Raw genomic sequence first — 72,089 nt, 5'->3', positions numbered from 1 at the left:
TTGTGATGGAATAAAGCACCATACTTTTACTGTATGATATCTCTGCAAAAATAAAACACCTTGCAATATAGCACACATATAATATCTGAACTTCTAAACTCAAAAAACCCATAAGCTTTCAAATTCACAATACATTTGAAGCTGTTCTATCTCAAGACCAAGATATAAGTTCCAAACAATTGAAGCCTGCCCTCTTGTGGTTTATAGCCGGAAATGCTACCTCTTGGTTGTTCTGGTGAAAATCTAGTTACTTGGGTGAACAGCATTTAGTTCTAAAATTTGAACAGATTTACCTTGCTAGCAGATGGTCACCAAAATAAACAGAGAGAGGTACAGAAAATAATCAGTTATTTTTATGACAACAACATACTGAATTTGGAACTACTGTTCACCCTGACACGAAAAACCCACTGTTTTGATTAATTCCCCATCTAATGACATAGATTAGGTTCTGCTGAAGGTCTTGATTTTATTTTTTGAAAATTATTTTTCAACCAGAAGACTGAACCACAGCAATCTGACTACGGTAGTGATGCACAGTTCCAAAGCTGGATCCCCACACTGAGCATTTTCATTCCATCTCTGATTTGATGATTATTAACTCTTACTGAACTAATAATTATCTTCACTGCACTAACTGAACACTGTTCAAGGATCTTTAGCTGTTGATTATTTAAAAAGATATAGATAACCTGCTAGATTCTACAGCCTGATTTGAGCTGTACACCTAACCTACTTTCTGAAACAAAAACACTTGGCACCTACCTTGGGTTAAAAAAACACTTTTCAAGGTAAATTCAACACAAACTGATATTTGGAGACAAATCCCTTTGTTCTGAACTTTACTCCATACTGTATGATTAAACCGCAAAATAAATCTCAGAAGAAAATCTTTTTTGTGTGTCAGGGTATGTTATTGCAATTATTACAGCAACCCAGCAAGTAATAAAAAAAACTACTAATTTCAACAAATAACAAGTACTACAAGGCATCACTTACAGAAGGTTAACATACATTAAGCCATCATTAAGGAAAGAATAATATACAATGCAATAATTCTCTTCATAACACAAATGCTTTTTTGTAAACATGAAAAACATGTTTCAGCCTACGTTTAAGGTTTAAGGTTACATTTATCATTTAATATCTAAAATCAGAAGCACTTCTCCTCAAACTGGAAAAAAAAAAACAGAAATTACCCACCCACAAACTGAATGAAAATATGTAGTGGTTATGCAGACACCCAAAAGCTCTCTTCCCCATTTTGTTGTGCCGTACACTTTTGCTACCATAGTGAAAAACAACAATAATAATAATCCGATAGACAAACTCGAAAAGCAGTAAAATTGTATTTCTCTTTCTATTTTTGCCAAGAGAACCCATATCATAGAATGGGTAAAGGAGCAAATATTACTGGCACATACCATGAGATTGCATAAACAATACCCATCATTAAATAGTGCAATTCACTCATTTTTTTAAAGCGTTCTGAGCCTTATTTGTGGGCTCACATTCCTGATAACTGGCGCTGCGCAGTTAGTGATCATGTGAGAATGATTTCTTAAATTAATGCCAGAGGGACAGAACTGCTTCTTTCAAAACCATGAATTCACCATCACACTGATGAAAGCTTGCCAGACACTTGTTTAAAAGTTAAAAAGAGACGTAGCACAATGTGGTACATGCCTATCATCGAAGCATATTGTATTAGAGCTTGCATGAAGAGGAACAAGATAAACTGATCATTGATAATTATAGACCATTTTATTAAACTTTGCTGTGTACATTAATCAGGGATAAACCATGCTTCATTAATGCCCCATTAATCACTTCATCCCTAATTATAAATTGATTGTACTGTATGTAGGCTAACAAGACTAAACGCTTGTCTAATGAGCTTCAGTGATTTCTGATCACCAGAGGACTCGGTGAACATTAAAGAAATACCATGGCAACCACATGGACTGAAACTTTGGCTTTTGAGGGGGAAACAACTTACTGATTAAGCCTTGGATCTGAACTGTTCTCACCTTCCTTCAAACCCTAAAGTCAAGCTGAAGGCATGCTCACATTCCCAAATGTGACAGTCTCCTTTCTTTGTTTCACATTTCAGCTCCTAACAAACTTTAGGCTGCAGTGTCTAGCAAGAATAATTTTTTATTATGTGCTTGCCAAGAGAAATTCATTTTCACAAGCAACTGTGCAACAGAACAAGTATAAATGGTTAGCTGCTGACACAGGCACAGAAACATGGTATGAATTTCTGCCCCTGCTAAATCACTGAGTAACACTCAATTGCTGCCATTACGAGAGACTGTGACAGCAAATGCTAAAATTCACACCTCCACTCCTCTCATCCTGAGCATGAAATAAAAAGAGTGACAATGTAATGTGGTAGTGCGCTTATGAAGTTTCATGAACAAAAAATGATGCCTGCTTGCATAAAATGCACGCAAGTTCACCATTTTAATCATACTTTAATGATGCCTACAATGGTAACACCATGATTCAACATCACACAGCAGCATAGCTGCAGTTTGCTTATCAGCACTAATGAGAACAGTAAAAGCCGATGTTTTCTAACTAATTCCATCTCTGTCTCTTTAGGTGATCTTTAACCATTCCTATACAAGTGAAACCATGAGGGAAAGACAGTGTTTGAAGGTAGTCGTGAAGGGGTTAAGAATACCAATGTTAAAGATTAAACCTGTTGTTGAAGGGGATATATCACAACATAGTGTTACACCAACAATGTGGTGCACAACATTTTGCTTCTGCCCTTAACATTACAGAGTGCATTCCCACACAGCCATGACCACTGTTGTTTCTGATCAAAATGAGAGAACATCTCTGCTGTTTCTCTTGTAGGCTTGTGTTTGAGTGCAGTGAGAACTCGCCGCAAGATGTGTGCCAGAACCGTGCTAATGTGCTTATAACCAGCCATACACCCAATTCCAGCACATCTAAAATTAATCTTGACTCTGACTTAGTGGTATATAAAATGTGTACATCAGCACAGATTTTTTTAAGGAAGATGGGGTCCATTTTATACTGTCCCAAAAAACAAGAAAAAGCATAAAATCTCTGCCATGGCCTGACCAGTAACTACACAGGGCTTCCTTTATAAAATGTAAACTATCCTTCAATGATTCCTCAGGAAAAGCTGGTTCTTACACTCATAACGTATGTATTCTGTCTATTTCAGAACACTCTACTCACTGATAAGGTCAATAAATGTGCACCAGTTCAGTTACATGTTTTCGGGTCAGGCAGCTCCAGCACTTTATAATACGGGATCTACTGCCATCTAGTGGTATTTAAGATACAAGCCCAGTTGGCCACATGTTCACTAGGATGTCTTGTCAACGATCCTACTCCATCTACACTTCAATACAGTTCAAACTTGTAAATAAAACCTACTTGCACTCCAAATGCAATGAGGATCTAAACAACAATGACTACACTGTCCACGGTTTATTATATATCTGTGAATCTAAGAGATCAAAATGAATGTTTATACAAAATTCAGAAGATTTTGATCTATCTATATGCAACTTCAACTACAGGCTTTTTTATTATTATTTCACAGACAATGGCCAAAACAACAATTAAGGATTAGCCTTGGAAAATCAAGTATCCATATGTCTAGCACATACAAACAGCAGACACACTAGGATGCCACACTGGCTTGAAATACAGTACTAGAGATGGTAATGTTTTAAACCAGACAAACATTTAAATAAGTAGGCTCATGTTGCGGGAACTGTCCACCACTGCATTAGAGCAGTTAATAAAACGCTGGGACATGATGTGAGGTCAGTACAGCCTATATGTGCCATGGCACAGTCTACCAGTGCCTGGAATCCTGCAGGAGGGATGTGGCACCATTCCTCCAAGAGAAAGTCAACCAGCTTACGCCTGGTTGATGGAGGGAAAACTGTCTCTGGCATTGTTGCAGAAAATCCCACAAATGCAAGATAGGGGGTTCAGGTCTAGTTACTATGAACACCAGGACATCCGGAATGGATAACATCAGTGTCATGCACATCAAACTACTGAGTGACCTCATGTGCTCTGCGGACAGTGCCCCTGTCATCCGAGAAGACACCCCCTCCCAGCAGGACAGAAATGTTCCAAGAAGGGGTGAAGTTGATAACTCAATGTTATTAAACAGCGATTTGAATTGACTTTCTAAGTGAATCGGTGCATCCCACAACATTATAGAACCAAACAATCCTTCGGTGCTTATCTCTTGCAGTCATGCTAGTTGTAATTATAGGCAACCACTACTGTCTAATATTTTTATACATGGCTCTGAGCAAGCTAGTCTATTCTTAGCTTAATTAACACATGAGCCACACCTGTGTGGCAGCCCTTGCTTTCAATATACTTGGTATCCCTCATTTACACAGGTAATTCCATCTTTGGTCCACTGCCTGTACAATACATTGTGATTTTTTACTATATTAATTTCATGGGGTTGAATATAGCCACTAAGGCCTTAAGAATCTTCAGTCTTTAAAATTGGCCGGTTAGCTCAGTTGGGTAGAACGTGGTGCTAATAACGCCAAGGTCGTGGGTTCGATCCCCGTACGGGCCAAGTATTTTTCTGTGTTAAGCTGCTGATGCACTGCAATTTCCCTCACGGGATCAATGAAGTATCTATCTATCTTCATACAATCATGGTTTTGAACCTACTGAGCTTTGAATGGTACTAAATATGACCTGTTGACTCACAAAGATAATTAGACTATTTTTGCTGATAAATAATGTTGGCTTTATCTATCATTCTGCTCTTACAATATTCATCTGTCCAAGGAAAATAGCCTTTATCAAATAAAATTCCCACCTGGAAGACAGTATGTTGAAATTGAGCAAAGAAAATCTGCTGCTTGCCCTTTGTAATGCTGTTTTAACGTAATGCTACTCTTACATTTGGAATGGCTTTACTCCCATTTGTAACTGTCATTTCTATATACTGGCCTCTTTATAATAGAGCTTATTGCCAAACCCCGTCCAAGACTTGAAGGAATAGTGAAAGAACTGTAGCTTATTATGTCGCATTAACCCACATTCCTTATGAATACTTTTGAGATACAGCGCTTAAAAACGTATGACAAACGTGTGACACTTTCTGGCCTTCCTCTGAAATGCATCGTCCATTCTTAAGCTGGACCATAACAATAAGATTCGTTTTAATTTAATTTTAACTACGTGATACAAATAAACACATATGAAGAGGTATGTTGCAAAACACTTTGTATTTAATTTCCGCACTCAAGCGTTTTATACATTTTACACATTATGCAGTGTAATTACATTTTAAAACATTTAATTAAAATACTTTACATTGAGTATCACAAATTCTCCGAAAAGTACACGGATTGCCCATTGGTATGTTTAATCAAAGGTATGTGACGTTTTATAGAAGTCAGTCTGCCTTTGTGAAAACGTCAAAACTCTTGAAGATTCGAGAGGTCATATGAATGCATTTGAGATAACCTACACACGAAGCAAAAAGCCAAAACCCAGAAAGAAAAGGCAGTTTTATACTAAATGCTAAAAGTAAATAAAATATAATTTAAAAATGCATACGATTTAGGATTCGCTCAAAAATATATAGAAGTTTTTCTAACTAATGAAATCACCCAAGCACTTCGGCATTACTCCAACACAAAAATCAGCGTTGTAAACCATGAAAAAAATAATTAACTTCTCTTTCCGTGACCGAGGATTTTCAAGTGTTTCACTTCCCTTCGCCTTTTCTATAATGTCCTATAACACTAACAGTGGTGCATCACTCATAGTAGAAGGTTTGGTTATCTGTGCTGGCTGACACTATAAGTGTTAGCAAAAACTATAACAGTTAGCAATTCGTATTTAAGTGGGGGAAAACTCCGTAATCCATACACAGTTTAGTTACTATCCGCCGTTCTCTTCAATTATTATTTGCAGACAGTAGTATGATGTCAAAACAGAAGTTTCGCCACCTGTGTAGCGGTAACAGAGTGTCTAAGGTAACCCCCATGTAAATGTTTTAGAGTTATATCGAGTTGAGAACTTAATGAACGGTCGTCATCTCGATCGGTGATTATTTCAGATCACTAATGCTTACCTTTTGAAATCGGAGCTGAAAAGGCCAAGTCCCATCCCAGCAGATGAAGTCGGAGTTGTCTCCTGTCCAGCTTCCACAGCCGACTCCGCTCCTCCTTGGTCATTGTACGACAAGTTGTTTGTCGACATGCTTAACATTGGCGTTCCTCTGGCTAAACAGCGAATAACCTAGGCTGTAACAAACTGATGACTCTCTGAATCTGAATGCGGATTTAAAAATAAAAAAATAAATTTATCACCAGACCAAATCTAAAACTTTTTCTGCAATGTGCAACTTTTTTTCTCCTCCTCCACGCAGTACCGGAAGTGTGAGCTGGAATTGTGAGGGTCACATGACAGAGGCATGAGGGGCCCCCCTCCCCCGAGGGAGTGGCCTGCTCTGGGCGCTGCACCTGACCTTCGTGTTGCTGTGGTAACCTTGGCCTCGACCCAATCAGAAACCGTAGTGGCAGCACAGGGCGTTCAATCAAAACGGAGAGCTCCTAGTAAGGAGCGTGAACGTGGAGAAGTCTGACGCTTTTTTAAAAAGTCTAAAATTCATATTGACATCAAATTTATATATTCTGAAGAACACGGGAAATTAACGAGCTTATTTTATGTTCACATTTGAGAAATGAATGAACGATTGTACGTTTGAATTTAATACGTAAAAGTTTTGACCTTGTAATGAAAGAGAAGACACAACTACTTAAAATGGGAAATACGTGTTTGGTTTTTATTTTGTAACTATTCGGTGTGCTCTTTCTGCCCTCCTTCTTCAATTCCTTAAGTATCCATTAAAAAGTAAAAAAAAATGTTTTTATTACCTTGTATTGAAGATCTGTGGACGCAAAGCTACAGTATAGCCGAATGCATTAATTATTTTGTTATTAGCTTTACAATTGCACGTCTATGTGCATTAAGTAAGCAGCTTCACATCAGGCGCGTTTTGGGAGGTGTCTAGTAGTGCAGAATACTAGTGCATTATTAGGTCGGCTGTGCAGGATACTCAAGTGCAGTCCGAACAGGTGAGCTTTGAAGAGGCACCTGGAGGTGTTGAGGTTGCAGCAGTTCTCGGATTTGTAAGGGGCAAGTCAGACTGGGGGTAAGCATCGGAGATGTGGGCACTGTAGGCGTAAGACTGATTAGATGGCATGTTTGGTCAACCAGCAGAGTAAGGTTGAGAATAAAAGGGGATTTAAGCAGGCGCAGATAGAGGATAGAGCCAGGAAGGACATTGGGGTCAGACAGTAAACTCTCAGGTCTTGTCCGCGATCTGAAAGAAAAAGGGAATAGGCGGCTGCTGAAGTGAGCGAAACAGAGGAGCGGTACAAAAGAAACAAAAACAATTGGAGGAGTTAGAGAGGGTGAATTGCTGTTACAGGTGGTTAAGAGGGACAAGGCAAGAGACACAGAATGCATACTGTGAGGGTAATTCCTATATATAAATATGTTGCTCAGGAGGAAGAAGAAAATGTTAAGAAAAAATGGTTAGAAATGTCATGGGAGGAAATAAGGAAGCCCAGGGAGTAGGTGTATCTAGAGCTCTAGGATTGGTGATAACATCACAGCTTGGTAAAAAGAATGAGAAAAAAAGAAGAAAGAAGAGCATTTGGAGAAGTATGAAGAAAATAGGGAGGAACAGGGATTATTTGGTTTTCAGCCTGTTAAGGAAATGAATGTCGCTCCCTCGAAACCTAGATTGTATTGAATTCTACCGACGACAGTTAGCCCAGCCTTTTGGCATATTGAAATTGATCGGTCTCTGGCAAGTGACATTGCATGGCTCTGATGGCAGTGGTATTCAAGAGAGATTGTAATCTAATCTTGGCAGAGCTGTGCCTGTTACAACAGTGCGTGGACACAGATTATGCCTATCAGTCTTTGAGGTTGCTTCTGAGAAAAATGGAGTTTTGAGGAGCAGAGCATAACTGAATTTATTCAGAACTGAGCTTGTTACTGCCTAGGAACTTGGAACGTGATTTCTCCTGAATCAAGAGGCACAACCTTCTGGCCTTGCAGTATTTGGTGCCCATGAGAGGCCATGATTAAATCTTGGCAGGAGCGTGATCAAATGTGTCAAAGGCAGCTGTGAGGTCAAATGTTTCACAAGGATCTCTCAAGGACAGCCTCTGTGTGCTTGCTGGGCATCCATCTGGCTAGGCCATGGGAGAGTCCTGATGTCCTGATTTTCTTGATTGTAGATATTGTGGGTTTGATTTAGGCCACTGTATGATCAAACTCTTGTCAGTGCAGTGTGCACAGCACCTTGGTAGTGTTTAACCTGCTTTGCAGTTGTAATATGAGAAAACTCATTTTACAACTAGAAGGAGAGAAGTAGAGTCTGAGTCTTGTGTCCAAGGATGCTTATATAAAAATTAATGATACGTGATTTTAGACCAGAAAAAGCACAGTTTGTGTGGTGTACATTGTTTTGTCCTGTGAAGTAAATATGACGAAATGTGCTATGTTTGGTAATAGCCATGCCATTACTGTAATCTGTGCAACAATTTCATAAACTGTGTTACAATAAATAAAAGGTTTTTAGACTACACTATCTCAGCAAATATATTGCCCTTTCCCTTCAGAAAGTGTTTTATTCTTTGCAAACGAAGGACACCATTAGCTGTACCTTTATTTACAGAAGAGATAAGGCTAGCTTAAAAACGATAACTCCACCGACAGAAGTGAATAGAGATGAATAAAAGCATTGTTCTGTGAGATGATTCAGACAGACCACACTACTAAGATCTGTTTTGTGAAAGAAGGGTGATGAAAGCTTTGCTGTTTGCCTCAAAGCCCTAACAAGTCCTTTGTCAGCGCTGCTCAAATCAATAATTGAGAACAAATACCTTTTTAATGATAAATTGCCAGCATCACAATAGGCTGGTAATGTGTGGCATATAGAAAACATTTCTGTTTGCAAAGAGGAACTGGCTCTCAATAAATCCTCTTGTATATATTTTAATTACTCTTCACAAGTTATCTGGAGGAGCTAATGGTTAAGATTTCAGTCTTTTGTTACATTCTCAATTTTCTAAAAGGACCAATGCAAAATTACTCAGAAATTTACAATATTTTTTTTTACTAGGCCTCACAATGTCAGAAATCCACCAGTACTCACCAGACAGATGGTCCAACAGCTTTAAATGGTGGGAAAAATGTTGGAAGGAAATGTTTTTCTTGTATAAATACAAGCCATTCAGAAGTGCCCAGGGTCTTATAAGACTGTGAATAATGTTATATATTGTCTTCTTAGAACACAGACCAAAAACACGTCATGAATTGCACAGAGTGGGAGCCTGCGGCAGTGTGTAAAGTTAATTCCACACTGAAAGGCATACAAAAAGAAAAAGAGTTACAGCTTTTTCTGCTGTGAGGTAAGGAGAGAAAGAGTGCTGGGGTATGGAGCCCAAAAAAACGGTATGTGAGAATCGGCACAGCAGGTGAGAAAGAGTCTCCAAATGAAGGGAAAAGTGAGGGACCAATTCTAGGATAAGTGTAAAAATCTGAATACTGTAACTGAATAGTACGGTTCTTTTTTAACAAATTAGTTTCTAGACTAAGAATAAGAGATCTGGTGGAAGGTGTGATCCTAGATTGTGGATAATCTTGGCTTTTGATGACTCTTTTGAATAAGAGTCCTGGAAACCCTTGAAGTGATACAGACAGTACGTTCAGTGCAATCATGGCCAGGAGAAGAAAAACTCACTAGAGGAACTATCAGCTTGGGGAAATCTTTGATCCTCGCTGCTCTGATGTATTACACAAGTGAATGAGTAACACGGTTTATGCTGGTCATTTTGTGATGTGGTCTTGTGTTTATTTTTCTGAAATTCTTGTTCTAGAATTAGGTTGGCTCTGTGACTTGGAATCAGAAAATGCACAGCATGCAGCTTTGCAGTGCTATCGTGCTGCATTGCTAAGCCTCCTGCTTGGATCGATACTGCGTGTTGATGATGAGAAAGGAGCTTTGTTTTTAAAATTGTGAACCAAATGTACAACCGACTCAAAAATGTGTTCCAACTTTAAGCATACTACATGTGTCTCTTTTTGCTACATAAGTGATATTATTATTATTGTTCCTATTTTTTAGTGTTAAACACCGTTACATGTTTTAGGGATTTAAAACAGGGGGAAATTTCTGTGTTTTGTTAGGATTCAGAGTCAATTAGAAAGAATATTTGTTGTTTTTCTGTTCTACCCAGTAATAAAAATAGATGTCAGCAATATTACTCATCTTTAAAAGACCAATATCATAACTCTCATAACACCATAAACAATCTTACCATATTTCTCTTGTCTGCAGCCAGTTTCCATTTCTGAGTCATGTGCCCCAGAGGACATTATGGTTATGAAATACAAGTCAAAAAAAGTCGCTGAAGTGAAGGTCTCTCAACCTGATTGAGGTCTCTCAACTCCAGGCCTGCTGTGCATTGCTGAAGTGAAGTCAGTCTTTGAGCAGTGTAAAGATAGGCTGGCAGTTGGTTGCAAAGCTGAGGCATGGTGCATAACAGTATTCCAAAAAGGGGTTATCAAAGTCTTTTCACTGCTACTTGTAATGACATGGAAAACATGGAAGTACATAAGGTGGATGCAGCAATTCTGACACATTCCTTTATTTCATTAGATTTAAAATTTCATTCAGCACATTTTAATTTTTACATTAGACATTATTGGACATGGGGGGTGGGAGGGGGTGGTTGGAATTGCTGCCTCACAGTGCTGGGGCCCTATATTCAGTTCCTGTCTCGCTATCTGCTTGAAGTTTGCATGTACTCCCTATGTTCAAGTGGGCTTCTTCCGCGTCTTCTGGTTTCCTTCCACAGTCTAAAGACATACTTGTAGGTTAATGGGCCTCTGTGAAAACTGGCCCTGGTGTGAGTGTGCACCCCTTGCTTGCCAGGATAGACTCTGGCTACCCTCGACACTGTATTGGATGAAGTGGTTGGAAAATGTATGCATGTTGTTAATATTTCCACTGCTATTAAATAACACAATTGTCCCTGGTGTGCTGTGTCTGTGTGTGCCCTGCAATGGACTGGCGTTCCATCCAGGATGTATCCTGCCTTGCACCCATTGCTTATCAGGATAGGCTTTACCTCCCTTGTGACCCTGTATAGGATAAATCAGTTAAAAAATAGATGAATGGATTATTAAATACACTATATTTTCTCTAATTTTTCCCATTTTATGCCTTTTGTGGTCTTTTTATTTTCCAGAAGAGCATTTCTGTTTCTGAAACATATACTGATGGAAAAAAGAAATGCAACATTTTGTGGAAAGAGAATACTATAGATACTGCATAGCTTATGTACTTTCACAAAAAGTTGTCAATTTGTTTTAAGCCCTTCAAGATTTTTTTGATTTGCCATATATAACAAGTGTGTTGGAATGCTTAGTCGTTCAGCTGTACCCAGTAACATTAGAGAAAAAAATATATATGCACAAATGACAAATAGACAAATAATTTGATCTGTTTAAGATGCGGACTGCTTGGAGGAAGAAACTGTTTTTGAATCTATTGGTCGGTGTTCTGATACTGTGATACCTCCTACCAGAACCCAGGAGTGAAAACTGATCATGGCCAGGATCAATTGGAGTCAGAGGCCCTTTGACCAGCAATACTGCTTGTGCAGCGAGGCATTACAACTTGCCAATCACACGAATTGGATTGGTCCAACTGAGAGATTTTTTCAGATCTGCCAGCCCTTTCTGCTGCTGAAACTGCCAGCAGACACGATGCCTGCATCAGTGACAGGACAGTGAGGCTTCATGCTGCTGGCCTTAGAGCAAGGCGGCCTGTCAGAGGCCCTCTGCTCACATGTCCTACACGTCACACCCGACTGGCTCGGGCCAGACAGAGGCTGCAATGGACTCGTCAGCAGTGGCATCAGGTCCTCTTCACAGAAGAGTCACTCTTCAGCCTGTTCCACGCCACAGTGATGGCCAGAGTTTGGAGGAGGATGTGTCACATTTCTTTTTTCCATCAGTATACATACTGTAAATGAAAGCATAGGACAGAAACATACCAGATTTCTGACAGAGTAAAGAGGTAGGGCACCCAGTTGTCTTCCTTAAGGAAACCAGGAATTACATTCCAGGAAGGACAATGGTATTTTAAGCAGCACATCATAGCATGTCTTTGGGAAGTGGGAGGAAACCCGAGTAGCCAGAGAAAACTGAGAAAACCAAGTGAGAACGGCCACAATTGAATCCATGACGCTGAAGCCTTGATGCAGCATTGCTAACCATAAGGGAAATGAAACAAGCATTAAACTACATAACAGGAAAGTTATTTGGCACAATTGGTTAATCACATACAGTACTATGCTCCTAAATCAGAAAGATTCTGAAAAAATCCAGAAGCTTTTGAAGAAAACTTTTTCTTTTTGACGAAAAATTTCAGCTGCTGAAAAACACTAAATCACAAACCCAGTCTGTTAATAATCAAGTCTTATTTTAACAATTAAATTTTATATTCATATTTCAATTTTCACAAATTGTGCTGATTTCACCACACAACCTTTTTAATGATTAAGCTAAAATGACAAACCATTCAAATGATGCTATAATGTGCATTAAAATTAGAAACAGGGCTTTGTTTATGTGTTCTGTGTGTTAGTTCAGGATTGTCGTTCAACACAAGCCTCGCTTCTTTATTAATCTGTCTGCGTCTTTGTTGGAACACAGAACTCCCAAGACTGCAGAAAAACATATTGGACATCTTGTGTAACTCCCTCTGCAGCACGGCCTTGTGGGCTCTGTATCCTGCAGCGCTGACACTGCACCTGTTACACATGACAAGTTGCCCATGCAGCCTCTTTTTTTCTGCAGTCAAGCATCTCACTGTGCTTTGAGCACAGAGTGAGCATACCACCGTTATTATTGTTATTATTTTGACAATTCCAGGCAGCAAAGCCTACCCTATGGGCTGGCATGTTTTTTAGGCTTAAAGTACAGCTCCATCACATTGTGAATTCTGCAAAACAATATGTGACTCTTAAAAGCCAACTAGCTATATCCTGCCCGGTTTCCAAGGCAACTAAAATAAGGTGGGGTTGCAGTTGGGTGTTCAGGTTTTTTTCTTTAATAATGGCTGGCCATCATTGTCTTTTTATTTGTGAAAGTCTAGATTTTTTTTGTGGAATAATAATACTGTCAAAACACATTCCTGCAATAACACAATGTTATTATCTGAATTCTCACTCACTGCTCATCTTTTTCTTTTTCATATTTCATATGTCTTTTTCATATATCGAGGCTTTTTCTTGGCCTGGTACTAAAGAACAGCAAAACTAGTATTTGAAAAAGGTGGTATAATAAGGCTAAAAATAACACAGACAATTCTAGAAGGGGTATATTTATGCTGTTGATCTCATTAAGGTTACAAGCATTTTTATCATGTTTGCATTATTCTGAATAAAACCAGCTATAAGCTGTGAACTCTTATCTCCACCAAAGAATTCTGTATAATTAAAATTTGAATCCATTGTCCTTTGCAGGCTATAACAGACCCTGTCAATATTCCCTTTTAATATCATGATTACATTTCTTTTTAGTACTAAATAATACATAAAAACTAATAACTCAATGTTCTGTGGTGAGAAGCCAAGTCAAGAGTGAGAAAAACCCTCAGCAGTACTCCACATTTGCAGAGCTGAAGTATACACTCAGAACACTTTATCCTACCAACAGAACAGGCACCATAAACGACCAGTTCATTTCTTTAGTTTACAGCTACAGCGTAAAGCTACAAGCACCCTTGTGGTTCCACAGCCAGCCAAAATGGTCCATTACCAAAAACAAACATTAACCAACAGGCTGGGCTGTGGGACTGAGCTAGAGCACCTCAAGGAACCCACATGAACATGGGGAGAACATGCAAACTTCATGCTGAAATCTCTGCAGGTCTGGAATTGAACTCCGAGCCCCAGTGCTACATCATGGCAGTCATGCTGACCACTGGCCACCAGGCTCCCCCACTACAGGAAGATGCTGAAACTTATTAAGGTTACAATCAAATGACAAATTAAGATTTTTGCTGTTTTATCCTCACAATACATTGTTTTTTTTAAAGAAATCATTCTCTGATGCAAGACACTGACGCAGGAAGGTGGTGGGCAAACGACTAAATATTACTCACATTAGACGAATTGGCTTTTGTAGACTTGGGATGCCCAGTCCTTCCCTAACCCATAGAGCTACTACAGGTAATATGAAACATACTGTGGACCAAACTAGCAAATGTATATGGCGCCCAATGTTCCCTCTAATTTTTAATGGCCTATGTGCACAAAAAATTCAAATGTTTTCCCCAGTGACAAAAATCTGTGCGCACTAAATTGAGTGTATACGAAGTTGTAAACCTGAAATTATTTTTTGTTAATATAGTCATTCTCATAAAAGCATAGAGATCCAAAAGACCGGGACAGCGATTCAACGAGTGTCGAGCGACCATGAGCAGTGAGGTACAAGACTAGGAGAGCATAGATATCGATTATTGAGTAACAATAATAATGCACACAGCCAAGTTGGGCATCTCGCAGCCAGTCTCATGTGTCAATTTAGCAATTTTAATTGACGACCGTGTTTGTTTTATTATTATCATTTTTGGGGGGGAATTTAATTTTTTTGCCAGTTCAATTTTTCATGTGTGCTGATTTCATAACCCGTGTGTGCACACACACACACACAGCTTAGAGTGAACATTGCAGGTGTCTCTAAGATTCTTGGCATGGTGCTTAAGACAAATCTCTCTACAGCTGTAAGATAATGAGGGACTAGCAGACTATAGCAGAAACATCTTCCACCTATTTAGTTTATTGAGAGAACATCAAAGATGTGAGACTATGGCACTTGAAAATTAAATGAGTTGAAACTGAAAATGTTATCAGTTAGTGAAAGGCGTTTGATGATGGTTGAATAGGGCATTACATATAAGGAACCTGATAACCTTCTCAAGGTCTGTCTCCCAATCGGTTTGTATTTAGTTCAGGAACATTACATTTGGGCCCAGTAATCAAAACACAATATGTTTGTGTTTATGGATATTTTTTAATTTCTTGGTCTGCATGGTTTTATTGGAAAAAATCCTGAAAAATTTGGGACTTGCAATACGTATGAAATAACCCAGTTATTTCTGACTTACAGAAGGGGTTTTCCCCTCAAGACACCCTGAAGGCCCTCCTTCTGCCTGTGATTAGCAGATGGGAGTCTTGGAGAGGAATTGCTCATAGAGAATGTATGTCTCCTCAGAGACAGAAGGCTGCAGATGTTCTCCACTTGATCCAAGATCATAGTGAGTCTGTAGGCATTTTCATCGAAGACCTGACTCCAGATCTAGGGAACGTGTTTCAAAGCATTCCAGAGCTTCTCACCTGGAAGTAAAGTGACCACTGCAAAATTTCAAACCCTGACATCTGTGAAATTTCACACATTTCAGGAAAAGCGGTAATAAGCCTTGATTTGGTGTTTGACAGAACATGATACAGGAATCCTGCACTTGCATTCGTGAGGTGGCACATTGGTGTGGAGGTAAAAGGAAAGTTACAAAAATCCTTATTTGTCAAGTGAGCAAATTCAGATATCCTGTTGAACAGGGGACAATTCTAGAATAAAAAGGGAAGAAAGTTAATCAGAACTAGAGGTGGAAATTTGTTCTCAGAGAGGAAGACTTAACATACATTCCTGTAGGTAGTCTGCTCACTGTCCCCAGGACTAAATCGCAGACGTTTGGTAAACGTGCCTTTTCTGTTGCTGCTCTAACCTCCTCAGACTTTACGAGAAACTTCTTTAAATCTTTTTTACCAAGGTCAATCAGTCAATCTGTAAAAACCTGTATACTCTTGTTTTTTTTTCTTCATTTACTTTTATTGTATTTTTTTGTTTTTTTCTTTATTCATGAAACACAGTGTCCTTGGGTTTCGAAAGGTGTTTATTATTACTATGGTTGTTACGGAACTTGCAGAACATCCTATATTAATTCAGATGATGCTGCTCTCAATGATGAATTGGTTAGTTTGGGACATAACGTATTTGTGTTTAAATATTTTATCTTGGCACAGGTTTGGTGAAAGGAGTAATAATCCAGGCACACTTGATTAAACAAATATTTATTAATGATGACAATACAAACACTACACACAACAAAACATAAAACACACAAGTTATTCTATGTACAGTATTTACAGACAAGGCATTCCAGAGCCTAACATTCTAATCAACCAGAAAACCCCCAGACTTCTACTACATATTAAAGAAAAAAGTTCATTTTTGAAAGAATACAGTACATAGAGAAAAATAACCTGCCTATTTCACTCACACCCTTTAGACTAATATCCAACATTTCAAATTTAAATGTCTATTGCTTTTCTAAATCTGTCCATCCATTTTTTAACATCTTCATCCAGTATGTTCTTTAAATTTGGAAAGAAATTAGAGAACTTGGCAAAAACCTATGCAAAAAATGAGAGAATATCCAAACTCAAATTAGAAATTGAACCCATGGCCCAGGCACTGCAAGGTCACCAATCTCTAATCACTGCTAATCTCTGCAACATCATGAATTATAATAGAATTATAATTCTTAAAAACGTGCTTTTGTCTGTTTCATGTGAACAGTCCAGAAGATGACATTTACATTTCTCATCTTATGAATTTAAATGTTTAATATGTTTTTTGTATATTCTTTGTTATACATTTTCTTATGTTTCTGCATGAGTATATTTCCAAAGATTTTTTGCAAGCATTAAATGCAAAAAGTTCAAAGTTATCTAAGTCAATTGTACCATATACACCTCCATTATATACCTCATATTGTTTAGGAAATTATCAATTATATGATATTGTTTCAGCTTTAGGTGACTAGGAAGTGTCTCTTAGAGTTTAGATAAAGTTTGTGACACCTGGCAGAAAACAATTCCAGCATCAAAGCAGAGGGGATGTCTGCTGAGATGTCATCAAAAACAATTATAAAGTTTTCTCTGGAATACCTAGGTAATTAAGTCGTGGGTTAATGATTGTCAATGAGCAGTATAGAAACACACCATATAAGATCACGTTAAGACCATGGAGAGGAGAAGAAGAAGACAAGAAGAGGAGAAGAGAGGAGACAAAGACGGTGAGACCACAAGAGAGGAATTTGAACTTGAAGCTTGCGCCTACTTCATGATCATCCATACAAGCCTGGACTGGAGCTAGGTATTTGAATTTCACTAGAGAAAGCTTGCTATTCTGTGTTTTTAGGGAACGTGGGCTTCCTGGGTAAAAGATATCTTGGTTAGAGATGTCTTTCCTGCTTAGGGTGCATTTTTTAGAATAGGGAGGTAGGCTGCCATTTATTATGTGGCATCTGGGGTGCAGAGAGAGAGATTTAACTGCAGGCCGAATTGCATTTATTTAGAAAGGCAGCTTATTTCTTATTTGGCCTCTGTAGACATTAAGAGTTATAATGCCTTACTGTTGGAAGCATTTTCTAAATTGGGGGATCTCATTCCTGGTCTTAGGAACTCACACACCCGCTGGTTTTTGTTCGTCATGAGTTGTCATTTAAATAATTGAACCCTAGTAATAGTTTTAATTTATTTCAGTTCCTAAATTTCTTGGAGATCTATAATCTATAAATTCCATAATGTTCTATAGTAGGTATTCCCCACTGGTATCGTGAAAATGTAATATACTTAAAGTCAGATGTCTTTATTCGTTTAATATTCTAGGGCAGGGTTACTCAAACAGTAACCCCCTACAAACCACTCCATCACAAAATGTTAATTTTAATTGATAAATAGCACGATCAATATAGCAAGTACTGTAATGGATCTGGGTTTGGGTCATAGTTTGATCGGAGAGGTAATATTTTGATGGATCACTCTTCATAGTGACTGAGTGATCACAGCAAAAGGCATGCTTTCTGTTTGTTTCTGGGTTGTCAAAAGTGAGCACACAGTTATTGTGTTACAGCCACCCAGAAGGGGTCTGGAGGTTTCTGGGATCTGTTCAGTAGAGCTCACTTCAGCTGCCTTCCTTTATAGCTTCTTCTTCCATTCCTCATTTTATCTTTAGTGTAACAGTGGAGAATAAAAGGACCAGAGAGATGTTGTACACAGTCTTCCTACTGTTTTGAGGTTTGATATGTTTACCATCCATGAAGATGTACAATCAATTTTTAAAGCAGAACAATATTTGGCGTGACACTGACAGTTCTGAAATATTTCACTTCAGAAATGGCAACCATAGATGTGCAAACATTTTTTGGATGTGTTTTCAGAGCTGAGCAGAGGTTTGGAGCATTTTAAATGTTTTAATCAAAACCACTTATGTCAACCCAGTGATGGTTTTATCAAAGTTCGGTCAGTATGGGAAGATGTGTGAGCTGCTCTTTCTAGAATTTTTCATTTTTGATCCCATCTGATCCTATTCTGACTTGAACAGAAAAGGAAATACTGTACAACATAGGAAGCTCACAGGATTTCATCAACTCTGCAACAGTCAGAACTTTTAAGTTTGGCTTAACAGGCAGATATCCAGATGTGTCTGCTTCAGTCAAAAACCTTCCAGTCTTTGATTAAGGATGGAGCACAGGAAACCACATTCTCTTTGTCTGAAGAGTATCTGTAATTTTTTACATTATACAATTATATACATTCAAAAGGCTGAAAATATGACCTGGGATATTTCTCTCCTTCTTACTGGAACACAAATACTTGCAAAGATTTGGAGTAATTTATTACCAGGATCCTATTTAAGACAGAATATCTCTAAATATTTTCAAAAGCCAAGCAAGACCAGTAATCCTAAATATTTTTTTAAAAATGAAGGAAAGATCTGTCACAAAGGATACAACTCTGAAAAAGCATTGTGAGGTACTACTTATAGAAAGCTTTTGGTTTGGGATTTGGGGGTCCACAGGTAACAGAGACTCCCCTCCACCCCCAACAGTGTGCAACCCCACTTGGATGATGCTCCAGTACTCTCACCACACACCATGTGGAAATGGTTTCTTCCCCCGCCACAGTTTTCAATAAAGTTTTTCACTGGACTATTTTTGAAAGGTAAGATTAACAATCTAAATATATATGTATATGATTATGAAGAACAGGAGATGAAACTGAAATTAAATTTAAAATGAACAGAGTATATGAAATTCTACTAGGTTTGTCAAAAATGTCATGTGTCCCATAAAATATAATAATAATTTCTTACACTCTGGACACTCCACTTTGGTGACTCCCCTCCACCACCACCAATGTGCACCATCCACCTGGATGATGCAACAGCAGCCATAGTGTGCACAGTACACTCATAACATACAGCTATCAGCGGGGAGGAGAACAGAGTGATGAAGCCAGGTGGGGATTATTAGGAGGCCATAATTGGTACTGTAAAGGCCAATTGTGAAATTTGGTCAGGAATCTGGGGTTACACCCCTTCTCTTTCCAAGAAACACACTGGGATTTTTTAATGACCACAGAGAGTCAGGACCTCGGTTTTACGTCTCATAAGAAGAACGGCGCCTTTTTACAGTATAGTGTCCCCATCACCATATTGGGGTATTAGAACCCACACAGACAGCAGGATGAGCGCCCCCTGCTGGCCCCACTAACACCTCTTCCAGCAGCAACCTTAGTTTTTCCTAGGAGGTCTCCTATCCAGGTACTGACCAGGCTCACACCTGCTGAGCTTCAGTGGGCAGACAGTTGTGAGTTGCAGGGTGATATGGCTGCTAGCCTTATGTACTGTAATCAGATACTGAACATCAAAAAACTTCAAAAATCACTTATAACAAATACATATATTATGATGCGGCAATGAGCTGAAAAGCGCTGTGTCTGTAGGACATGCTGAAGAGTCCTCATTGCTTGGTCCCAGTGAAGGCAGGCAAGCAGACAGGTGAGAGCTGGGGGATGTGCTGTGCAGGCAGACAGAGGATGGACAAAACAGGGAAGGTGCTGTATAGACGGACTAAAAAGCACAGGGAAGGCATGGTGTCACTATGCAGAGTAGAGCAGGAAAGCTGTGTCCCGTTAGTCTGGTTGGTTGTTGTGAAGTAGTGAACAGGGGGCAGGTGGGGATCTGTCTGACTGAACGGTTCCGTCTTGGGATCGGACAGACAGGCTGAATACGCAACAACACTTCTTCGTTCTGACAGGCTGGTTAGTGCTAAGAGCACTTCCCTAAATTGAAGGATGTTCCATGACAGAGTACCTGACTGTGCACCGAGCAGAGCTTAAGCAACCTGGGGCTGACGAGTTAAATGCCCATTAAGTGGGGACACGTGGCTCAGACAAGTCCACGTGGCAGAAGGAGGAGTTTAACTCCACAAGCGAATGTGACCGATTGCCGTGGAGACCAAGGGCTGCAAGCTCTGACTCTCCCGGGTATGACAACATACATTTCTTTATCAAGCTGACATATTACTTAACAGACATGACATGGATAGTGGCATTATGCTGACTAACATTTGTCATCAGCTTTGAGAGTTAAAAGCTGGTGTCTTTGTTAGAAACAGTACAGTACAAACTGCACATCTGAGATACATGTTTTGCACCAGTCCTCAGATACTGTCTTGTGGAATTCACCTTGTAGAGCCTTTCCCTTGGTCTCTGAGCCCTAGTCATGGTTACATCAGCAGTGAGAGGATGCACGTGTCCCGCTGTTGTCTCTGAATTTTGAATTATTTCTGGATTTTATACTCTTCCTATTGGTATAAACTATGAAGAACAAACAAAATGTTACATTTGGACTTTTTCTTTTTTTGAACTTGCTACATAACTGTCCTTGAGAAAAAAAACAGTTTAATGACTTGAAAAGGCCTGCTGTAAGGAAAGTGTAAAAGGCAAACTCTGAATCGGAGCACTGTGGCTCATCAGACAAAGGTTCATTCTGGTTACAATAATGTGAAGTGTTGTTACCTCCTAGCTGGGGAGATAGTCTATCACAGGGATTACAGCCATCATTACTGGTCTCCACCTACACAGCTGGGTAGACTGGAGCAACCAGGGTAAAGCAGTTTGCTCAGGAGAACAATGATGGTCTCTTCAGTGTTGTCATGAACTATAACCTAATACCTATGAGTTCTGCACAGTGTTTGATATCCATGAATTTGTAAGTACTTTTAGCAGATGAGTATGTAGTATTTATGTAGCAGAAAATCAGCCTGCTGCCATGGACTGTTGCAAATTTTTTGTTCTTTTTTAGTGGAAAAATGCAATTAGAAACCAACAAAAATGTTTTCATTCTTCATTATATTGCCTTTTGTCCAGTCTCAAGCACACTTATACTTAACCAGGTATCAATCTAAAAATATTCTCAATTGGAAGATATGTTAAGAAAACAAAATCAAAGTATGAATATAGTGTAATTACTATACCATACCAAGTGCATTACTATACATAAAAAATACATCATAATAACAAGAAATTAAAAAAAGTAAATGAAAATGCACATGAAAAATAAAGTGAACATACACAAGTTGAACCAGTCACTAAAACGCCTTTCTAAAAAACTGGAGAGTAATAACAAAAAGCCCCTGTCCTCCATGTAGTGTAGACATACAAACCAGACTCAGCTGAGCAAAAGTCCCAAAGAAGGGAGTTACAGATTACATATCGGCTAGATGCTCATCCAAATACTATGTACATTCTTGAACAAAAGCAAAGTTATTTTAAAATCCACTGATAATCTGAGAGTAAGCCAGTGCAAGTACATCAAGACAGGAGTAATTGATTGCTTACGAGTGGCCTAGTCAGGATTCTAACAGCCAAATTCTGAAAACCTTGTAAGTTAAGTGGAGTTTTGTCTCCTGCATGCCTGACAGTGTAATATTCAGTCTTCCAAAAAGTAAACACCAGGACTTGTTTTTCTGCTCCAAATCAGACAGTGTAGGACACAGCCTGTTAGCATTTCTAAGATTTAAAAACTATATCTTATGAGAGCTTCTTCGAATTCAGGGTTTCGCGGGGGCAGGTGTCTATCCTGGCAAACAACAAGCACAAGGCAGCTAGTCCATTGCAGGGCAGGCAGGCATAAACACTGGCACGCTCGTACTCACACCATGGCTAATTTTCCCAGAAGCCAATTAACCTACCAGTAAATCTTGGAGTGTAGGAGGAAACTGAATCACCAAAAGGAAACTCACACAAACATGGAGGGGACATATAAACACCACACAGATAGTACCCCTGGTAAAGAATTGAACCCAGGGCCCCAGCATTGTGAGGCAGCAATGCTAACCAATGTGCGCATTGATAAATTGGATGGGTGGATCTTACAAGGACTTAATAATCTTCTGCAAGTAAGGTTCAAACACCAATTCAGGATCCAAAGTAACCCCCAAATTCTTCTTTTTGCAACAAAACACACTTGCCATACACTTACAGAATTGATTGGGGGAACATCAATCACAAATCAGAATAACATGACTTCACCATTCAGAAATGCATTAAGAGAATACTGAAACCATATCAATATCGGGGCTTAGTGTGGACATTATACGTTTAAAAGCAACAAAGCCCAAATTTGAAATGCATCTTTCAGTTAGATGGTAATAGTTTGATATGATGACTCTTCTGCGCACTTGATCCTGATTCCTGCTTATGGATCTTTTTAGACCGCAGTCTGTGAACTTTTGATTGTGTAAAATATTTGGAAACTTAAAAACATACGTTTGTGTATATATAATATATTTTGTTTTAATTACTGTATGTCTGACTAATAATACAGAATTGTAGAGATTACATTAGTTCCAAAAGTGTCTAATTGTCTAGATGACTATATTCACACTAAATGCTGGTGTACTGTGAGTGTTCAAATCTAGATCTTCCTTTTTAACAACATTGTGACAGTTGGTTTAATATCACTGATCCCTTCACGAAAGCAGTAACTTAAATTGAAGTTAAAATCGAAGCAATTTTTTTCACACAATGATTTCATTTCATGATAATATTTAAGATGCAGCAATTGAAGAAAGTCTATTGAGAGGAAGCCACCCAACTCCTCATATTCATCAAGTTGTTAGTATCTTGTTGATTCGATGGAAAATAATATGATAATTACAATTCATTCTAATAATGTATTAGAAAATACGAAGACAAACTGAGAGTGGGTAAAGAGTATAGAAAAAAACAGCATAACCGTAAAAATAAATAAACTGTCCAAACAGTTAAACCACCAACATCCAGGTTACTTCACAAGGAGAAACGAGCCCAACTGAGAGTGGGTAAAGAGTATAGAAAAAACAGCATAACCGTAAAAATAAATAAACTGTCCAAACAGTTAAACCACCAACATCCAGGTTACTTCACAAGGAGAAACGAGCCCAGCTCTAGCCTTTGAAGTGTGGCGGAGATCATGACGTTATGTGGCGCTGTGCAATTGGGCTCGGACATCACTTCCGTTCCTGCCATTTTGCTACTCAAGCTGTGAGCAAGCTGTATTGCTACCGCAGCGGCTGAAGAGGGGGGAATAGCCCTTCAGTTTTTTTTCTTTAAAATTATTGGATAAATAAAACACTAAGGGCAAGAGAACACTGAAGACAACATCAACGCAGAATGTCCGATTTTGACAGCAACCCGTTTGCAGATCCGGACTTCAGCAACCCATTTCAGGTAAAAGGCAGTTCAAATTACTTACTTAAATTATCATTGTTTCTTCTCCACTTCGGTTAATAAATATACTACTTTTGTAGATCGATGTACAAATCAATATAACAATTAAGTTTTTGCTCCCTGGAGTTATTTATTCTAACCTTTTAGCCAGATCTTGGGCATCTGTTAACATGGTATGGGTGATGGAACTCAGGTTATTGCATTTGTTATTGTGTATTTGCACTAGTGATTGTGTCTTCTAGAGTGGCGGAGTAGGGAGGCTCTCCTTTCGATAAGCTAAGCTGAGATCTTGCACACGATGCAGGGCCTGTAAGGCAGAATGATATTTAGTCACAAATAGCCCTGCATTGTTGTCAAATGGAAATGGACATTAGGATTCAGATGCATTTATTACACTATATAAACATGTTCTGAGGTGTTTGAGGAAGCAGCATTGACTGCTAGGAAATTCCACAGCGACTGCAATATGAACCCTACATATAAATTCGGGTATGATTTATTTTAAAAGGAAATATCAAGCTTATTAAAAATAGCACTACTTGGCATGTGCAGATATTGAAATGGAAAGGCGTGAACTGTTTTTGTCTCAATTGAGCCCAGCATCTCTGATGGGGAAAAAGAGAGAAGTGCTCGCTGCAGTGTGTTCCTCAACGTTTCGGTCCATTAACTTTTCTTTCTTCTTTTCTGTGCAGTAACGTGGGAGTGTATTGACAAGCGCTGCTCACAGAAATTGTGTATCGCACACCAGACTGTTGTGTGTCAGTTACAATACTGTAGTTATCCTCTCGAAGCCGACTAACTTAAGTCATGCCCATTTGTTTTGCATAGCATAACACAGTGCTTTCAGTGCGAGGACAAAGACTCGGCTTTTATTTTGTACATGCCATCATATACATGGCATATATTACAAACATATATTATAATGTTTGTTTTTTTTCAGTTTGATATCTTCGACATTCAGTTATTAGGTTAATTTTAACACGCGGTGGGTGAAACCCCTTTCCCCGTTATCTCCCTGACAACCCTGGTCTTGGTAGAAACAGTCGATCACCACACTGTAAAATAATTAAATGAAAATGTGGTTTTATTCCCGGTCCGTGGTTGTGTGCTGTTGGAATGATGGAAAATTGCCTGTTTGGAATATGGTGACGTATTTGTGAATTAGGATCCACACATATGTCATTTTAACAAAGCTGTTGCTTATGAATCCTCAAGCCTTTTAAATATCTTTTAAAATATGCAAAATTGAAAGAAACATAAGCTGTATGACAGTAGCACGTACTGCATCTAAAATAAAGTATTTAATGCTTGGTGTATGGTCCTGAACTATAAATTTCATCCCATGTTGAATTGAGGCAATCTTATATCCATGAACTCTAGTGCATTAATAATAATTACAAGCAGGTCAAACATGTTTGCTGATTTGATTGTACCTTAAAGACACCTTAAGGCGCAATAGTCAAAGTTGTTACTTTAAACAAACTTTCAATTTCATCTCGTGCAGTGGTGCATGTTGCATTTTGCACCAAGAACTGAGGGACCTATCGTTTGCATGCTTTTATTGTGAGACCTTGCGGTGTTTGTTTTTAAGACTCAAACTGCACTCAAGTTTAATTTCCATCTTTGTGACCCGCAAACCACAACATTATGTAGTTGTGTGAGCAACTTCCATATAGGCCTGGATGTTTTCATACTATACTGTCTTCTAAGATCTTTTATTCTTTAAGAGCCTATTAGAGCAGTCTTTTTGTAACAGGAGAACTTTTTTTGACATCCTGTAACTGTCTGCTGTATCTTTTGGGAGTGCCAAATTTCTCTCATGACCACCAGTAATTGGTGTTTATAAACAAAAGGAAGAATTTGTTTTGAAGGCAGCACAAATGTACAGATTTTAACACATTCCTTGCTCATTTCCTGTTGCACGTGCACATTTATCACACGGAATTTCTCTTTATAGTCAAGTGAAACCTATTGTCAAAAGGAAAAAATATGTACACACAATAATGGTGCAGAATTGCATTTTCTTTTGAGGAGAGATCTGTGCCAGATCTGTTACAGGTGCTTAGCATAGTTCCTTTTAATCTTGTACCACACAAGCCTTTGTGATTGATTTTTGTAAATGTTTTTACAGAAGAGAAAGCATTTAACATTGTGGAAACCGCTTTATTAAAGTGACAGAAGCCTTTTTTCCCCACAGTAAAATCTAGCTCTGTGAAGAGGCACATAACTAATCTTTTTCAGTGTTTTATATATTTGTAAACACTTTCAGTCTTCATGTTTTTCATGTCTGCAAGCCTTCAGATGCAGCAACAACTAATTGACGAAAGGGCGCATAATTTCATAACTATACAGGTATCATGCCTAATAGGTGAAAAAGTATTGATTACAAATACAATTATTGCTGTTGACAGCAGGATTCTCACCATGTACATTAAAGTTATTAGAATGGAGAAACTAAGCAAGATTCAGCTTGGTCAGTACTGCGAGAGTAGAACACAGGAGAATGAAGAAAACCAGGTTGCTCCTGCCAGTGGATTTAGTGGAACAGAAGATGGCACTCTTCTTTCTGGGCCAGAGTTTGCAAACCAGTGCTTCAAGATGGTGACAGGGCATACAATACCATCTTAGAGATAAGACAGAAGCTAATTAGTACCCTCTGGTCACTAATGATCCCATGTCAGTTCTAAAATAGAGTAGGGGTGTTAACCTCTGTGTCCTAGCCAAATTTCTCCCTGGCCTTGTGCAGTCTGGTCTCCCTGAAGTTTCCCCTCAGTTCAAGTGGTGGTGAAGTAATTTTCCATTATCTATCTGATCTTTCGTGTGGGTGCGTTTGTCTTTTTGGAAGGTTAACCCACGTGAGAGCTGCACCCAGGCGAGTGGTGAATGAAATAGGTCCCCCTGTATTGAAAGTGCTTTGGGATGCTTTGATATAAAAAACTCCATATGAATGCAAGGAATCATTATTATTAACATGAAAGGCGCAGATGGTGCACTCAAATCTCATGTTATCCTCACTCTCCAAAGCAGGATATTTAGGAAAGGTTAAAAAAGAAAAGGATGAGGTTAGTGTCTCCACTGCATTAGCTATCCAGCTACATAAAGAGCTCAATGTTTCAAGATTATGCACTCTGAAACTACATGGTTGGCAATTAAGTAAAGGTAGAGAAGGGAGCCCCAAGTGGTTTAAACTGTTATAGCCTATGCCTGGAGTAATACTACTACTACTAATAATAATAATTAATAATTGCTTACACTTATATAGCACTTTTCTGGACACTCCACTCAAAGCGCTTTACTCCCCTCCACCACCACCAATGTGCAGCATCCACCTGGATGATGCGACGGCAGCCATAGTGCCCCAGAACGCTCACAACACATCAGCTATCAGTGGGGAGGAGAGCAGAGTAATGAAGCCAATTCATAGATGGTGATTATTAGGAGGCCATGATTGGTAAGGGCCAATGGGAAATTTGGCCAAGACTCCGGGGTTACACCCCTACTCTTTTCGAGAGACGCCCTGGGATTTTTAATGACCCCAGAGAGTCAGGACCTCGGTTTTACGTCTCATCCGAAGGACGGCACGTGTTTACAGTATAGTGTCCCCGTCACTATACTGGGGCATTAGGACCCACATGGACTGCAGGGTATGCGCCTCTTCCAGCAGCAACCTTAGTTTTTCCCAGGAGGTCTCTCATTCAGGTACTGACCACCTGCTTAGCTTCAGTGGGTTGCCAGTTGTGAGTTGCAGAGTGATATGGCTGCTGCCATGCAAAAGTAGGTGATGAGAACATCATCCTGGATATCCGCAACCAAATAGGGCTGCACTTTTCGCCCTCTGTAGCCTGGAAACACCTTTGAATTTCTCAATAACTGGATAGGTGACAGTGTGTGGCAGTGAGTCCAAAGACTAACCAGAAGAGTGCATACATGAGTATAGCTTTGTCAGTTTTGTCAGCTCTCTGGGCTGATGCAGTGAACTCGTGCCTTTTCTGTTCTGAAATGTTTTGTGGGGGGGAGGAATTGATCAAATGGTTCAACGTCCTGGAGGATGTGTGCCTTAGTTCCTATTTTTGGGGTACAGTTGGACTGAATATTAGTGGATCCAAATGGAAGCATGGAAAGAAAACAAAATGTTTAGTTTAAATGGAAAGGTAGTGGACATGGGGGTGTGCTCTGAAGACTCACTGAAGAATTATTAGGCATTTTTGAGGGAAGAAGATGGGGTGGTTTTCTTTCTTTTGCATGACTTGGGTAGATAGTCCAAGTTTATACTGTAGCTGAAATTTAGACTGTATCCAGTCTGCACAGTGCCGCAGGAGTGAACTGGTGAATTGACTGAGCAGGTAGCTAGCTGGCTCTAGCGCAGGACTGTGTACTGTGTCACAAGATCCCGAATGGAAGGTTCATGTATCATTTAGCATGGCATTTTATAGTTTACAATACAAGAACTGAGTGTCAGGCCTCTGCTAGGATTGTAAATAATTTAAACAGTTGATTAATCTAAAACAGTACTGAAAAAGTAATAGTAATTTAATGAATAGATTTTATACAATCCCCAAAACACAGTTGAAGAATAGCAGACAGTGGATTAAAAGTAGTGATAATAATAATTTGGGATCTACATCATCTGCAGCTGATGTGCCTAGGCCTTAATAATGAAGAAAGAAACCATCTACCTGCACAATCAAATTACAGACAACCTCGTCCTATGCAGTAAAAACAACAGAACAGGGTGGATGTTCACACATGAACTCATTTCTTTATGCACGTTTATTATTTATGTTTTTATGAGTGGTTGGCAGGAGGATGATTGTGCTTGTATGTTCCTAGACTATCCCCTGCATTGCCTTCATTCTAGAGGGCATTAGCAGTAGGCCCACGTGCAGTTCATCGGCCTTCCATTCTCAGACAGGGGCTCTAGATTTTATGCGTTCTGAAGCAGGAAAGCTCTGTTTATGTGCAGTCAACAAAATCTTTACAACTGCAAGAAAGTATTACCGTGAGGAAGGTATTCAGCAGCCACTATTCCATGGCAATAAAAATGTGCTTTGAATTTGGCTTTGCAAACCAAATTTGCCATAAAACATTGTGATGCACTGCTCTGTGTAAGTAGGCATATTGTAGATAAAACCCGGGCTTTGGCAAATCAAATTGATTTTTCTTAGGCTAGCCAGGATTTATTTTGCAAATAACATACTAGCCAGGATTGATTTTGCAAATACATTTCCTTGGTTTGATCTGAAACTATATCCAGTCTTTGCCTTAGAAGTTATATTAACTAGCCAAAGGCTTATTCAAATATTTCACATATACTGTAGACTTTTTTATCTTTGACCAAATAATCAGCGTTCAAGGGAACTCACCAGAGACTATTTCTTCCATGAATCGCATTAAGCACCCGGCAGATCCGCTTTTAAAATGTATCACTCGTATTTGACCTCACGAAACATAGCGTTTAGGTAATTTACTAAGTGAGGTTGGAGTTAACCCTACAAAGTACTCAATAAAGAAATGAAAGCTTCCTTGAACTTGAGTCTCACAGCACCCTGACAAAATACTGAACCTACTAAACTGTGCTTTTCTAGAGCAAGACAAATTATAGCACTAAGGTGGGTGTCAGGATTGTTAGCTGTTTATTTGCAACATAGACCCCAAATGTTAAACGTTGCATGGTGTATCTGGGACTTCTGCCTGTCTGACTTCAGGTTGCTTAAAGCTGCTGTTTTGACTTGCCTCACTGCGAACAATGAGAAGTTGGGGTTTTTGTTCCTAGTCAATTCTTTGGGATTTCAGAAGTGTTTCACTGGGTGAAAAGAGGACAGATCTGCTTTAGCTGGGCAGTTAACTGGAGGGTCAGGTTGTGCAGATACAAGTGGAGGCTGAACATTCATTATTGAGGGCAAAAAACATGTGCAGCATGCACAGAATGTTCATCTCAAGGCTTGTACAAGTTGTGGGAGCTATGAAATGTGGAGAAGGGCACTAAAAAGATGTTGATTTCTGTGACATATTCCAGAAGAGACCATTTCCAACTCAAAATGAACTTACACTGCATCTCAGCAGAAAGCCGGGCAGAATCAACCAGTGAGGGAGAAAGTGTCTGCTTGAGATAAAATGAAAGAGCCCTATCTTCTATCCTGAGGCGTTTGCTGCTTCTTGATAATTGGAGATTTTGGCTAAATGATAAATCAATGTCCTACTCTGTACCCTGTAGTTTCATATGGACATAAGAAAGATTACAATCGAGACGAGACTATTTGGCAATTAGTAGCTAACTGATTGATCTCCTCTTCCTAAGATTGAAAATCTGCATTAAAGTGCCTTGATTCTCGTGGCAGTGCTAGAGTAAAGCATAAGTAACAGTATTTGATACATCGTTTTTAGTACAACCATCTTTGTGTGCTAAGATAGTAAATGTCTTTCCAATGGACATCAATGGGGAGCTAGATGTCAGTGTTGGGTAATACAGGAATACAGTAGCTGTTCATGATAACTCCCCATTTTGCTGCTGTGCTGAAGCTTAGTGCAAGTACTGACATATGTTGATGCAGTGAGTGCTTGCTGATCGTGCTGTTTGACTGCAAATACAGACAGCATCTGAACAATAGTAATTTTCGGCCTTTATCTGTACTGTGTTTATTGCATTGTACAGCTGATGATGTCATTCTTAAGATCAAGAAAAATATCTTGCTTGAAATGGAACCCCGAACTTGGGAAAACTCTAGCATTGATATGTAAAAACATCATTCTAAAAGTGACAGAGCAGAGCTGTAAGGGCAGATTGTTCAATAAAATCTTGTTCATTCTTTGAAAGAGGAAACCGTCATCTGTGTAGAGTTACCAACATGCTTAATTAGTAAGTGTCATCTTATAGATGCATGCACCCTTCCGGCCTGTAAGCAGAAAACATCCAATGTGTTAATGCGACTCTTTCCTTGTAAGTTCCTGTATCATACTTTTAAAGAGGATCTGATTCCCTTAGTGAGTCAGCTGCAACCAGTCTTTTACTCTGTAATATTTGTGTATGTATATGTGGTACAGTATTTAGTTACATTTATACCTAAGTTAGTATAGCTAAAATATGTCCAACAGACACACATTCCATTGCCACAGGTATGTTTATTTTTTATTATCCTGAGTTATTTTATCCTCTACAAGTCTGAAAATAGAGCATCAAGTTATAACCACCCACGACAAAATAAATTAGATTTAACTGTTTACAGAGATATCAAAGTGGGCGTGAGGTTTTGTAATCCAGTGCTGTGCGTCAGTGCAGTGGCACTGTGGAGTGAAGGTCTTTTGAAAATGTCAGACTCAAATTAGCATCCTTTAGCCCATATTCTTTCCTACTGGTACTCATCTCAGTTCTGAAGTCCAGTAAATCTGGGTAATAGGCTAGGTCATACCCAGATTTAAAGTACTGCAGAGCATAGTAGTACTTGTTAAGCCCATGGCAGTGCAAGCCAATCAGATTGTAAAGCTCATCTGCTTTCCAGTACATTTCTGTTTGATATAAATGTTTTCCTCTTGGTACAGAACTGCTGCCAGCACACATCTCTTATGTGTGCTTATGAGGGATGCAGAGATTTTTACTTGGGTAAGAACACAGTTCTTAGTCAGTTGCTCATAGCTGTCGGCTGATAAGGTGAGATCTGCAGTGTAAACACAGTTACTTTAGAAGGAGGAACATTTTATAGCATTATGTTTACGTCAGCACAGAAAGAACGCCTTTTTTGGGGTTGAACATTTTGTGGTAGGATGCATGGGTTATAGTATAAATGTTCAGCCTGTCCTTGGGTTTTGCAATTTGCAAATCAGCAAATTGTTAACGTGACCACATTGATTGCTGAAAAGCAAACAGCATGCTCTGACACAATACTGTTTTTTTTAATTTACATTGCCTTTGATACCTTATCAAGAAAAAAAATAAAACAAATTGAATGAAATAAAATAAATTGGCCATTTGAGATTTTAAAGATAAGACCCCTTCTTAGCATTTTTGGGGATTTTCCACAGTTCTGGGCTTGAGCTAAATAAAGCCCTTATACAGTTGCGGAAATCTTACTCTTAAATGTAATTGTCTGCTGTCAGAATTGATTGGTTATCCTTTCTTGATTTAATTACATTGCATTTGTCACAAAAACACAGTTGGCCTAATGATTTATACAATTTATGCTGTAAATGTAGTCTGATATTTCTTTAATGATAATGGATATTTTATCACCATCTTATTCAACACACGTGATAAAGAATGACTTCATATAGCATTCAGGAGTGTTATGATATGTTCAAAAGCTGTAATTCATATGGTGCAGTTGAAATGATTTAAGTCGATTCCTTCCCATCTCTAAGTTATACATCTCTTAAGTTATGTGAAACAACCCATTTAGTTTATTGTTCATACTCACTGAATGAACCAGTCTACTGATGTTGTATGTCCCAGTATTCTTCAAGGTTAATCCCTTATCCTTTGGAAAATACAAATATATATTCTGTCATTGTTTCATAACAGGATTTTTCAGTTCAGGAACAGAGATGCTATGTTGACTAGGTGACCCTTCCTGTGATCCTTGAACGCCAGCAGCATACAGGATATCCCTTGGTCACTGCCCTGCTTACTAATAGAGTCCCTCTGTCTCAGAGCTTGTTCTCCATGTTACACTGTGTCAGTCAGCAAAGGGGTCTATGCAGTAGTTTTCCCACTTGGCCTGTGCTGTGGGAATAAATAGTGATGTCCTAGGTTGCGGTGTATTTTTTTTATGAAGGCTACTTGACTGCATCACATTTTTTACGTTTCACTATATTACTATAGGTGTGTGGGGGGGTTTCTATACCAGTTAGCCTAGGAATAGTTGTTTCAAACAGATTATTTCTTTATCGCAGATACAACATAGCATCTTTTTCTCTGCAAGTTGCTATTGCTTCCTAGTTTTTCACAAGATGGATTGTGATACCTAGCTGGTAGACATTGCTCTGGGTGCTGAAGACCTGCTGCTCTTTCACAGAAGACACAGTAAACCAGGCCTATCATGCAAGTTCAGGTTACCAGGACAACCAAGATGACCACATCCTTTAGCAAATAAAACCTCAGAAGCACATTACTTTCCTGAGGCCTGTGAATATCATTCAGCTAAAGAGAAATCTAATGGGAAAGGAAAGTTGAATTGTCAAGTTCTTTTGCTGCCATTGACAGTGTTTTTACCGCCAAAAAAAGCTTTGGGGGGTTTTTGTGAATGGTGGAAACCAGTTTTTGAAATCATAAGAGGGAAAGATGATTTAAGCTACAGTGCAATGGGCTGGAAATACGGTTTGACTGATTTATAAAAGGGCCTTTGGACAGCTGAGTGTTACACAGCACGCTGGGCAGTTACCTCACTGTACTAGATGGACTTCCAGAGTGGGAGTCTTCTGGCACTGCACTGTGTAGTTTATGCTACCAACATGACCACATCCTTTATCATACTAGTCACAACACAGCTGACTTTGTATTGCTGCTACACTCATGTAGTTGATCTCTAAAACAGAGTGGTAAGATTTTGTGATATTGTTTGGAACATCTTTGCTGAAAATATCCAAAATGCAAAAAGTATGCCTTTTTGTCAAACTATAAAAGCTTGATATGAAATGAAGACTTTGTAAATTGAAAGTTTGAAAAAAATTTGACTATGACGGATTTCTGTCCAAATTACCAAGTCTTTGGCATTGAAAATGTCTTTCCAAGTGAAAGCTAGTGATGTTAGAATTCAAGAGGGATAGCATGAAGCCGGTTGTAACTGAGATAATGTTGTGGAGTGTACTACCCTTAAACCTACAGTATTATGTTGTATTGCTCTGTTAACATATGCAACAGCTGAAACAGGTAAAGTCAGTTAGTGGCCCTTAGAACTCAAGCATTTCCCAGTTGCTGTGGCATTAAGCAGACCAAAAACCTAAGACGCTTCCAGAATGGGTAGGAGGAGGTCCATTTGTTTTGCTTAATTCTTTGTCCTTGAACCTTTCCTGTTATTAAATGCACAACAATATTAAACAGATCAACTGTGAGAACTCAGTATACAAGGTCAATAACCATAATGTATGTTATACAAAAATAATGTTTTAGCCTCTGTCTTTGGTTTTGTGACCACTTTCATTGGTTAAACCATTGCTAACACAAAAAAACAAGTGACCATCTTCATTTGCCAAGGGCAAAGTTAATTTTTTTAAATTTGCATTGCATAAAGGCTATTTGTTTTTCAATTTGTTTTGCACTGATAAAAAAAAGGCAAAACGGGAAAATGTATTTTACTTTTAATGCGAGGTTAGGTACTGCAAATAGTACATCTCTGAGATTCTAAAGCTAAGAGCCCTTATCCTTTTTTTTAGATTTAGGAGTTTTGTGATAAACATAAATCCGTTATATTTCAGTTTAAAAGGCTTCCTCAACTTGTGGATGTGTGTATTTTTTTAAAGTTTCAACAAATTTTCTTGCTTTATGTTTGAACCTTTTTTTTTTCTTTTCAGTAATTACTTATTACTTAATAATAAGCCAGGGAAGCACAGTGGTTGGCAATGCAGCCTTGCTGAGCTCCTGGATTCAATTCCGGACATGGGGTATTCTCTGCATGGAGCTTTTATGTTCCTACAGTGATTGTGTGGGTTTCCTCCCTCAATCCAGAAACATAGTGGTATGTTAATAGGGGTGGTGCGGTGGTTCTGTGGCTAAGGATCTGCGCCTGTGGCTGGAAGGTTGCCGGTTCCTATCCCGCGACCAGCAGAGGAATCCTACTCCGTTGGGCCCCTGAGCAAGGCCATTAACCCCAACTGCTCCAGGGGCGCCGTATTAAATGGCTGACCCCGTGCTCTGTGCCAAGCTTCTCTCCCTGTCTGTATGTCTCATTGAGGGCAAGTTGGGGTATGCGAAAAGACAAATTCCTAATACAAGAAATTGTATATGGCCAATAAGTGATCTTATCTTATAATTGGCTTCTGGGAAAATTGGCCATGTTGTGAGTGAGCGGATGTCTGTGTCCAGGGTGTATCCTGCTTTAAACCTGTTGCTTGCTGAGATAGGCCCTGGCACCCTGAATTGGATGAAACACTGAGAAAATGGATGGATAAATGTATTCAAGGTCAGTCTTCTGGATAATTTTATTCCTACCTTTGTTTTTGTTGTCTGTTCAACCAATTCAGCTGGTTTAACCTTTCTGACACAGAGTGTCAAACATCAATCTGCAAAACAAATGTAGAAATAATTTTATTTGTACCGATTTTCAAAGGCTGCTCAGCAGAAGAGAAAAGGCATCAATAGATGGAAGTATGAATATTTGTTTTATTAGTTCTGGTTAAGGTTACTTTTAAAATGAAATTTCGGGTGAATAGAACAATGTGTAACCCAGATACTGTATTACAATTTATATTAAAACGATTAGCGTTCACGTGCACATCCATAGCAACACAGATGTTAGTCACTCTGTTGTAAACTACGTTTTCCTTTTTATGTTGTAGGTATATAGCAGCTACAGAATTTCACTGTCTTTAAATTATTAACATTTTAAGGTGATTTCATAGTGTGGGAATTTTTAACATGGCATAATTAACTAATATTTTTAGTGAATGTCTGGACAGATATCAGTTAATCCAAGCAGTTCACGTAAGCAGCATTAACAGAGACTTTAACAATCCCTTATTTTCCATGTAATATACAGTACATAATAAAATATTTTGGTATTTTTCCTTAAACTCCAACAGAGTCAATGTCTTTTAACAACCTTTAAAAAGAAAAAAAAATTAAAAGCCTCAACAAAAAGACAAAACAAAAGATAGGATTGATGATCAAGAAGCTCTTTTTTATTTTATGATTTCATAAAATAAATAAACCCAACCTTATTTAAATGAGACTGAAACCTTGTTCTCACACATAATTCCAAACAACCATTGTCTTCAGTATGTATGGAAGGTGTGATTTGTCAAGCTGTAAACGAAGTAGGGTGTGTCCATGTACTAGAAATTCTGGTAATTCCGTTAACTGTGTGACTAACGTGTCACAAGAACTGTGAAAAGTAAAAACAAAAGTCCAAAGAAGCAACAACAAAAAACCACCAGCTGAGGTCTGTAACAGTATTTTAATAAAATAAAAAAACCCTACAGTAAAAAAATCTACTCTCGTAAGTCATTTTAAATTGTCTTAAACCATGAAGTAAGGCACAGAAACCATGGGACATACACTGACCATGGGACAAGTAAAGTGCTTGAAATGGAAGTGAAGTACTAAGAAAGCAATTAAACAAATAACCGTTTCTTACAAGCTGTTGCAAATACCTTAAAGTTTTTGTTGTCCACATGTTCACAAATTATTCTTAATTTCTCTTGCTATTCACAAATACCAGACTCCAGAATTTCTTCTGGTGCAATAGCCCTTTAATCTCTGTATGGATATGCTGGTTAAATGGTATTGTGGCAGTGTACTGTATGTCTGTGGACAGCTACCAGCCTATCTGATGGTATTGTGAAGATTGTAAACCTGTTTCTGAATAGCAATGTTTTATGTGCCCGTACAACTTTAGCAAACCAATGAAAATAAGGGATAGTTAAGGATAATATATGAGTGTGTGAAATAGTGTATTTGTTTTGGTAACTGTAAAAATATTAGTTTTAAATCAATTAGTCCTCAAGGACTGGCAGCAAGTTTCTTTTTTGAATAATTGAATTCTCATGACTGATTCATGATAGGCATGTAATGAGTCTTACTGCTCAGGATTGTAAGTAGCTATCAAAGTAAACAGAAGGGATCTGGGTTTTTACATTTACTTTTTTGAGCTGTAAGTCAGGTTTTAATAGATACACTAGTGCAATACAGTATATTAAATAATATGCTGTACTGCATTGTTAATTGCTATGCTTTAAATGTTTTTAAGACTACTCTCATTTTTTTTTCAAAGCAATCAACCCAGATACGTGGTCACACTTCGTATTCTCTGAGCTTATTTTTTAAGGGTATGCTTCCAGTCACCAGAATATGAGTCATCAGCACTAGATTTTGTTTTTCTCACCTTGACCAATGTAAGTCAAAGGTAAAAGCGATTAGTAGAAAATTAAGTCAGTAAAAATGATGAGGAAATAAAATATCTAACAAAATTAGCCTATAAATTGCACGTTCTCTGTGTTTATAGGTAGCTCAAATACAATAAACATTTTAAAGTGGTTGTGACATAGAAATATATTATTTTAGCCTGCTGGCACATCACAGGAAGCATTTGCAAAAGCAGAAATAGCCTTGAGAGTTTGTACAGCTGACTGTCTCTATATTTCAGTTTAGAGGAGTGTGTAGAGGTAGAGAAGTATTTTACAGAAATTGTAATTTTAGCATTAGAAATTGGTAAATACTGTAGTTAGTTGGCACGACACCTTCTGCCGTGGTATTCCCCGGGTGTGGTGGTTGCTATGGTAATATTCATATTCTGTGAAGCTAAAGCATTGCTATCCGTAAGCCATAGATACTTGTTCTCTCCAGTGTGATATGATATACAGAATTCTCCCTATGTTTCTCTGGCACTCATTTCTGCTTAGTATGGAAGCCAGCAGAAAATGTATGAAGTGTTTTAAAAGACCCTGCACAGCAAAATATGTCAAAAACTCCAGAAAGACGTTTTTTATTATAACCTTACATGATATGCTGAATGATATGAAAAATGCAAGAAATTCATATGTAATAGTCAAAATGTATGGGGCCTGATATGCCCAATGTGTGTGCCAAACCTTTTAGTGAGCAAGACCCAGCATTCAATACTGTAATCTATGAATAAGAAACCAATGATTTCTCAGATTTGATTTGTTTTTTAGCAAACAACTTGGAGCAGTCAGTTCATGAAGGGAAAGATGGAGATCTCTTGATATCTTTTCGGAATTTCTTTACTATTTAAAGGGGAAGAGTTAGATTCAGCATTGATGAGTGCATTTCAAGCCACATTTAAACTAAGATGTACATAGTAACTTCTAAAACCTCCATTTTTAATTGTCATATTCTGTGCTTCATAAGCAAAGCAACAGAACGTCTGGTGACGTGATGTAGGCTTGTGAATAATACATCTCTTTTAATCCGATGGAATTCCAATAGAATCATTGCTCTTGACTTTGAGACAGTTTGCCAACAAATACTACTTACTTGATAACTCAACATGCAGAAAATTTCTGTGGTGAAATGTCTGCTGCACAGCTGCTCTTATTCGCTTTGAAATCCCATGACATTACTCATTACTAACTTAATCATTAGTGACCAAGAAGGGCCGCTTCGCCTTGCAGTTCGCGCAAACTCTCGCTCTCACCTGAGGCGAGACCAGGGGTTTGTGACAACATGGCTACTTACACTAGTTTCACAAAGCTCACAATTTTACGCGCAATTCAAAATGTTTTTTAAACATTTGTGTTACGTCAAATAATTAATTTTGTTACCGAGACTTAATCACTGGTCTGAGAAATTGGGACTGCAGTTCCCCGTTAATATTGGGGCAACCTTGTTGTGAAAGGTGCTATATAAAAATAAATTGAATTGAATGTAATGTTCTGTGAGCAATGCGGATCAATCAAGATCCGTATGACATTTGGAGTTTTCCTGTTAAAATATGAAATTACATGTCCAGCCCCTGGTTTTGCAGTATGCGAGGGTGGATCAAACTGCTCTGGTTTCTTTTCGTTTCCCATCTTTTGTTTAAACTTTGGTCATGTTTGTTGCACATGCAGCATTGAAAGTAAAAGAACTTGATTAATATTTAAGTGATGGAAATACACAGGAAAAAATAGCAGATGTTTGCGAGACATTCCTTTAATGGAATTTCATCTGACCTGAACCCAAACAGTTTTTGCTCTGTGTACAGTATTTAGTTTTGCTTTTCACCATCAGTATTCTTCAACTTTGTAAAAACTGTCCTAAAGTGATGCTTGTAACAAAGAAAGAAACATTTATATTAATAATCCTGCTACCTGTACTGTTTGAACAGATTTTCATCTTTGTGTTCTTGTACTCTTGGAATCTAGACCATTATCTTGAAGCATTAAAGCAAAATCACCAAAGAATATGTTATGTTGTATCATTTTTATTTTACGAAATTTTCCTTGTCATGAGATCCATGGGTAAGATGTTTGATAGAACAGCACTGAAAACTGTGCTTAAACCCTAGATACGATTGTGAAGGAGAGCTGCTCTGATTGGAGCCAAAGAACACAAGTGAAGCTATATGAAAGTGCATTTGAAACTGCAGAATGAGAACAGCAGGCACTTCTTTACCCAAAGAGTTGTGGGAGTATGGAACAAGCTACCCAGCCAAGTTGTTGAAGCTGATTCCTCGGTTTCTTTCAAGAACTGGCTGGATGATGTTCTTTGGATCAGTGAGCTGCTAGATGGGCTAAATGGACTTCTCTTGTTTGTAACCTTTGTTATGTTGGGATTTATACTGTTAAAAATATTTTTGCTTGTTAGTAAAACATTATTGTGACCCCAGGATGTATTTGTTGTTCCTATGATTTTCCTGAGAAATCTATCGTGTGAAATGCAATGTTTTGTCCCTTAACTAAGCACAAAGAACTGGATTGACATGCTGCTTCCTGGACATTAAGGCTGTTCCTGCAACAACCATGAGTACCATTTCAGCAGTGTGTCCATTATTCTTCTGTATGAAATGTGCTGCAGTCAAGGAAATCGACATTGGAGTGCAGACAGTTCTGATCTCAGAAGCACGGCTCCAGAAGGGGAAACAAAATAACAAAGCAGTCTTACAGCATCAGAGTGTTTGCCATCTACAGTAGTGTCAAGAAGCAACTGAATATGAACTGCAGGATGAAAAGATGGAATTGTGTCCAAATTAACTGTAGTTTAGAACAGTCCCGTTCTAGAAGAAATTGTATTAATAAAATTGTAAATATTTTCCAACAGGCCAAAGCAATTTATAGCATGGCTGAAATATGCTTTCAGATATTTATTTTTACACTTCAAAACATAATCTACTTTCACTTCCCACAATGTAATGCAATCTTCTGATTATGCAACAAGTAGTAACATTTACAGCTGTGCACCTAGAATTAACTGCAACATGTTCACTCACGAAGCAATCCTTGTAGTACTTGTACAGCACTAATATTTTATTTTCCAGCAAACGCTTCTCTGATGAAACAGAAACACAGTTTATTAAATAATGATTAATTACCAAACAGCTGAACTATTAATGCCACCTGCATAATACAATCTTTGCCCTACATTTTGTGAAGTTGAGATTTTGTGGGAATGAAATAAACCTACTTTTTTATTTTGCAGCATGACCTACCTCTAGCTTGATGGAGCTGTTTTTAGATCTGTTGTAATAGGATATGTAAACACTGTGTTATGGAGAGTCAGGCCAAAAGTGAGATGTCTGTCTCCACAGAGTAATATTCTGTTAGCTGCATGGATAATTCATGTTGATCAGACCAATAAATATGTATGCCTACCATAATGTATTTGATGTATTTGATGAGTATAGGTGGTTTTACCTGATTTAAACATCCTACTCATACATTTGATAAATGATTTGATAAGGTAGTTACTGTATAATGAAAATGTTGTCAACTGCTGGACCACCATGCTGCCCCTATTGCCATTGCTGCTGATGCTATCTGTGTGGAGTCTGTATGTTCTCACCGTGTTCATGTGGGTTTCCTCTGGGTGTTCTGGTTTCCTCCCACCGTCCAAAGGTATACTGGTAGGTTAATGGGCCTCTGTGAAAACTGACCCTGGTGTGAGTGTGGACCCCTTGCTTGCCAGGATAGACTCCCCCTCAACACAGTATTGGATGAAGTGGTTGGAAAATGTATGCATGTTGTTAATATTTCCACAGCTATTTAATAACACAAAAAGCCATCTTTCTGATGTGGATAGAAACTGTTTAAATCGTTGATATCACAATTGAGGCAGTATAAGTTAGGGTTCTGTATTTGAAAAAGTATCGGCATTGTTTGCATGCTTATCAGTATTTCTTGTTTAGTATTTTTCTCATGACTCTTATTATGTTTATATAGTACAAGCACATATATGAGTTTATCTTTGAGACCTTACGGGCTTACGTTTTGACAAGTTACCTTTAACATTATGGTACAGTACTTAATCAAGTACAGTTCTGCTTTTATACTATCCATTGTAAAAGTAGGTATGGCAAGTTATATGGATATTAAAAGAATGTGCAGTGACACTGGCTAAATACTTGGGCTCTCTCTCTTACCTTCAGTTTTAAAAATGTACCGTGGATGTGTTTTTTTAGCAAAAAGTTTCGCTGTTAAAACAAACTCAGTATCATTGAAGTAACGCTCAACATCATTTGCAAAGCTGCGGGTATATGAACAAATGCCTGTTCAGATGGTGACATAATTGATTTATCATATCATTATCGTGCCCTTCTGTGAATTTTGCCCAGAGTGTTTCAGCTGTTCCAGTGAACTTGCTTACCATTTAGGAATATGTAATTTAGGTAAAATTGAGAACAGCACATTGCTGCTGTGTCAAAGCTCCTGTGTCCTGGTTTCGATTCTTGACAGAGGTGTGTGGAGTTTGTGTGAAAGTGGGTTTTCTCCGGGTGCTCTGGCATCCTCCCAACATGCAAATACAACCTTTGTCTTAGCGTAGTAATGACTCTAAATTGTCAGTGTGCACACACTGCAACAAGCTGTCGTCCTCAGTGCCTGCCCGGCTTTCACCCTAATATCCTGGAAAAAGCTCTGGGTTACTATACCCCCTATCAGGAACGATGTTACTGGCCTGAAGCCACATTCCATCCTGCTGGAAATTTTCTGTCACCTTTAACATGCTGGTATGACAAGACTGTCATGTTATTTTCCCAGGCATTCAATCTGTTTTTTTTTTAACAAAGACACTCAGCTGAAGATGTAGTATTGATCAAATAGCGGATAAGAATGTCAGAGATTCTGACATTGGTGTGAAATTGGGCGGGTGTGGCAGCCTGCTGGGCTCACTGCATTGTTCCTCTTGGTAATCTGCATGAGCTATTTGCATAGTGGTTCCTATCAAAGCATCAGTCGCATATTGTCCCCATTTGTATTCCTCTACCCTTCTCTGACACTTGAATAGGCTATTAATAGATTTATAGAAGACTTGCAGAGAAAATTATTATAATTTTCCCTCTGTGTCATTTCTAAATTACAACCTTAGCCTTAGATTTAAATATACTGTGGAAGAGAGTAATATAGATGTTAGCAGCAGTGGAATATGACTTTTTCTTAACAGTAGGCTTTCACCACTTGATTACTTTTATGAAGAATAATACTAAGGATTATAAAATGTCAAGAAATGTAATTGTTCAATACTGATTTATCCCTGTAGCTGCAATCTGGTGCTTGCTGCCTGTGAAAACTGCCACAGTTTATGAAGAAGCCAGGTGGAAGATAAAGATTGAATTTTATTGAACTGATTGGTTGTTTTTTTTATTTTATTAACACACTCTTTTCCCCATGACTTCTTCCAGTGGGCTGGAAACCTATCTGATGCTCACAAACTTCAGAGCATGGTCACCATTTCAACAAAAAAAACAACGTTTATTTGCTTTATCGGGGGAGATTCGTCTGTCAGTGAGTAGTTTCCATGGTTGTAGTCTCCTAACATGCAGCATAATCAAATATTTTTATAACTGAGGCCCAGCCAATCAGTAAAGTAGTATTATATCTTTTCAAGGAAACATTAAAGGGATCATTTAAAGAGTGAGGTTTAAAGATGGACCTTGAAAGGGGAGCAGAACAGGGAAAAGAGAGGCTTTCATCTTCTCATGTGCAGCCTAATCCTGAGGAGCCTGGAGCAGAGTGTCCATGATGTAGTTATGATTGCTTCATCCGCTGTATTGTAATTTGTATTTGGGGTAGCTCAAGTCATATAGTTGGATGGATATTGTAGACCTTTGAAGAGCTTCTGACAATACAACTTCATTAAATGGGCAGGACATCACTGAAGATGAAAGTAAACCATTTTAGATTCTCTGAGCTGCCTGGTTTTTTTTTTACATATAGGCCCAAATGTGTTCAATTTTGTGTTTTATGTTCGTAAAAGTAAGTTAATTTCCACAAGAGCTCTTCAGATATCAGTGGTGTTCTTTGTCCTGTTAGCACTTTCTTCAAATGATTAATAGGTTTATTCTGTGCTGAAAAGAGAAAAAAGAAAACTTTTCGGCTGTGGAGCCTTCTTTGGGTGTCATCATTCTTGGAATTATGTCAATAGTAGTAGTCTTGATAGCTTTATTATAAACTACCCTAATGAAACAGCTGTCATGGACACATCACATACATTTGAGACATTTCTAAATGCAATTAACAAAATTCTTTGGACTAAGTGTGGAAAAGACCAAGGATTAAGCAGTTGACTTGGTATGCAAAATTTGCAGGTAATGTGACCTAAGTATTATAACAGACTGTAAACCTAGCTTTGGAACAAACAGTGTGTTAAGTACATTTTTTCTTTGCAAATTGAGATTAATCAGTTGAGCCGGCCTTTTTTGGGCTTTGTTGAACGTATGCTTACCCTTTACCTTATGAATGGGTAGGGAAAAAGGTAAGGCATGTTTCCTTCTGATTCATCTCATTTCTCAAATGATAAGTACGAGTATTCTTCCCCGAGGACACATATTGTAACCTTTACTTTTGAAAACAAAAGTGAATACTAATTTTGACCCTAATATGTAAGAATGTTGAACACTTAATGTTAGAGTTCATGTGCATGTTCATGTACAGTACAATGTGGTGCACCTGAACTATCAATTTAGGTTTCTCATTCTGATCAGATTATAAACATTATATTATATATTATGAGCACCTGCAGCTATAATTGATTTAAAAATCTATGTAAAAATATCTGTATCATAAAGTAAATCACAGCATATAGGAAGACATCTGTGTGATCAGGGTTATGTTGGTTAAATTCACATATTGCCTACCTGTTATGTTTAGGTTATAACTTCTGGACAAAGGAAGAGAGCTCCAGACATTTTTGCTTAAAGCTCAAACCCGCATAGAAGGGTTTTTCAATAAAAAGCGTGATTCAGTATTTTTGTTCAACTTGAAGAAATCCAGGTCTGAAGATGGATGCATGTAGGCAATTGCAGTTTCATCAAGCAGTAGTTTCCTAGGAATAACACTGAGCTTCACCGAGTGTGCTATTACATTTCTTGTTCAGTGCTTTCCCATTGTGAATTAAACTGAAGTGATTGCTTTGTAGGTGACAGAGCCCGATTGAAATATCAGTAATATTGCTATTTTGTCCAGGAAAATAACATTGCCTTTAGTAACAGTAAGAAAGATGTGCAGTGTATAATGGTATCCTTTTTTTTCTTTCCAGGATCCTTCAGTGACACAAGTAACAAGGAATGCCCCTCCAGGGTTGGAAGAATATAATCCCTTTACTGATGCACGAACGGTCAGTATATTTTGTTTTAATCAGAATACCAAACACCCAATAAACACTTTAAGAAATCCTTAGTAAGTTATTCTCATCCCCTCGCGATAAGTTTTTTTTTACACCATCATATCAGATTGAGATAATTCTATGGTTATCTCAATGCTTATTAAGATATTGATTTAACTGTTGTCTGTTGTATTGTTGTTATAATAATAACTAAAGAATCTGAAAATTTGAAGAAAATGTGTTCCCACTGGTTTAGTATAAACAAAGAGTTACTGTAGAGAGTTATGCAAACGTTAAATTGAAAGCAGTACAATAAAAATGTATTGAATCAGCTGTTTTTATGATCTCTTATCTGGAGTGAACATCTTAGTCATCAGTACTTACAAAATATAGACACCTAAAAAATAAAATGTGTACTGTACTGTCAAAATGAATGTGTGCTTTACAATTATTTTTCTAAGTAGTGATCGATCACAGACTGGCCTCTGCTGGTTGTGAATTAGAAATGTCTTCAGGGCATACAGGCAAATAGAGTTGTTAAAATCGTATGTCAGGGACAGACCAAATGATGTTCTTAGATTGATCGAGTCTTGTGAAAAATGTGCGTGTTGTTGTTTGTAGACTAAGTGCAGTTTAAGTACTGAGTACCTGGCTTAGATGTCCATTTTTATGACACAGCCCTGAAAGAAATGAGGACAGATGCATTATGCATACAGTCTGCCTCAAGCCTTGTATTCAAATCCAGACTTGATATTCAAGATTGCATTTGTCTGCAGGGGGAACCCTATAACCACATCACCATTTTTCACAGTTAACTAAACACAGACCTGGATTAACACATAGATATTCCTGAATGCGTTCAAAGTCTTCAGTATTCATATAGCAGAAGTGTTGGTAGAAGAACACTTCCAAAGTTTTTTCCACAAAGACGGAAGCTGCAATGAAGCAAACTTTGGAAAAGGTATTGTTTCTCTTTGAAAAATTAATAAAGAAACAATTAGGGAGTTAGTAGTGGTTACCGCAGTAGGAATGAAAAGAGATCCAGTATTGTAAAGTGACACTTAATACTGTTCCAGGCAGAGTTGCAAGTAATAATTGATGTACTGGATTACTGTAAACTATTGGGGTGATATTGTTCAAGTAACTTGATTTGCAAATTAATGCAAGACGTTTTTAAGTAATAAGTGTACAGAGCATAAAGCCATAACACTAATAACCTGGCTTTAATACTGTTATTTCCCATGAACAGACTATTGCATCCATATGTAGTTAAGCACAGTCAGAAGGCTGTTTTTCGTACAGATATGTACAGGCAGTCTTTTAGGTAAAAGCTATTTCCTGTATTGGGTTACACTCACCAGTATTTCATATTAAGCTGTAGTAGTTGAAAGATTTCCAGGCACCCAGGTACAATAAGGCAGACCCTAAGCATCTTACTGCCCTAGGTAACTGAGGTTTAAAAAATAGTTTTAAATCAGATGCAGAGATACATTTTCTTCCCAGTCAGACCTGTCAAGATAATAAGGCTTTGGCATTTAATTCATACAGAGCAGCTATGTGCCCATGCTCACATTTTGTACAACATTGTTATGCTTTTTGTGAACATTTTTGTCTGGCATATTCGACAATATTTAGTACAAAGTAATTCAGAAATGATTTATTCTTGCTTACATTTTTTTTTAAACCAAACTCTTTTAACCAAATTAAATTTAAGATAAAACTAAGCTGTGTTAAAATAGAAAATCTGCATGAATTTGCAATTTTAGCTTTGTTTACAGTAAGTGGAATTCTATGGTTTTAACAGTAGAAATATGCATAATGAAAGGGAATTTCAGTCCGAGTAAGAGTAAGTAAGATTGTCAGAGGTTTACCGGACAAATGTTACTGAAAAAGTGCACTAATGTGAACTCTTAATGTAGTATTGTGCCTTAAGAGTTCTCCAAATCAAGCCTTTTTCAAAGACACCTATTCTAATGAGAACATTTTGGAGAAAAATTCCCAAATATCCTGTAAGTAGAGAAAATGGTTCTTGCATTTAGTAAACAGAAATATAATCTTATAAATTAGAGCTAACAGCACTTCTAGGGACTTTCAGATCTGCTTGCATCTTGGCAATACTGAGTAGGGTCTTAAATCCCATTGATACTTTATGATCTTGATAATGATCATAAAGTTTCAAGGGGGGTCTGGAACAAGGTCTTCAGATCAAGTAGCAGCTAATAACCATACTGGCTAGATGGCACCTGAAAGGTATCATCTCATTTGCAGTTTCTTATGTTCTTACGATCTTGGTGACTTGTGTGTTTTGCAATATTATTACCAACAAAAATGTGCTTTTGGTAAAGAGTGAATTTTGATTGAAATTTCCGTATATTGGTTAAAAAGAGCAGTAAGTTGATAATGGTTCAGAAGCAATAATTGTAGCAGCATGTAGAGAGTTACAGGAATGTCTGTCCCTGAAAAGTTTTACATTTAACAGACGATGATCTGAAATCTTGATTGTGCCTGAACAGGGCAGCTATTGTTGACCTCAAGTTAAACTCTGTGGAAAGATTTTATATCTCTTAAACCAAAGGGTCATAACATATACAGTACCACATGAAAAGGTGTTGACCATTCCTCATGGTCACAGGGTCATTTAATGAGCCTGTCAATGTATAATTTCTCCCATTGTTGGGATATGGCTGCATTGGGGGGGGGGAAGCTAGCTTTCCTTATATTATTATCCATCATAATTATAAGTAGCTACAACTTTGAAGGCAAACTGTCCAAATACTTATTTAAATTATGAAATTAATTATATTTTACAGAATAAAGTTGTTTTAGCAACTTCTGTTTAAAAAAATATTTCTCTTACTCCTCCCTCAGTGGAAATCTGTTTTTCAGAAATGTGTGGACATGAGTACATGCTGCACAGACCTGGCCTGGTTTTCACAAGCTGCCTAGGCCTCCAGCTCTGCTTTGGTGACTGAGACGAAAGTCTTAAATTGTGTAAATCAGATATTTGTCTTTTTCTGGTAAAATCAATATTTACTTACTTTTTCTCCCTGAAGGCAAAACAGAATCCATTTTTATGCACTGTATGTTGGTGATTTGTGCTACTGCAAAATGCATTTTATGTTTTGGTCTTGGTGTTGTTTTGGTTGTGACAGGTCATCATTCAGAATTCACATCCCCTTGCTTTTTCTGGGCTTTCAGTATGGAATGGATGCACAGCAAATGACATACAAGAAGGGGTAGTGACAGTCATGCCATGTCCAAAAGCTTAAGCTTTTTACAAAGGATAATTATTTTAGGTTAAGTTTGAAAACCCCTTTTCAAATAATGAATCAACATAGACATTTTCAAGACGGTTTCACCATCCCATCTTTTCTACTCAAAGAAAATCACAAACTGGTCACAAATTCAGAATGTGTTACAGAGTTTTTAAGCCTCTTCATTCTCAGTGACCGTTTTTCATCAGGTGATATCACAATTAAAAACATTAGGAATCAGATCTACTGTGAAAGATCAATCAATGCAACATATTGTCATTAATGGTTTTGTGAGGACACTTCACAAAGCACTGATTGCATGAGTGGTGCGTAGGATAAAAACGTTAATTATACAAATTGAAGTATCTGTTGATGCACTATAGGAAGGGCAGCATCTTGGTGCATTAGTTAGCATTGGTCCTTCACAGAGCTCGGACCCCAAGTTCAGTTCCAGACCTGGGCTGTCTGTGTGGAGTTTGTATGTTCTCCCCGTGTGTGTGTGTGGGTTACCTCTGGGTGATCCAGTTTCCTCTAATAGTCCAAAGAGATGCTAGTAGAGATACTAGTAGTAGTGTCCCATCCAGGGTGTATCTTGGTTATGCCCGTTGTTTGCCAAGATAGACTCAGTCTCCACCGCACCCCTGTATTGGATTGAGTGGTTAGAAAATGGATGGATGGGACAGTATAACAATATAAACATTGCATGAGATTTGTGAACATTCTTTGAATAAACTGAGGAAAGTTATTGGTTGGTAACCTGATGTCTATAGCCTGTGTGTTTCAGAGCATGAATAAAACTTGGGAGCAATATTCATTTTTTCCCCCCACCCGGGCAACAGCCACACAGTAGTGTTAGAGAGGAGAGAAAGGCTATAAAATAATGTTATTCTGATGAGGAGTTTGAAAGTCCAAATTTTTCTTCCTCAATTTGATAAAAATGTACGTGTAACTGGTCATAAGAATAAACCAGTCAAGAACTCACCATGGATATTTGTCTAGGAGATAAAGTAATTTTTCAGTGTTAGTCACATACCAATGCACGTTCATATAATATGTATCTATAGAAAGAACAGGAGGTTGTTGGAGGAACCAGAAATTACACAGAGATTTCTTTACAAGAGTGTAGGTCAACCTTGCTTTTAGGGAGGATAGTAAAGCTCAGTAAAGCATGAAGCACAATTGATAACACAAGCGCGATCGTGAGCTTTCTTTTCTTATTGTGCAATTTACTTGTTGCTGCTTTTTCCTCCTCAGGATTGATCCCATCCCTCTTCCATGTAAGACACTCTTTCCTAAGTTCAGAACAGATTGACCAATATTTCAAGTGTCACAGTTGCCGTCAGCTTTAGTGTATTATTTTAATATTTGAGGAACCTCATTTGCACAAACCAATTTTGCAGCCTGTTTTTTTTTTTTTGCAAAGACGCTCCAAATAAAATATTCATCACTGGCTTGGTGGCAAAGATGAATTACCTATAAAACATTTCCTGAAACCTTGTAAATAGCTTTGCATTTGTACAGTCCCAAACCTGGCAGGTTTACAACTTGGTTGCAGTCTCATTGTATATCTGGCCCTAAAACTCTTAACAAACTACAAAACAAGCCAGTCTGCTTTCTACTTTACATCAGAGTGTTTTGCCTTATCAATCCCTCAAGCGGGTGTACAGGTGACGCTGATCCCATATTACACAACTTGTTAAACGTGCATTGCAGTCTTGCCTTTTGATAGTTAATTTTTAAAATTTCTTTATGTTTGCAGGTTTATTTTCACCAGCTGCTAACTTAAATGTCCACACAATTTTCAGCAGAATAGTGATATATGTAGTACGCAGTAATCAAGGAGTACAACATAAAATATTACACCTAATATTCAGAGAACATTACCTTGACCAGGGATGTCAAACTCATTTGCTATGGAGGGCTATATTTGATGTCAAAGTGGGCCATACATACTAGAAATGAAATACTAGGAAATACAAGGCACAACCTACATACATAGTATTATTTATTTGAAGTGTTTTATGTGCATACCTTCCCTTTAAAATGCAGTTATCACTCACTATGTCTTCACTAGATGCCTATTTTGCATAAAGCACTCATTATCCTGTTTTTTAGCATCATGAGCTATATCAATTATTTTTTGTTTCTTCTATGATGTAATTCCAAAGCCCTTCTTAATATGTTCAAAAATATCCTTTTGAGAACATCCACAGTCCACGAGTTACAGTTTAAGAGATCTCTGATGATTCAGCCACTTGCGGTTGAGTTGAGTTTAGAGAAAGTGTATGCACAGGACCTGCAGTTGTCGTTTTTATCCCCACCTTCTTTTTTTGCAAAGGAATGACAAACAATTGGATAGAGGCAGAGAACCGAGGGGAGCATTGTATACTCTAGCCTGTTAACCTAACCACCAAAGGCACTTAATGTAGAGTGCAGGCTGTGCAAGCTCAGACAGGGTGTGAATTGAATCCCAGCCAGGGTTTCTTACTGCATGCGTCTGCCACTGAGGTTGAACAAATGAGCTTGGGGGGGCCACAGGTTTGACACCCCTGTCCAAGACCCTAACCTGGACGGACAGTAACTAGACACAATGACGCTTATCATGGTGTAAACTCAAATGCGTTTCTTCAATCAGTTTCACATTTTTCTATTTTTTTCTTCAGGCACCCCCAGGCACTGCTTCCAAAGTGCCTCCATCTACCAACACACAGCCTGCTATCATGAAGCCCACAGAAGAGCCACCACCCTATACACAGCAGCAGCAGACACAGGTACCGTAAGTAGGCCTTTTGAATGCTACAAGCTTGCCCAATAGCCACCCAGTGGGGTAATGGTGTTTCCTTCAAAACTTAAGTAACTTTTCCAATGAAACATCAACCTAGGTTTTTACACAGTGTTCCTTAAAAGAGCTTTAAGGTTTTTGAGCATGCTGTTGTGTTACAGATTAGCCTGAAATTCCTCCTGGACACAGTATAACAAGCCAATTTGAAGTTAGAACTTAGAAGAAAATGTGTGAAGAGTACATACTGCCTACCATTTGAAGTGTGGTATATTGTTGAGATTGTTGTCATGCTGTGCTAATTTCACTTAAAAGTGCTGCCTGATGAAGTGATATCATTTTCTCTACTTCGTAAGGGTTGTGAAGACATTGGGAGTAGGTTCCTGTGACTGTGATTAGCTTCATTCCTAGACTAGTTGGCCCAGACTTAGTGCTGTTTGTGATCTGTAGAAACCTGTAAAGCATGTACAGTGTTCCTCACAAATGAAATGATTGAACAAATCCCCAGTTTTATTAATGTTGGTAGAATGTCTTTAGTGAAATAAATGACCTTATCTTGTAAATGGACTCATTTAGGATGGGGGCAAGAAAGGAGAATAACTGAAGAAACTGGTAAAAACATTTACTGAATTCACTGTTTGTAGCCCTTTATTTTTGGGGAACATCAGACATCCCTAGTGGCTGTCCACAGCTCCACCTGCTGTCTTTGCTGGCTGAAAATGGCCTGCAGTGGGTTCAAAATGTGGCACACCCACTGTGAACACATCTCATGGGGAAAATTGATCATTTAAAGTACTATAAAGGTTTAGAATCTGCGCAGTGTAAAGGATCCTTGGTGTGCTGGGAGAGATTGACTTCTAATGTGTTTTTGAAAGGTTACATAACACTGTTAAATAATAGTCCTTGTGCTGGGTGTGCTGCTTTTTCAATGGCCAAGTCTGAAATAGCTAAGGCTGAGCTGAAAAAAAGCAACATATTACATCCTTTACAGCTGTTTTCTCAAGCAACCAAATGAAGATTAACATACTTGGATAAGATACTTCTACTAATTCTTACTAATGTAGGCAGTGCATTCTAATCCAAATAAACAACTTCTATGCGAGGTTTGACGCTCACAACACGGACCCTTCACACAAAACGCCCAGTGAGCCTGGGGAATTTGTGCTGCAGCTGTCTGAACAGGAGGTACGGAGACCTTTCCGAAAGGTGAAGCCACGCAAGGCTGCCGGCACTGATGACATCCCCTCCTGTGTTTTAAAGGATGCGGAGCACAGCTGGCCCCTGTCTTCACTGTAATATTTAACATGTCACTATCCCTGTCTACTGTCCCACCATGCTTTAAGAGGACTACTATCTTGCCACTGCCTAAAGCAACCAAGTTGTCATGTCCGAATGACACTCCATTGGCACTCACCTCAGTAGTCATGAAGTGCATGGAGAAACTGGTGATGGGACACATCAACAGTATTGTCCCGGACTCCCTGGACCCCCTGCAGTTTGCTAATAGGAATAATAGGTACTGTCTAGGAGTAATAGGTAATAGACAATGCTGTCTCACTGGCCCTTCACACCACTCTTGAGCACCTGGACAAGAGGGAACACCTATGTCAGGATGTTAATTATTGACTTCAGCTCAGCCTTCAACAAAATTGTACCAGGCAGGCTGGTGGTCAAGCTCAGGGGTCTGGGCCTCAGCAACTCCATCTGCAACTGGGTCTTGACAGGCAGACCCCACGTGGTGAGGATTGGAAACAAAAACCTCATCCCCTCTGATTCTCAACACAAGGTCCCCCCCAGGGATGCTGCCTGAGCCCACGGCTGTATTCTCTATTTACACATGACTTTATGGCTAGATTTAACAGCAACCGCATCATGAAGTTTGCTGATGACACCACAGTAATTGGTCTTATCAGCAACAATAATGAAAACGCCTACAGGAGCGATGTAGCAGCCTCACACTTAACATCGGCAAAACAAAAGAGATTATAGTGGACTTCAGGAGGCATGGTGGACGTCAGACACCCATCTTCATTCACAGGGGTCCAGTCGGAACTGTCAGCACCTTCAGGTTCCTCGGCCTCCAGATCACTGGGAGGCTGAGCTGGTCAGAGAACACTGCTGCCATCCTCATTAAAGCCCACCTGTGCCTTCACTTCCTGAGACAGTTAAAGAAGTGGGGGATGAGCAAGACACCACTCACCAATTTTTACCGTAATCCCATTGAGATGTGTCCTGACTGGTGGTATTACGGTGTGGTATGGTGGACACAATACAGGACAGAAAAGCCATACAGAGGGTTGTGAGGTCCACTCAGAAAATCACTGGGACCGACCTACTCTTCATCCACCAGATATATCTCGACCGCTGCCACAAACAGGCTCGAGCTATACTTCGGAACCCAATTCACCCTGGCCACGATCTGGTTTCACCCCTGGGTTCTGGTAGGAGGTATTGTAGTATCAGAACACTGACAAATAGATTCAAAAACAGTTTCTTCCCCCAAGCAGTCCGCATCTTAAACAGCTCAAATTATCACCTGCACATATTAGCACCTGCACTTTAAGGTACTGTACTGTTTGCACTATGTTCTGTCTTGGCTGTATTATAACGTCTATTGTCTAAATTTATTGTCCATGTCTGTCGTCATTTATGCATTTTTTTTCTCTAATGTTACTGGGTACAGCTGAGCGAGTAAGGGTTCCAATACACTTGTTGTATATGGCAAATAAAGGAATCTTGAATCTTGAATCCTAGTTGTATTCTAGGTTTTAATCCTAGTAGTATACTGGTACCATACTGGATTTTAGGAATTCACGGATTCCAGGGATTCTGAATTACATTCAAATTTGAAACAGCCAGGGTTATTCACGTCAGGGTGGTTTGAGATTGATTGATAATAAATTACTAACTATATATTACATATATGAAAATGTCCACATTAATGGACTAGCAACATTTCAATTTTACATTAATACCATTCAGCACTTGACATCCATCCACTTCAAAGAAATAAGTACAGCAAAGTGTCTGTTTTTCTTTACAGCGGCCTCTGTGAAGTCTTGGTTAATATAAGCTTGCAAATCATGTTTTATAGAACAAAACCAGTCTTACCTTCAAGGTGTGCATGATCATAAGAATTGCCTAACGTTTTAAGAGTAAATCTAGAAGGCAATATTGGTAGGGGCTAGTCTATTTGTTTGTTAGCCCTAATGTGAAATGGAAACATTTCACATTAGGTGAAATGTGAAATGGAAACAAAATGAATTTGAAATTAAGGACTAGATTGTAAATATAATATTGTAAATAAAACCAGCAGTTTAAATTAAATTCTAGAACTTAAAAAAAACACTGCAATATTAAATGTTAGTCTATTGTTAATTAAAATTAAAGAACTGTAAATTTCAAGTAATACGGTGTTGTCTCTATGGAACAAACTGTAGTAGAACTGAAATAGTTTTACCTTTATAGTCCCACTGCAATGTTGATGTGCTACCTTATTTTCATAGTTTAGTTTATTTCAGGAAAACATTTTAATTGGTTTTCATTCTAAAAATCCTAAATTTGACAATCTCAAATTCAAAGAATTTGTCATGTGCAAAAGAAAGAGATTTTTTGAGGTCTTTAATTTGGATTTTTTTCCTTGAATATTGTATCCTTCAAACAAAAAGGACACAGGATGTTCTAAAAAGAAACCAGGAGTTCAATAATTCAGAAGTAGCCAGAAGCGTTCTGTTTTAAGACTACTGTTGATTCTATGAATAGGTCTATATGGAACATGCTAGTACAGAGTGGACAGTAATCACACCAGCACACATGAGAACACCCTTTCCTAACTTGTGAACATAGTTAACAATAAAAATGTACTTGAGTACAGAAATAAATGATCACTTTTCAGTTCTTTAACAGCCTGACTCTTTCAAACTTCTTTTCAAAAGTTTTATTTTCCTATTCTAAAAAAATCATGACTGCCTGGATTGCCAAATCACTCATGTGAATCATTCATGTTTGTCATATTCTACGGCAGGTTTTTGCACATTTAGTAATTTAAACATCATTTGGTATTGTAAGAATCCTTGACATCATTTTTTACTTCTCCCGTGTTTCTAACTGGAGATGTCTCGGTTTTTCCCATTTCAGTGAACAGTTTTGATCAGGAAGAAAAAAATACACCTTTTCTATTCAAACCTGGTGGTACGATTTAACAGTGAAAGTGGGGGTTGATGCAGCAATGATGCTAGGTTTAATGAGCTAATTAATTTGGATTTGATTTTGTGTTTTTTACAGTTTTGAAGGAAAGGTTTGCCTTATTTGAAACGTATTACATTGTTAATATGAATGACGGCTGTTAAATGCAAGACAAGTGGTGCAGATGCAAGGATTGCCATGCAGGGTGAATGGGGAAGCAGAGCCTAGTTTACCAGAGCTCATGGTGTCTGCTAACAGGACCAGGCCCGGGCTCAGGCAGAGCTGTTGAGGCGCCAGGAGGAGCTGGAGAAGAAGGCTGCTGAGCTAGACCGACGGGAGAGGGAGATGCAGTCTCTCAGTCAGCAGGGTGGTGAGTCCTGAGTCTTCACATTGTGGCTTCGCATTACACTTACACAGCGCGCACACTTTTCTCATACTGTAGCTCCATACACTCCACTTTCACAGTCTACTCAAGTACAGTGTACCACATTCACACCGCATTCGTGCCTGCTCTTAACTGCCCATCGGCCTTAATTTGTAATTGTTTTGGTGATCAAAAGAAGGGTGACCAACTTGACGATCGAAGGGAAATAAATGCCATGTTTACAAGCCATGCTGTATGTATATTCAGTCAAACTTTGCCTTGTGTCATCCTGTATGAAATCAATCAGAAATGGCAAGAGACGGGAGGCTGGATAGTCTCAGGAAAAAATGCAAGTAAATGAGCCTTTTACATATTATTTCACAAACATTGCTAATTAGATTTTTGTTCATTTTAAAAATATGAAGTCAGTAGTGTTAAGTTCATGTAGCTACTAAAGCTTTATTCATTCCAAATCCATAGTCTTTGTGATTTCTGGATTTGTGAATGTAGAAAGGATGGTGCTGTAGTGGATTATAGGGCTGTCTGCGTGCTATGAATGAGAATGCACACTTGAGAGAACTGGAAACTGATGTTTCTTCATCTCACTTAATTGCAGATATAGCTTTGCAGTACTCAGGGAATTTGTAAATGAAACGTTGTGGGGAAAAAATAGCAAAATGGTGTTAGTACCACCAGGTATTGAGAATCTACATTTACCCTGTGTGTACTCTCTTGTGGGTATCCTCATAGTTTGTAAGTGTGTTACTATCACCAAACATGCTCTCAATTGTCCCTTTGTTCGTCTTTGAAAGAACTAAGGCTGCTGATTTTGAATTTTTAGAACAGGAAGTACTTTAATTTTGTGTATTCCCTATTTGTCTTCAAAACAACCTATTTCAAGGGTGCAACAGGAAAACATGGTCCACATGTAAAGGTATCTTAAAATCATATTTGAGCTAAAGACCTCAGTTGTAATTTTCAACATTTTACATGGTGGTTTAATTTAACGCTGAATAGCTGAAGTCCCAAACCACTCAAGGGTTTAGATTACACTCCTAGAAGCAACAGTAAGAACTGTAAATGTTTGAGTGCTGATACAGGTGTAAGCATTTGGGATTAAACTATTTAAGTACAAATTATTATTTTAGCTGTGCTGTTGAACAGAAGCTTGGGACCTGGGAGTCCTTTGTGGCTGACTGTACCGTGCATTTCTCTTGGTATATACAATAGCACTCTTCATGACAATAGGGAATCAGATTATACAGTCTGTGAACTACTCAAAGGTACTTCTTTGAAAGATGTAGAAACAAAGTATCAGTACGTTCATTTTTTTTTCAGGAAGGAAAAACAATTGGCCGCCACTTCCAGAAAAGTTACCTGTAGGGCCCTGCTTCTACCATGATATTGCTGTAGACATACCTGTGGAGTTCCAGAAGACCGTCAAAATCATGTATTATCTGTGGATGTGTGAGTATTGCATTTACAAATATGTTACTCAAAAGTTTTGCACCTTTTTTTTAGTTTTACATGCTGTTTGCGGCAATGTAGCTAAGCGTTTTGGATGATTGGAAATAAAATCTGAGATCTGTGTCTTGAGCTATTTATAATGTACTAAAAGGCACCATTGCAAATATAATTTAAAATAGTTCATCCCTCTAGGGTCTAATGCATTCCTGAAGTTGAAGAGTAGATTGTTAGACAAGGGTTGATAGTAATGTACTTGTGCGTGATTAGAGCATAAGAATGCATTAGCCTATGAAATAAATTTGATTGATTGATTATTGGTCTGTTAGGTTTTATTTTTGAACTTTGATTAATGTGAAAAGCAAATTCGATTCGACTGAGTGTTACATTTCAACTACTGAGATTTCTGTTTAAAGAGCAGTTCAAAAGCTCTTAATTATATCAATGTGTTCTACATTCCAAGTGCCTGTAAATCATGAAAGTCTGTGTGCAGATAATCTACTTTCGATTTCTGCTTTTAACTGAGTTTTCCTAATTCATTATTTTCGAGGGCACATGACTGGCTTGTGAAAAGAGGAGGAAATTTGTTTTTGCTCTTCTATATTTTACCATTTGTTTTCAGTTAGAGAAAGAGGAAGATTCACCCTTTTCCTCTGTCAAATGTGTTCATATGTGTGTGACACTGTGTTCTTCCTCTTCTGTTTAGACTTCTTCATTGTCACTTACATTCCAGTCTATGGAGGCTTTAGGTCTTTATTGCAGTATCTGCATCCTTCCTGATAATTTCAAGCTCTAGCAGCTCATCTCAGCTAAGGTTCTGAACAGGTCTGAGAAATTCCTCTCACATTCAAGTGCCTTATTGATGGGCCTCCTGGAGAAGGTTTTTCTCCCAGAGCTGATGTGGCCCATCCCCAGGATCTATGGTTTGGATTTCCTCATGATAAACTTTTCTCTCAAACAGGTTCTGTGCATTCAATATTGGTCATTTTATGCTCTGCAGTGAATCAGATTGAGCTAGATGATGCAATCATGCATCTTTTTCAACTCTTTGGTTTATACAGGAACAGGCCGCGTTTTATGAATTCTGCTCCTTTTTTTTTCAGAAAGTCATGCATGCTGTAATTGCCACATACTGAAGTATCTTTGCCCCTTGTAGCAGTTCTGAGAGAGCTTGGTTTCTGAGAGATAGAGAGGATGAGAGAATGGGAAGGGGGTAGAAAAGGCAGCTAAAAAAGCGGAATGAATTCCAGAAAGTACATGGAAAGCAGAAATTATTAAATGAAATTTAGAAAAAAATGTATTTTTATCTCTTAAACCCTCTATTCACCTCCTCCTTTCTCCTTATAACCCCATGACCTCATATTTTCTGTCTGTCCTTCATTTTCCTACACATGTGGAAGGTTTCATTGCTGTGCATGCTGTTTTTCTTATTATTACTTTTCAGGATGGAATTAACCTTTACTTATTCCGGTGAAATATTTGCCTCTTTTCTTGAAATATTAAACAAATTCTATTTTTGAAAGGCTCCAGGGTATTTTCAGTGGAGTATTCCTTTAAGGCTTTTCATGGGAAGGTATAAAATTCAGATTAAATATCTAAAATAACACTATGCATCTTGGATGGCTTGTTTTTTCCTTCCCTCCAAACCATATTTTTTGCAAACATCAGCTGAGGCCTAAAAAACATTGTATTTTGGTTCAATTGATGATGTGCTTGAAAATTGCTTATTATAATTATTTGGAATTTTCTTGCACAAAACATTGTGATGCTAATGAAAGACACACTGCATGCGGGAGTTTAGATTTGCAGTGCTTGCACTGACAATCACAAGCTCTCAAAGTTTGATAATCACATTTGCTCTGGAAGATAGCGCTGTTTCCTGCAGTTCTGATGATTAGTTCAGAAACCTTTATAGAAAGTTTTATCTTAGTTCCATGCAAAAGGAGTTAAGTCACTGGTTTTCAACACTGAATATTTTGCATGCATTGAATGAGATGGATACTCTGATGTTCTTTATTCTGCAGTTATTGCACACAACCTTATCACGGATTCCAGCTCAAGATTTTTTGGGCTACAAGACATCTTTCGTTGTCTTAGAAAACCAGTACAGTACCTTGCAAATGTTTTCATGTCCTTACAATGATGACGTATTCTGATAAATTATAAATGATATGTAGATTTTTAAAATGAGTGTTTTATTCAAAACTCAAATTCGTTGCATGTCAGCCAAAACTACAAGTACAGCTCAAAAAGTAAAGTATGTTGATTGCATAAATATTGACCCTTTGCAATGGCAAGACCAAATTAGTTCAGATGCACAAAATTATCTTGACAAGTCAGATACAGTAATAGGTGGAATGGGTAAATAATTTTGTAAAGTATACATTTGCAAGGTCCCTTAGTCCTTAGTCAGGTAGTGAATTTCAGGAAGAGGTTCAACCATCTTGCACTTAACTTCTTTCCTGGGTGAAAATATTTAGTCTAAACTTCCCAATACTGGTAAAAAAAAATCACTTTGTATTTGTTAACTGTGTATAAATGTGTAATGTAACAAAATGGGACATCATTGGAAGGGGTGACTACTTTTGTAAGGCACTGCATCTTCATTGTTACTGTTGCGAAAGCATTTCTCAGTAGGTATTGTTTTTTCACAGATCCAGTGGGGCAAACATTAATTCCCCATCAGCTGCAGCTGCAGCTCTTTCAACTCTGTTTCTTTTCATGTTAGCACTCCTCAGTTACTTCCACTGTTTGAAGCAGATTTTGACACCAAGGTTTCAAAGCAGATATTTAGGAGGTCATCCAAATAAAGGGAGAAATCCTTTAATCTCTGGCCAGGATTGTTAGCCCTTCAAGAATGAATGGGTGGTGTTAATAGTACCACACAGTTAGGTAATAACTAGGACTTGCATACTAATTGCAGAGATTTTGCTTAATTTCATTTGCTGTTTTTATTTTCTCATAAATGTCACCCTTTTGTTAATGTTTCACTTGTTTCTCTTACAAGTTTTGTATTATTGTATTACTTTTGAATTACTTTTTGCATTAGAGGTTGTAGATATGATCACTGAATTCCTTTTTTTTTTCCTGTGCCTGCACAGCTCAATTTGAATACTGTCATGTTACAGCAATGTCTGATTTTCAAAGACCTTGATATCTGGCATGTGATTCTTAACATCTGTAGTCACAAGCTACAGGCCACTGATACATGAAAGAAAATCCTTTGTAACAGAATAAGGGAAGGTCTTTATGCACTGGGAGGCACAGTGGCACATTGGTTAGCATTGCTGCCTTGCAGCGCTGGGGCCCTGGGCTCAATTCTGGACCTGGTCACTATCAGCATGGAGTTAATGTGTTCCCCCATGTTCGTGTGGATTTCTTCACACTCGGGTGCTCCGGTTTCCTCCCTCTGTCTGTCCAAGCCATACTGGTACGTTCATTAGCTTCTGAGAAAATGGGCCCTGGTGAAAGTGTGTATGTCTGTGTGTGCCCTGTCCAGGGTGTACCCTGCCTTGTACCTGTTGCTTGCTTGGGATAGGCTCCGGCTCCCCCGTGACCCTGAATTGGATGAAGCAGTTAAAAATGATGGCTTTATAAACTTTGATCTGTGTCCCGTAATTTATTTTTGTGATGGATTGATCTTTTTTTCTCCACAGTCCACACAGGAACACTGTTTGTGAATATTTTTGGCTGCCTGGCCTGGTTTTGCGTGGATGCTCAGCGGGGAGTGGACTTTGGCTTGTCAATGCTGTGGTTCATGCTCTTTACTCCGTGCTCCTTTGTCTGCTGGTACAGACCCCTGTATGGGGCATTCAGGTAAGAGCTAAGCTATCACGTTTCTCTTTCATGCGGCATCGCACCTTTAGGTACACATACTGTATGAAACGGTTACTTACATTTATGAGGAAAAAATAAATTGCCAACTGTTTGTTGAATAAGTATTTTTTTTGAGGGTATCATTGTTTTAAAACTCATACTTATTGCTGTTCAAAACTTCGAAACATTTTACGTTTTACTTTTTGTACTCAGTTTTTCTGTGTGCAGAATGACCATTTTCTATTGAAACTTTAGCAATTTTGTGTTAAGCTAGCAGTTAAACCCAAAAGATCTGTTTTTTCTAGTGCAGTATGTACTCTAGCTTTTTTAGCTCCAGGAAAGTGTAGAAGCATAGAAATTGTTAAGAACAATCACCTGATAGTCAATTAAATTTGATGTATATACAGTATATAAAACATACATATATTGTTACCTCATCACTGTGTCTAAAACTTTTTCAACGCATTGAAAATCTGAATCGGTGTAAAGTTTCAGACTATTTGAAAGTTATTACTTACATTATTTTCTTCAGCTCATGTTCAGTGTATTTAATCTGACTACAGCCTATGACCCTGGCCATATATTACCTTTAATTTATTATGACTTCACTTTTAAAACATATTTACATATCCAGATAAGTTTTTCAATCATTCCTAAGTTCTAGAATGCTAAAAAGAACACTTGACTGGAAAAACAGACAACAATTGGGAAATCTGTTACATTTTCACCAGGGGTAGCCATAATATATTTAAAGTGCCCTTTTCAGTATTTTTTTATATTAAATGTTAATACCTTTTTCAACTATGTACTGTACATTATATAGATTTTACTGATTGCTGAGATGGCAGAGAAAAAAGTATAGGTTTAAGTTAATGCAGGCCTTACACAAACTTTGATGGGTGATTTCATATTATGTTCTCACCTAGTGTTATAGCTACCTTTTTGGAGAGCCTCAGAGTGCAAGACAAGCACATTATTAAAAATAAAGAAATCTCCTTGAAGCAAGATTTATTCCACATTTGCATGGAAAGAATTAGAAGGAGGCTTCCAAGAGGAATCATCCAATGTTTCATGTTCTGGTGGAGTTCTGTTGCCCACACACTGTTAAGCTTGGGTCACATGACCAGGATTGACCAAGCAACAAGGCAAGATTGCCTGAGTGGTACCAGGGAAAGTGTTGGAGTTATTCCATTGGTTCTTGGCTTGCAGTGAAGTCAGTGAGAGCTGTGCAGCACCCACCCTCCTGTACTGCACTGAATGAGATAGAGACTTATTCTCAATTTTCCTGTTAGGTACAGGATTTGTTTTTATAAAGAAATAATTGCCCATTACAGATTGTCTCTGTGCCATATCCTGTTCATTGTAACAGGAATTAACCATTGTAAGAAGCTATAATAGTGAATTTACAGTTGCTGTATATAGTGGTTTCCCTTTTGATACTTATCAAAACTAAGCTTTCTTAGATTGTCTTGACACATTTAATTGGCATGTTCCAAGCTAATGTTTTTGTTTTATTTCATTTTTTTCAGGAGTGACAGCTCATTCAGGTTCTTTGTTTTCTTCTTTGTATATATCTGTCAATTTGGGGTACATGTGCTACAGGCAATTGGCATTACAGGATGGGGCAACTGGTAAGTAGAGTGGAAATTTATGTTAGTTTCACATGCTTTCACAAGGCTTTGAAGCAGTGAAGTGACAGCAAACACCAATTTTTGCAAAACAAAAATCATAAAACCCAATATCTCGTAGTGCTGAGTTCTGTGTTTACTGTTATGAAACATGAAACATGAGCCGGACCTGAACTTTCAGTGTCTGGCAGCCTTTTGATTATGTTGTATCTTTGTTTTGACAGAATGTTCATGTTCTGTGCTGGCGTGGTGTAGTTTTATAACATAATAGTGAGTTTTCAATGATTGTGTTCCACCATGTTCTGGAAAGAAGTACTCTGCACATGTCTTCTATGTGTTTTATGTTGGCAAATTCTAAATGAATCTTATTGCATAAGGACAATGATATTTACTTTAATGTATGTTAAATTTGATATTTCTTCTTTTATATTAAATGAATAAGTGTCAGTTGTATCATGTTTATGTATAATATAGCCTACTAGCCCTTAACAAATGTTTGTCACCCGTTGTATATAGACTGCCCTAAGTACTTAATGCCTTTTGTGATTCGTCAGTGACTCATACTGTATATACCGTACCTTTCATGTTTCAATTTTAAAATGTATATTAGGTATTTACTAGCATTCTACCAGCTCTGTTTTGAACTGTAATACATGCCCTACAGTTTTCTCCTATCTTCAAGTGTTATTAGAATTGTTAGCAATTATATTACTTTTTGAATGGTCAGTATTGCATGTTGCAGTGTAACATGAAAAAATATCATTACTACCCCCATGTTCTTGGAAGAAGGCTTTTATCCAAACTATCTAAGCTTCCACCTGTAAAACCGTTACTTACAATGTCTTCTGTTGTTTGGTTCTTTCTAGTGGCTGGATTTCTGCACTCACTGGTCTGAACAAAAGTATTCCTGTGGGAATAATTATGATCCTTATAGCAGCCCTTTTCACAGCCTCTGCAGTGATTTCATTAATCATGTTTAAAAAGGTATGGATTCTATTACCTTAACCTGTACTCACAGTTGTTCTTCACAGTTTTTTGTAATGAGGCAGGATGAGCTTAAGCTTTAAATTCCTTCAAAATCAAGGTCTTTCAGTTAGAAATTACAGGATGAGTGAAATTCGCTAGTGCAGTTTCTTTTTACAATTGTTTTCACATGTGCTGAGAACCTGAGATGTTCTGCATTCTGTACAAGATGCTGATGGGTATATAAAGTGCCTTGGCAGGATTAAAATAGTACCAAAATAACAAGACTTGTAACAAATGTTTTAACAGTTGGGATTTTCCCTGAAAATATTGCTCAGTGTTTTGACTTTGGAAAGGAATGAAATCAACATTTATCCATGTGCAGTGTTCTCTGCAACTTTCTACAGCTGTGTGAGTTTCCCATGCAGGGTGTTCACATGAAGGATCTAGGGGCCTGTTCATGCTGTCTTAGCTGTTAAAGGGGAACTGCCACACTATGTTTACCTTTCAGAGGTTATAAAGAATCGGCATTGATGAGTGCATTTTAAACCTCAGAGAAAGTAAAAACTACACAGTTAAGTGTAAATCTTCCAGTCTACATCACAAAATAGGTATGCGTAGTGCTGTCATTGTGATTCAGAAAGAGGCAACAAAACTTCCTGTGACATAAAATGGCCCTACTCTTTTAGTCCAATAGAAATATTGTTCTTAGTCATAAAACCATATTTAATGCACATCTTAACTTAGGTCTTAAACCTAATCATGAAGAAAAGGATGACGTAAATCTTGAAGATAATTTTTTTCTATTTTTCTATCAAGCACTGATGTCACCCTCTCAAAGCGTTCTCTTTTCATCAGTTGCTTTTTCTGGGCAAAAATGGTAGGAATAGCACAAGGTTTGTTCAGTATCTGAAATGAAAATATAATTCATATTACGAACTATCAGGCTTCATAATCCTTCATAATGCAGAGGAAATTTCAATACACGTTGTATCCCAAATTGACAATATTTGAAAACCAATCTGTTTGTGTTGCAATAAAGTGCACGCTTGAGATCAAGCAGATTTTGCAACTGTAATCATTTATATACAATGTTATGAAACTAACATATACAACTCAACATGTTTTTACATACTTTATCTAGACTGCTGATTAGTGCAATTGAATGTGTCAAATTTAACATATCAACTTTGAGACAGTTTTGCCAATGTATACTACTTCTTAACTCTGGACGCAGATTGTGTTGAAACATTTCTGCAGTGAAATGTCTGCTTCACGACTTAACCTTAACTTGTACTTAACCTGTACCTCACATTGAATCTCGTCAAGAAACTTGTCAATGGGACCAACATTAGTGCCCATATTTATTGCCCATCTCTTCGCTAGTTGAATATCCCTTGGAAAAGAAAACAGTTTGACTTTGTGCTGATCTGATCCTGTTTTGTGGGTGACCACTATGTTCTACACAGCCAAATGCCCAGTGAGGCATCATTTAAAAAATATACATTGAGTAAGCCAAAAGGGGATTAGCCTTGTTTGGAGACCAAATGACCAATTTTGCTTACAGATACTAGTGAGCAGGAAGGGCCATTTTACATCACAATTCACGCAAGCTCACTCTCGCCTGTGGCGACCATACAGTACTTTCACACAGTTTGTGCTTAATTTGTAATTTGTCAAATTTGTTTTGTTATCAAGATTTCATACCTTTGAGAAATTGAGACTGCAGTTCCCCTTTAATCTATGCAGGGCTCATGTGTAAGCCCCGAGGCTCCAGTGAAAGCAGTTAATTGAATCCCTGCTTAGAATCTGTAGTTATTGGTTCACTGGCATAACATGGTTTGTAATCCACAGACATCTTCATTCAAGATGATATGGTCAGTGCCTTGGAAAAGTAATTTCACATTCTAATGATATCCCATTTTATTAAATTCCAAAAGACGTACACACATTTTTTAAGATAAACATTTTAATAAAAACTTGAAGGCTCAATTGCTCTATGGGTGCACAAAGTTAAATGTTGGCAAAAACTGCAAAGAAAAATGAAGAATTGAAATATGTTGACCACTTAAGTAGTCATACCTCCCCCTCCGATTAAAGTGAATACTTTTGTAATATACTGTATCTGCTATCAAAAGCAGTCTTTTAAAATAGTTCAATCAAGCTGTTACATAGTTTAGAAAAGAAGATGATAGCATCACTGGGCTTAAGTACCTTCTAAGCATCTGAAGGGCATTTAATTTCTTCTGTGCATGAGCTCCAAGCCCATATAGTGCCAGCAAAATTCAGCTTAAGGCATTGCATGTGGTACAAGGTGGGTGTGCCAAATGTAATATCTAAGGATCTTGTAATTGCCTTACCTAAAAGAAATACAGTATATATGCAGCTTATTTAATGTGTATACAAAATTATTATTTTTGCTACGCAATAACTTGATAGTGGTCAGCACTTGTATTATCCATATTCTGTGTGAAGTTGTTTATAAGTAAAATCATCAGCAGACCCTTTCCTTGTAACGTTTTTAAAGAAGCAATAGTGCACAAATACAGGCACTCTATTATACTTGTCTTGGCAGAATGTGACGTTTTAAATGAGTAATCCAGTAAAGGATTACAAAACACATCCCTAGGTTTTTTTTCCTCATAATCCCTAGAAGTCAGAATTTGCTTTTTATTTCTGCTGCAAGCACTCTTTTAATTCCTGTTAACTCTCTACAGATTAAAATAAGATTTGGCTGCAGGCTTCTAAGATCAGAGTTTTTGTTCCCTATCCGTGAGAGTTTGAATCATTCCAATAGGTGGCAGTATAGCCTTCTTTTTATTTTAAAACAGCAAACTGAGGATCTGAGGATTGTATTTGTAGGCACAGAGAGGTGTCCCTGATGTGTAATGTGTGAATCTGTTCACTAACAGTAAATTGCTTCCATTTCTGTTTTTGAATAATTCGAAGTGCATAGGATGCTGTAGTCAGCACCTACAGGAACATGTGATTGTGAAGCTGCAACAGTCTGTCATGTGAGAAAGAAACAACGTGCCAAATACGGAAAGATTGTTTTTTGTGATGCCAAGAAATATTGGCTTAAAAATCATTTTAAAGCATGCTTCACCATCTGGTTATTGTGCCTGAGGGAATCAATATGATGAATACTCTACCTTTTATTTGTGGGAGTGGGAAGCCAGATGAATCTCAAAGGCCAGAGTGTGACTTTATTTTTGCATTTAAAGATCAATGCACCACACGTATCTGAACAGCCATCATCTGAGAGCCCAGTTATCTATTTCCCAGTTTATCTTATCACTGCAGTAACACTTGAAATTATATGTACATTCTGTAATCGGTTTCCAAGGGAGATGGTGAAATTTTGGAGGGTATAATCAAGAGGAAAATGATCTTTTAGGAGTTGTCATTAATTGACAGGGTTTACTTAAGAAAGGATTGGTGGATCTCACTAAACAAGCTGTAAGATTCTGTTCTTTGGTTTGATCATTCTTTATTTCTAACAGAACTAATTATTTCTATTTGAAAACCCCGAAGTAACTAATTACTCCTTCATTTTTTTCTGATACCTCAATTGGATTTAACCGCAAAAGCTGATTTAAGGTCTCATTACAGTGAATCTATCAAAAACACTGTAGATTTGTTTTTACCTGAAACAGTATAGAGAGTTTTGCCCTCACAGGATGGCGTATTCCTGCCATCTTGAAATTTGTGAAATGAAGAGCTGTAATTTGCAGTTATTTAAGTTAATTTGCAGGAGATACTTTACACTGTTGAAACAGAAGAGTTGTTGGTGACGCTTAGAACACTTAAACATAATGTTATATCTTGACATCAATTAAGGTGGCTAAAAACCAGAGTGGGCAGAGCTGTCTATCCTCTCAGCTCTTTCACAGAACTGTCTGAATCAACATTTATCCCAGTCCTTGAGTATTGTTACTTTAATTGTTTTGCATTTTTATTTCTTTTACATTTTTAATTTACAAGTGCTCAAAATATTTTCAGATTGTTTGGTTTGTCATAAAGAGAGCTTTAATACATTTTAAAAAAGCATATAGGATCATCATGGCTTCTTTACAGTTTGTTTTAAACGATCACAGTGGACACACAAATTTATAAGAGTTAAAAACTTAAAAAAAACTTTTGTATTTCATTCCATACTGTACTCTGCTTCTGTTAGTAAATAATACTGACTTACTAATGTTGTGAAAAAGCGGTTTTGGAGTTGATGAATATAAACCTGAGCCTGATATTTAAGTAAATAAGTTGGAGGAGGGGGTCCCCACTCTCTTTCTTAAGGAATAAGTGTTAAGATGTATACCCACTTCTAAGAGAGTCCAGAGTGCTTTATTTAATGACTCTTTTCATTGACATATCCTAAAAACTAACAGACATGAATAGAAACTAAGGCTCAGCTGAACTGATGGGAAGCAAGTGTGCTATCAACTTCAAGCGAAAGGCTTGAATGGCTTACGGTACCTTTTTTTTATTTTGCACAATTATTTTTTTACAGAGGGACAATAGTTGGATTACTGTAAAAAAGACTGAACCTAAATCTGGAACACTTTCTGAAGCACTGCATTGCTATCTCAGTGCAGACAAGGCCTTATTATTTTGCCTTTTTGTTTACTAAGAACTTTTCTGTTGGTGCCTTTGTTATAAATATTCAGAGTTTAAAAGGCAAGGTTTTCTAAAGTTCTCACTAAAAAGGAGTATGAAAGGATTATACCATTGATGTCCCCGAAGACGTGTTCTTGTGTTCTTCAGTCTACTATGGCTTTGAGTTTAGCCAGGGTGCTTTTAGAAAGCTCTCCGAGACCTTTAGGCTTGTCAGGAACTGCTCACATATTTTTAATAATTGTATGATGATTTTTGATAAAAAAAACAAGTAAAGGATCATTGCACACTGGAAAAATAGAAAGGAGAAACACAACATTTTGTTTGGTGAACCTCCTTCTGCTGCTTTACAGCAGAAGCGTTGTGTTTCTGCCATGTATTTTTCAGCATTGAATTAACCTGTACATGTTCCTTTGCAGCCAAGCCACGCTGACTCAGCTCTCTGCTCAGATTATTGATAACCCCCCCCCCCCTTTGATTCTCCCCAAATCCAGGTGCACGGCCTGTACCGAACCACGGGAGCCAGCTTCGAGAAGGCTCAGCAGGAGTTCGCGACGGGAGTCATGGCAAACAAAACGGTCCAGACGGCGGCCGCCAACGCAGCCTCCAATGCAGCCTCCAACGCGGCGCGCGGCGCTTTCAAGGGAGATCAAATCTGAGCAGACTGAGCACATCGACCTACCCCCTCCCCTACCCCCCCCCACTCATTACTGCAGCCACACTGCCCTCCTTCCATGCCTCCCTCTTCTGTTCAGTGTAGAGATGACTTCGCTTCCCTCTTGTTTATTTAACACACACTCCACTAGCGGACTCCAGCCCTTCCATGTCACTTAGCATGTCTGTAATCCGTCGTTCCCTTTAACGTACGTGCGCATGGGCTGAGAAACAGATGAACAAAGGCTTATCAGTTTTAATGAAGTACATTAATGCATTTATGAGGTATTTTTACTGACGTTTTGGGGTTTTTTATTTGCTCTTTGGGTTTTTGATTTACCCTGATTAGTAAATAGGGAATAGCAATAAGAGTCATGAATGGATGACAGGTTGCAGAAACTGTTGGGTGGTTTATCCAATTCATTTGCACAGCTGTAAAGCAGTAAGGAGGTCCAACAAGGCCTCACTTCCCATCTTCCTGTGTTTTTACTCTGACCTGCCCTATGAGTGTGATACCATCTTCATGCTCCAGGTCTACCTTGAAGGTGATGTCCCATTATTTTGCTCGAATTCTTTCTTTCATCTTGAGATATTTCACTACATAATGTGCAGAACATTGAAGTGTTCAAACTAATCAAACACTATTAGTTCTTGGAGCTCACCGGTCACTTTGTCTCACTTGACAAACCAAAGTGTTGATGTTAGAGTGACTGAGCCCAGTCGGGCCGTACCAGTTTGATAAGTGATCCTGTTTCTGATATTTGAAACCTGGATTCACAGTCCCCGCTGTTCAGGCTTTTTACAAGGTCATCCACTCAAGATGTTCTTCAGGTAATGTCTCTGTCTCATGGGTGAGAGATCCAGTTTCGATCATTATACTTCAGTTTAATCATCAGTTCATCACAAGAAGACGTACTCTAATGGCACAAGATAATACACACCAATCTAGTGCTAGGCTGCATATGATACAATGCAAGATACTTACCTCTTACTGCAACTTTTAAAGTGACATTTAAAATAAAACAATGCCTTGTACCTATTGAATGAAACACAACAAAATTTCCGTACGGAATGCAAGTATGTCACCACATTCATTGATCTTGTCATTGAAAAACAATGTAACAGTATACGTACTGTTGGTACCATGTAATGCAACCTAAAATATTCACTAATAAAACTAATTGTGGGATAATATTCAGATTTATGCAGCTTTACTTATTTTACTTATGACGATCTATCACAGTGATAGTAACATGATCCTTTTATCCGTTTGGGAAAAATGGATCTAAGATCTATTGTAATAGTATGTGTGGAAGCAGAGCAAGATGGCAAAACATGCAGTGCTCCACCCACAGAGAAAAGATGCAGGAGGCAACATGGCAACACTTTCAGTCTCAGCAATATTCAACCCCATTGTCAAAAAAACTGTGGCTCGTATCGATCATTCAACAGAATGGTTCCATAGAGATCTGCCACATGACACGCATTATGATATGGTGTATCTGTTTTTTTTTTAAAATACCATATGTGTCAGAAATGTGTGTTTTGATAATGTGTATTTTCATTTAGGCTTTGTTCACCTCTGAAAAGTGTCTGGAATGTGTGTAAGACTGGACGTTGTTCTCAGTCATCCCAAATACCTTTAATGTCTCTCATAAGATCCATTTTAAAATAGTCATTTCAGTAGATTTCACAACACTGAATGTGTCTGAACATTTTCCTACATACTGTGCAGAAAACAGCATGGTTCTTTGGACACTATAGAGACCAAGATGAAAGCCTTAATATAGATACAGTGTTAGTTTTGAATATCACAAGTGATTAAATTACATGCTTGACTGAACTCAACTGATTAAAAGAATACACGCATACATTATCAATAACTCTTAAAACCTTACCAATCTGCCAACATTTACTGAGTTATTAGGTGCAATTGGAGAACTTGTGATATTTTCAGTATGAAATATATCCATCACTAATGACTCGTATAAAAGGAGGATGTTTTTAAAATCCAGTGAATCCACTTTTGTCATCTTTTTACTAATCTTGCTCTCATTTGAATCATTGTTTCATGATTGCTTTGGAAATAAAAGTGACTGCAGACATTGATGCTGGATTTGAGGAGACTCCTGCCTGTACTGTATGTCTTTTTCCTTTTTGGTTTAGGGATTTTAGAGTTTTTGGCCTGGTGTAGACATTCTAAGGTGGCTTTGTCCGATGTTGCTCGAGGATTCACTCAGCTTTTCCAGATTATCTCCTCATGACTGTGCTCCTCGTGCAGCTTGTCTGTTCACTGCTGGCTTTTGGTGAGCGAATGCCATTGAGAGCTTGTTGCTGCCACTTTGAACTACCTTGTGTATAAAAACAAAACAACTTGTAACATTATTTCTTTTTGTGAAATAAAACTTTTCTATCAAAGTTCCATGTATATACACGCTTGTTAAAAAAAAAGTTCACGTCCATCTGAATGAACTACCCCTGTCGATTCATAACAAGAGCTCACTCACAAAGAGTAACTAAACCAGTAATACTCAGGATGTATATTTCAGATGCATGAACAATTATCTAATATTGCTTAGCTGGGCTTTGTGTTTTATTTTTATTCTGGCTTGCACATGAAAATAAATCAGGATAACAACAATACAGTGGAATATAGTACAGGAAATATTCCAGTTTAATGTGTTGGTATTCTGTGTTCTAGTGTCACACTGCTGTTACCTGTAACTTTTTTTTCAGTTTCTTCAAAGCTGTTGTGGTAAAATAGGAACATTCAAAAGGGTTATCTTTAAACATTGTATTTAATATTAGGTAGATTTGGGCAGAATTAATTAAATTTAAATGCACATTTTTAATTTTGGGTCCAAGAAAGATCTTTTGAAAATTCAAAGTAAGTTTAATCTGGGTTATTACTTTTTGTCATTTAGAAAACAATTTCAGGGTGTACACTATTTCATTTGGTCTTCCTTCACGGTCTTCATGGATTATTGCATTTTAGGAGGGCTAAAATGTTTTCTTGTTTTGGTGAATTGATAAATTTCCAGTGTTTTTGTTTTTTCTCAGTATTTTTGTTTCTGAAAGGTGCATGGTATGACATTTCTAGCCCTTCACAAATTTCACATGTACTGTACAGCTTTCTATTCGTTCTTCAGTGTTGGTTTGGCTGTTAAGTACCTCAGCCATTCTGTAGTTTTGATTTTGGAAGTGAAATTCTGAGAAGTGTTTGTATTCATTTCCAGATATATTGATGCAAAGGAATAGAGAGTCAATGTAAAGTGTGTGCTGTCATATTTACACCTGAAGTGTGACTTAATCTGTTAACATAATAAATAGTAGTTCTGAATTGGAGTACAGTTGGACTGAAATAGCTTACATCATTGTGTGGTCTTTATCAGCATTGAAATTAACCCATGAAAAAGGTTTTAATCATTTGTTAAATTCCAAAAGGCTGCACAATGTCTCAGAATGTGTATGATTTTTATTTAACACAGATTTTTTTAGGTTAGTTGGGCTTTTTTTCTCTCTGTAGTTCTGCGTGTGAGAGCATTTGCATTTGTTTAGCTGCTGCAAGTTTGTTTTCCCTTTATAAACCAATTGTTCTTGAATGCAGAATGTTCCTATTGCAGTATTTTTAATTTTGTTTCAAACGGTTACACAATACCTGGTTCAAATCAAGTAATATGGATTTGAGAAAGTCAGTAGATTTGACTCATTGTGATTTTTTTTTCTTATGTGTCATAGGACAAACTGTGGCTTTAAGTTTTATTTTTCATCAATGGAAAGGTGTGTAGTTTAAACACTGAAAAGAAAATGAGAATGGTCCGAACTTGGTCTGTGATTACAATTTATTTAAAATACTTTGAGGGATATTTGTATATTTTGTAAAATTGACAATTCGTCTGCCATTGTTCTGAATTTCATTGTACTGTATAAATTGCACTCTTTCTCCCTTTGTCGCATGTTGAATAGTTTGAGTTTTGTATATTTATTGTGTTAACACAAAGTCTCAAAAATAAAAAGCCAACTCCCTAACCTTCTCCCAATGTTAGCTTTTTCTGTAGCATAGATATGTATTGTTTTCAATTTTCCAAAAGCCTGCCTGTGAGTTGTAATAGTGATGAAGCTTGAAACCATCTTACATGTGTTTGCTATAGTCGGAAGGCAGTGGATGCTGTACAGCTGTTTTTATTCCAGTTTTCTCAGGACGACTGTGAAGTACAGACATACCAGGACAGGCAGTCCAAGGTGCTGTTAGATATAGCATCCAGCTG

General features: G+C 37.9%; 2 protein-coding genes across 2 annotated transcripts in view; one reads left to right on the top strand and one right to left on the bottom strand.

Annotated features, from left to right (window-relative positions):
* ap3b1a (adaptor related protein complex 3 subunit beta 1a) overlaps positions 1-6,445 on the bottom strand; it is a 118,497-nt gene extending 112,052 nt beyond the window's left edge. The window contains exon 1 of the mRNA XM_088629613.1: positions 6,116-6,445. Coding sequence (XP_088485739.1) covers positions 6,116-6,252 — 137 coding nt within the window. The 5' untranslated portion in view covers positions 6,253-6,445. The remainder of the gene's footprint in view (positions 1-6,115) is intronic.
* Positions 6,446-23,489: 17,044 nt separating this feature from the next.
* scamp1 (secretory carrier membrane protein 1) lies at positions 23,490-71,850 on the top strand. The gene is made up of 9 exons (XM_088629611.1): positions 23,490-23,699; positions 44,035-44,112; positions 50,018-50,125; positions 54,577-54,688; positions 56,021-56,149; positions 59,803-59,962; positions 61,492-61,593; positions 62,457-62,574; positions 67,662-71,850. Exons 1-9 carry the CDS (start codon positions 23,643-23,645, stop codon positions 67,824-67,826), a joined length of 1,029 nt encoding a protein of 342 aa, XP_088485737.1. The 5' UTR covers positions 23,490-23,642; the 3' UTR covers positions 67,827-71,850.
* Positions 71,851-72,089: the final 239 nt, after the last annotated feature.

Source organism: Lepisosteus platostomus, chromosome 4, assembly GCF_059453375.1.
Source record: "Lepisosteus platostomus isolate fLepPlt1 chromosome 4, fLepPlt1.hap1, whole genome shotgun sequence".
NCBI lineage: Eukaryota > Metazoa > Chordata > Actinopteri > Semionotiformes > Lepisosteidae > Lepisosteus > Lepisosteus platostomus.
The sequence above is the reverse complement of the archived record's forward strand: the minus strand, read 5'-3'. Positions and strand labels throughout refer to the sequence as shown.

Bases quoted from the DNA above. Each gene is read 5' to 3' on its own strand.
- scamp1 (XM_088629611.1), top strand. From the start codon at position 23,643: ATGTCCGATTTTGACAGCAACCCGTTTGCAGATCCGGACTTCAGCAAC. The intron at 23,700-44,034 runs GTAAAAGGCAGT...TTTTCTTTCCAG, and splicing joins ACTTCAGCAACCCATTTCAG to GATCCTTCAGTGACACAAGT. The intron at 54,689-56,020 runs GTGAGTCCTGAG...TTTTTTTTTCAG, and splicing joins GTCTCTCAGTCAGCAGGGTG to GAAGGAAAAACAATTGGCCG.